Source organism: Carcharodon carcharias, chromosome 27 (genome assembly GCF_017639515.1).
Source record: "Carcharodon carcharias isolate sCarCar2 chromosome 27, sCarCar2.pri, whole genome shotgun sequence".
Lineage (NCBI taxonomy): Eukaryota > Metazoa > Chordata > Chondrichthyes > Lamniformes > Lamnidae > Carcharodon > Carcharodon carcharias.
Window position 1 is genome coordinate 10,033,603 of NC_054493.1, and position 72,089 is coordinate 10,105,691.

General features: G+C 45.5%; 1 protein-coding gene and 1 gene segment (V, D, J or C); one reads left to right on the forward strand and one right to left on the reverse strand.

Annotated features, from left to right (window-relative positions):
• Positions 1-25,154: 25,154 nt before the first annotated feature.
• LOC121270157 lies at positions 25,155-33,922 on the reverse strand. The segment is given in 4 exon segments: positions 25,155-25,468; positions 33,000-33,041; positions 33,437-33,733; positions 33,880-33,922. Coding segments are annotated over 4 exon segments (696 nt in total).
• Positions 33,923-39,092: 5,170 nt separating this feature from the next.
• On the forward strand, positions 39,093-52,306 carry LOC121270229 (zinc finger protein 239-like). 2 transcript variants are annotated; one of them, XR_005941498.1, is made up of 3 exons: positions 39,093-39,154; positions 45,841-47,133; positions 52,164-52,306. XR_005941498.1 is itself a non-coding variant. In XM_041175547.1 (2 exons), exon 2 carries the CDS (start codon positions 46,188-46,190, stop codon positions 46,860-46,862), a length of 675 nt encoding a protein of 224 aa, XP_041031481.1. In that variant the 5' UTR covers positions 39,093-39,154; positions 45,841-46,187; the 3' UTR covers positions 46,863-47,153. The 2 variants fall into 2 exon arrangements, 1 of the variants encoding a protein (XP_041031481.1); XM_041175547.1 differs by lacking the exon at positions 52,164-52,306 and having other exon boundaries at positions 45,841-47,153.
• Positions 52,307-72,089: the final 19,783 nt, after the last annotated feature.

The window sequence follows — 72,089 nt, forward strand, 5'->3', positions numbered from 1 at the left end:
TCACGATGGCTTTGTTTGTCTCCTGGATAACAACACATGCAGAAAGCAACACCGTTTCAACGTTCAGCTTCGAGCAGCGAGAACGACAAATAGACCATAGAGTTCAAGCCAAGAAAGACAGGTTCTGGGTTGCTTCATTTTTTATTTCAGGACAATGAAATCAATCAAGGTTCCTGTTTCCGCTTGTGCATTTTTTTTTGAGACAAGCACGATGATTTCACGCTGACAGAGTTACTGTCAAAGTGAGCATGCTGTGTGCGAAGCAGCTGTAAGCGCTTCAGTGCACAGGACCCCCATCTGTATGCTTAGGATTGTGCAGGCCTTGAGTAGACTCGCGAGCCCTCAAAGCAGGGGGAGGAGGAACGACCCTGAGAATCAGGAAAGCGTTCAACACAAGCAGGAGGCCTTTTGGTCCACAAGTGGGTAAAAGATAGGAGCAGACGTAGGCCTTTCGGCCCATCGAGTCTGCTCCGCCATTCAGTGACATCGTGGCTGATCTGACAATCCTCAACTCCACTTTCCTGCCTTTTTCCCATAACCCTTGATTCCCTTACTGACTAAAATTCTGCCTATTTCAACCTTGAATAGACTTAACGAATCAACTTATATCGCCATAATAATAATAATAATAATATCGCCCACTGCGGTAAAATATTCCACAGATAGACTCCCCTCAGAGAAGAAATTCCTCATCATCTCTGTTTTAAGTGGGCGACCCCTTACTCTGAGATTATGCCCTATGATCCTAGACTCTCCCACAAAGGGAAACAACCTCTCAGCATCTACCCTGTCAAGCCCCGGAAGAATCTTATATGTTTCAATAAGGTCGCCTCTCATTCTTCTAAACTCCAATGAGGACAGGGCCAACCGATTAACCTCTCCTCATAATAAAGTCCCTCCACAGAGTCATAGAGGTCTCCAGCACAGAAAAAGGCCCTCCGGCGCATCGAATCTGCACTGGTCAAACAAGTACCTAACTATTCTAATCCCGTTGTCCAGCACTAGGCCCGCAGCCTTGTATGCCATGGCATTGCAAGTGCACATCCAAATATTTCTTAAATGTTCTGCGGGAATTGCTATTGCCCTTCCCCTGAATCAACCTAGTGAACCTTCTCTGGACTGCCTCGAATGCCAGGATATCTTTCCTTAAATAAGCGGATCAAAGCTGTTCACGTTATTTTAGGTGTGGTCTAACTAGTGCGTTGTTTAGTTTCAGCAAGTCTTCCCTATTTTTATACTCCACCCCCTTTGAAATAAAGGCTACCTTCCACTTGCCTTCCCTATTATCTACTGAACTTGTACGTTAGCTTTATGGGATTCATGCACGAGGCCGACCCTGATCCCTCTGTGCTGCAGCTTCCTGCAGTCTTTCTCCATTTAAATAATTTTCAGCACCTCTATTCTTCCAGCCATAACCACACATTTTCCCACATTTTTCCATCTGCCGCATTTTTGGCCCATTCATTTAACCTGTCTGTATCCCTCTGTAGACTCCTTGTGTCATGCTCACCGCTTGCCTTCCCACCTATCTTTGTGTCATCATCAAACTGGGTGAGAGTGCATTCGCTTCCCTCATCCAAGTCATTAATATCTATTGTAAATAAGTGTGGCCCCAGCACTGATCCCTGTGGCGCTCCCCATTGTGCCTTGTGTTGATTCTCTGAAGGAGATTCCCAATTAGCTCCAACTCTCTAACCCGGCCTTTCCCCGAATCTCTGCTCGCTCTTTCACCCCTCCCCCCTCCCCTCACCAAAGTCTATGTGCGGTGTCCATGTACGGCAGATGAACTGCATTCACCTCGTCAACCCTCTCCACTGCCTCATCAAATAACTCATGCAAATTAATTAAGTACCAAGCGCGCTTAATGCTATTTTTTTTAAATTCATTCACGGAATCAGGGCTTCATTAGCTCGACGAGTACTTATTCCCCATCCCTAATTGCCAGTCTTCAGCCAATCCGATTCACTCCACGTGATATCAGAAAACGGCTGAAGGCACTGGATAATGGAAAGGCTATGGGCCCTTACATATTCAGCAACAGTACTGAAGACCTGTACTCGAGAACTTCCCGTGCCCCTAGCCAAGCTGTTCCAGTACAGCTACAACACTGGCATCTACCCAGCAATGTGGAAAATTCCTAGGTAGGAATAATCCAATCCGGCCAATTACTGCCCCATCAGTCTACTCTCCACCCTCAGTAAAGTAATGGAAGGGGTCATCAATAGTGCACTTGCTTAGCAATAACCTGCTTTTCAATTGAGAAGATGATGGTGATCTGCCTTCTTGAACAGCTGCAGTCCATCTGGTGCGGGTACACTGACAGTGCTGTTAGGGAAGGAGTTCCAGGATCTTGATCCAGAGACATTGAAGGAATGGAAATATATTTCCAAGTCAGGATGGTGAGTGACTTGGAGACGAAATTCCAGGTGGTGGCGTTCCCATCTATCTGCTGCCCTTGTCCTTCTAGATGATGGTGGTCGTGCATTTGGGAGGTGCTGTCTCAGGAATCTTGGTGAATTCCTGCAGTGCACCTTGAAGATGGTACACACTGCTGTTACTGTGCGCCGGTGGTCGAGTGAGTTAATGTTTATGGATGGGATGTCAATCGAGCAGGCTGCATGGTCCTGCATGATGTCAAACATGTTTAATGCTGTTGGAGCTGCACTCATCCAGGCAAGTGGAGAACACCCCTGGCTTATGCCTTGTAAATTGTGGACAGGTTGGGAGGCAGGAGATGAGTTAATCAGGCCTCTGAATTGCTCTGTTAGCCACACATGTTTATATGATTTGTTCAGTTCAGTTTCTGGTGAATGGTAACCCCACCACCCCCCAGCATGTTGATAGTGAGGGATTCAGCGATGGTAATGATATTGAATGTCAAGGGGCGATGATTAGATTCTTTCTTGTTGGACATGGTCATTGCCTGGCACTTGTGTCACGCGAATGTTACTTCTGGAGGACAAGTCATCAACATTGGTCAGCCAAGCCTGGATGTTGTCTAGGCCTTACTGCATTTGGACATGGACTGCTTCAGTATCTGAGAAGTAGTGAATGCTGCTGAACATTGTGCAAGCATCATCAAACATCCCCACTTCTGATGTTATTATGGAAGGGAGGTCATTGAAGAAGCAGCTGAAGATGGTTGGGCCTCGGGCACTACCCTGAGGAACTCCTGCAGTGATGCCCTGGAGCTGAGATGATTGACCTCCAAGGGGGGGCTTCTGTGTGTGTGTGCGTGCGTGTGTGTGTGTGTGTGTGTGTGTGTGTGCGTGTGTGTGTGTATGTGTGTGTGTGTGTGTGTGTGTGTGTGTATGTGTGCTACTTTCAACTTAATCCCGAAAATGGACAAGAATCTGAACTCTTTCCCTGCCTTGTATCACTTTGTGTCTGTAATCCCACCATGTTCAGGTTTTTGTACAACTCACTGCACGCTCTGTGACACTGTGCAGGCTCTAGGGGCTGAATTGCCTCCTTCTGTTCCTGTAGAGAAATATCATGTCTCCAGGTGCAGAGGTAGAGTTTGTCCGATGGAGAGAGATGCAGAGAAGGCAAGAGTCAGATACACAGAAAAAGAGAATGTTGGACTGACAGGGAAATATCGAGCAATTTATTCAAAAAAGAATTTTGGCACAGTGTGTGACAATGGCAGATGAGTTGAGAGTTAAAAGACGATCTTGGAAAGTCAGTTTTTGATGCTTGAAGACAATTGGGATTTAATTGAAGGCAATTGATTAAAAATATTAAATACTGCAGTGTTTAACAAAACAAAGTCATCAAATGGGCGGGCGTATGAACCCCTTCTATTTCTGTATTACATCTCTTCATTTTCTTATAGTTCAATAAGAACAACTAATAAATAAAAGGAGGTGAGAGGGAATGCTAGAGACTGCCGCTCTCAACAACCACACTTTCCTAACGTTCTAACCTCAGAGCCAGAGAGACCAGCAGCTGTTAACTGTTCTCACTGCTCAGTTTCCCAATTCCAAACAGCACAGTTAAACGAGCGGTTCCTGCAGTGCGGCCGCCAACTGTTCGATGCCCGTTGATCATTCGAGCCGGATTTAATCACACTGAAATCACCCAGTGGAACAAAATTGAAACACAATTTGCTGGAAATCAGAATGGGAAACAATAATTGATGGATGTAATGAAAAGGAGCACAAAATTAAAGGGAAGATTACGATAGTGGCTATGCCAATAAACTATTAATTCAGTAGTCTTGGGCGAATATTTCAAGGACATAAAAACATCCGAATCAGGAGCAGTAACAGGCCATTCGGCCCTTCTAGCCTACTTTGCCATTCAATAAGATCATGGCTATTCTGATTATGGCCTCAATTCCACATTCTCACCTGCCCCCGATATCCTTTAACTCCCATGGGGCAGGAACGTTTTGTGGGCTGCATCGAATGAGCCGCCTGTTTTACACTCGGTCTGATTTCTACTCCTCTGATGTTAATGAGACATAGAACTCGATCGAGTGTAAAACTGGCAGCCAGCTTGCTTAACAGTTCAAAGCCAATTTCACCCCTCAAACATTTCAAGCAGGTGAAGCTTAATTTCAAGCTGAAATTTGAAATGGCTGATAATGAACCTGCAGCTCGTTCCACATCCCTCCAGAATTGTAGAGAAGAATAGCCATGAATTATAGGTTTCGAAAAGATTACCAGAATATTACTTTTTAAAAATCAACCTTGCGACCTGAGCAGACCAGGCTCGGGATGGTATAAAGGAATAGACACAGAGCATTGGGTGTTTCAGAGGCTTAATTATTAATGCTTGAGTTTAAAACAAATAAATATTAAAACGATGGAAAGTTAGTGTACCCCTGAGCAAATGAGTTTAAACAAAAACCTGGAGATGACTATGTCACGTTGTTAATTGTCAATGACAGAACCAGCTTCATAAAACAGTGATTTGTCCAAGTTATGGTTTAGTCCACAGACTCACCCAGAACTCCAATAGCAGCAAGAATTGGATTGTAAATGGCATAAACTACACCAGATATTTTGCCGTGCATTTTCTATGAGAAGAGATGATCTCTGTGGTGACAGCTGATCACAGAGATTCTCTGTGCCAAGCTCAAACAGACCCTTATTTATACTGTTGGAATTCTACAGAGAGACAATTGGCTTCCATAATTATTTACAGTTACTTGAACAAATAGATTCAGCAATTATTTTCCATGTTATTTATGGGAGGTGGTAGAATGTTGGGAGACACTTGGAAGACGACTATCGACTCTTGGTGCCTCACGCAGCCCAATGTCGCATTGAATGGAACCACATAGTGCTTGGTCAGATCTACAGTAGGCTTAGTCTTGTGGAACATTCTTTTATGGGAGACACTGAAAGAAATTTTGTTAGCCATCAGACTGAAGACAGCATAGCGCAGTGACATGAGACCAGGTAAGAATCAGAATGACAGTGATAGTCAAATGCTGGCTAATGTATTCACATCATAGAAGTTAGACTCACACACAACACACAGGGTCCACACACAATGCAAGTTACACCCACACAATGCACATCATTCCAGCATTAACTAACGAATATCCACACAACGCAAAGCCTAATCTCACAACAACAACATGCATTTACACAACATGTTTAATTTGATAAAGCTTCCCAAAGCGCCTCACACGGGAGCTGTGAAACTAAATTGAGATTAAGTCACATAAGGAAGTATTAGTATATTTATGTACTATCCCTAGGCTTCTTGATTACTACGCTGGGGTCTTTGTGAATATTTTAATTGATCCCCATTATTATTGTGCTAGCCACTTCCCCCTTGGTTATTACGCCAGGCTCTACCTCCATTAGCATTCACCAGGATCCAATTATTATCGTATTCCCAAGTCCATATGCTTTGTTGTATTAGGATACAGTGATAAAAACGATCCAGATTGTGTTTCTACTACAACATTGCATTGAATTAATGGCAAGTACTCCTCGAGAACTATTGTTTCTACTTTACGTGTTGACTGTACGAAGTTGTTTTTACTTGTTGGAAATAACCAATTGCTATTTAGCCACCTTACTGAATAAATATATTAAAAATGTCACTTTCTTCCGATCCTTATTTCAGCTACTATTCACTCCTCCTAAATACTAGAACTTAGCGAAACAGCTCGAGCGGTGCAGCGGCCCTTTAAGGACTGCGGTTTGACCCCTCTTCCAAGGACCTGGTCAAGGGTTGCACGATCTGCAAGCTGGGCGTTTAAAAGGTGGGCGGAGTCTGAAGCTGCTTCGTGACCTCCTGACCCTGAGTCAATGGGAGAAAGAGCCAATCACCGTCCTGTTGTCGTGCTGACAAAGTTTTGCCCTGCGCCATTGAGAACCGGCCGCCAGGTTTCTGTCAAGCACAGTGTGTGTGTGTGTGTGTTTGTGTGTGTGTGTGTATGTGATAGAGCAGGCTGTGCATATCTGGCGTGTTTGCGGGTAAGACTCAGTTTATACGAAAAATGATTTCAAAATAAACATTCGGTCTTAATGGGCAAAAGCGATGGATCTGTACAGCCGCGAATGTGCGGACAATTCTCGCAGAGTGACGCTCGCACACCCTGTGCCACAGATAGGGAGCTTTCCCAGCCGCAGTGAATTGTTGGAGCCACTGCCTTCCACAGCCCATTCACCAGGAAGCGAACCTAAGCCCAACCTCCTGTTCTTCCTCTCTCCCGTTCAACCAATACAGTTTATTTTGATCTACTCGGCTCAGACCCACATGATTTTGAACACCTCTATCAGATCTACCCTGAACCTTCCATTCTCCATGAAGAGCAAGCCCAGTTTCCCCACTCTATCCAATTAACTGAAGTTCTGCATCACTGGGACGATTCTGATGAACTTCTTTGCGCCCTTTCTAAGCCATTCACATCCTTCCTCATGTGCGACGCACGGAAGAGGACACAACGCTCCAGTTGAGAGGGAACCAGTGCTTTCCAGGGGATCAGTAGCACTTACTTTCTTTTGGACTCTATGCTGCTGTTATGAAGCCGATGATAGTGGATGTTTTAGCAACATTTTCTCAGGCTGTCAGGCACATTCAACCATTTATGCCCAAATAGTCCACGTCGCTTGTTGAAGAATGGATAATTGTATGAATTATTTTTGCAGGGGTATTCTATGACAGTGTCCAGCGGAGCGAAGATTGCTAAATATGTGTGTGATTCTGGCAATGTCCAGCGGAGTGAAGATTGCTAAATAGGTGTGTGTGTCTGTGTGTGAGATTCTGAGTGTCCAGCAGAGGGTAGATTGCTAAAGGTGTGCGTGTGTACACCCACAGTGCTGTTAGGGAGGGAGTTCCAGGACTTTAACCCAGTGACAGTGAAGGAATGGCGATGTATCTCCAAGTCAGAATGGTGAATGGCTTGGAGGGGAACTTCCAGTTGGCGGTGTTCCCATCTATCTGCTGCCCTTGTCCTTCTAGATGGTAGTGGTCATGGGTTTGGATGGTGCTGTCGAAGGATCCTTGGTGAATTCCTGCCGTGCATCTCGTAGATGGTACACACTGCTGCTACTGTGCGTCAGTGGTGGAGGGAGTGAATGTTTGTGGATGTGGTGCCAGTCAAGCGGACTGCTTTGTCCTGGATATTGTCAGGCTTCTCGAGTGTTTTTGGAGCTGCTCTCATCCAGGCAACCATGTTGTCTGTGTGGCAGCACTCAGGGGAGAACGGAGTTCATACCCTGAAAGAAATACTTATTGAGATGTGAGATAATGATGAGGTGTGACGTGAGGTGGTTCCCAATGATAATTCTTGAGCCTGGCGCTCTCCAGTGCGGGGCATTATCTGTCAGGTCATGCGACCATACGAACAAGGAGCAGGAGTAGGCCATTAAGCCCATCGAGCCTGCTCAGTCATTTAATAAGATCGTGGCTGATCTGCTTTTCAGGGACTAACAACTTATTGGTATTGATCAGAATCAATGAGGTCTGTTTTGCCTCTACTCTCAAGCACTCAAACACACACATTCACAGCCACAAACGGACTCACAGAAACCCCCCAATGCCGGCAGATATATACAAACACAGATCCATTGAATATCAAGCAGCGTCTCCGCTGAATTCGTGATCAAACTCTCTCAGAACTGCTAAAGTTCAAACTGTCTCTCGGTTCAATTACAAATCAAGCTGCCTCTCAGATCAGTTAGAGCTCCGGATGCCTTGTGTGTATATTTTATTTGGCTCTGATCAGTCGGGCATGGCCTTTATGGTTAGATTCTGTGAATTAATCCCATGCAAGTGATATCCGCCCATCCTCTCAGTTCTTTATGTTGGATGTCCCGCAGGATGTGACATCGGACCAATCCCAGCCCTTTCCTATAGGTAGATGGCATCAGCGTTTCTGACTGGATATTCTGAAGCTCTCTGAGACACAGAGAAGTCCCTGGGATTCTGCAGCAGCAGCACTGTAGCTCTTCCTTATTTCTGTGGTCTGGGGAAAATTCATTGTGAATAAGAAGCTGAAACATTTATAAAATTAATCTTAATTTCTGCATGAATCAATGTGAAAACGTGAGAGTTGATGATAACCTTTGACCGACCCGCTGTTAGACCACATTTGCAGTGTTAACAAAAGCAGACAAAAAACCAAGAGAAATTGGCGGGAAATCATTTACCAGGACGATACCAAAATTGAGGGGCAACATCGATAAGAAATAATTGGAGAGGGTGGGGTTACTCTTCCCAGATAAGTCAGGACTGAGGGACAAGCTAAAAGACATCTATATATGGATGAAGGGGTTTGATAGGGTTGAAATGAAAAATCTTTCCACATGTCACTGATTATAAAGCTGCGGGGCACAAATACAAGAGTGCGAAAAAATATCCAATGGAGTTTTCAGGAGAGGGTTCTCCCCAGGGAATGTTTAGAATGTTGAATTCACGTTCACAAAGAGGATTTTGGGTGAACAGTGTCCCTGATATAATTGGACATGTGATGGGGGAATGTAGAGGAGGCTATGTTGGGAAAGTGAAGGAAAAGTGATGGGAGGTGCTCCTGGCTATTGTAAACACCCACAGACACTAGTTGAATAGTGTCTCTGATATAATTGGACAGATGATGGGGGAATGAAGGGAAGGGTATTTTGGTGGAGTGAATAAAGAGTGATAGAAGGTGCACCTAGCGATTGTAAACACCCAAAGACACCAATTGTGCGCAATTACCTGCTCTCTTGACCCAATGATGCAAGTTCAGTCCAGTTGAAGTTTTAATCGCTGATTCCCGCTTTCTTTAACCGTGTGTTCCAGGTCTGAGGGATTGAGATTCTGTTTCTCAGCGGGAATCCTCACTCACACAGACAGAAGGAGAAGATGTCACTCTAACCTGCACCTATACCGGCGAAGGTTATTACTTATTCTGAGTCTCACAGTGACAGGAACCGAGTGACATCCTCGAACAGTAACTGCTACAGCTTTCTGGCTCACAGCTGCTGTCTGCTGAGGGCTGTTTATCACAGCGGGCTAGACACTGATAACTCCAATCCCAATGCTCTGTCTGACTGTCTGTAATGAACATGTGGAAATGAATATCATATTCCTTGATTGTATTGAAGCACCTCGATCCATGTGTAAAAGTTAAACCTGATTGCACTTTTTGTGATGGCCATTCAGAAATGTTTTGCAATGTTCTTTCAGATATATTTGATGAATGAAGTATATTTTTCACAAACAAAAAAAAAGTTTAGACACTGACAGGTGAGTACAGTCCTGGCTGGGCAAAATAAAACAAGCACAATCCACCTAAAGGGCATCTGAAATCGTTCCCTTTGAATGCTGATCCTCCCTCTGATGATTCCATTAACGTTGTGGGGGCTGAACTGGCTCCTCGCCAGTTCCCATTTCCCCAGAACAATCTCCAGCCCCTTTCTTCCAACCAGTCCCACCAGTTTAGCGCTGCTTCAGAGACAAGAGGACAAGAAATAATTGCTGTGGAGCATCAGCCTGCAGTGAAAACAGAAGTACGCCAAGTGGAGAAGGTGGCAATAATTATGTGAACCTGATTAAAAAGTTCCCACATGTACAATCGCAGCAGTTACTGAGGGTTTGCCGCCACCTGGCGGGGGAGACCAGAATTGTCCCTGTCGTTGTTCCCTTTAGTTCAGAGAGCTAATGATGTTCCGAAGACTGACAACACGCTTACTGAGTTAAGTCTATAACAAAACTTTGATTTAAAAGTTCCTGGTTGGGCTGGAAGTCCAATCATTGTGCTTCCGGTTCTGCCCTGGTCCTCAGTATAAAGAGGGGCGCCCTTGTTTAATTCGCTGTTGTACCTTTTGCACACAGAGAAGGTGCAGATGGATATCCGAATAGGATTCATCATCTTCAGTCTAACTGCGATCTTCTCAGGTGATTTACACTTCAGATTCTCACCGATTAACTTCCAAGGAATCCTTCTACACTTCCATAAGGACTATTGGATTGACTGGAAACAGAAACACTAATATTACATAGAGGTGGAGTTGATTTAATTATTGGATTTGTAAAAGATCCCGAAAAGTGAAATCTGTTTCTCTCTCTCTCTCTTTCTCCACAGATGCTGCCACACCTGCCTAGTGACTGCAGCCTTTTCTGTTTCCAGCATCTGCAGCATTTTGATTTGATCTGGGTGCATCTTCAGAGTCCTCTACACCCGAAAGCTGTGCAGAGAGAGTCATTGAATATAACCAAAGGGGAGTTAGACTGATTGGTGACTGATATGGAAATTGTGAGTCCCGGGAGCAGGAAGGAAAGTGGTGATGAGGTTCAGTCAGATTAGCAATGACCTGGATCAATGACAGAGGAGGCTCTAGTGACCCTATGGTCAACTCCCACTCCTCCTATTTCTGGCTGAGGAGCAGATGTTAAACATCCAGTGCACTCACTGGAGGCTGCAGTGTTTCCCGTTCCCACAATAAACTCTGACAATCTGCCAAGGCTCCTTCAACAGCCTCTCCCAGATCTGACCTCCATCACCTGGGAGGGTAAGGACAGAGAATGCATGGGTGCGCCACCATCTCCAATTCCACCACCCCAGAGACGCACATCATCCAGGTTGGGGCATGTGTCCCCCATGCTATCGCCGGATCTGAATCCTGGAACTCCCTCCATGCTTGCACGTTGGGGGAGGGGGGTGCCTGGGCCACACGGGGCTGCAGCAGCTGAAGGGCACTGCTGGCCGGAGGAGGAACTGGGAACCAATAATAAAAGCCAGCCTTACCCACCAGCCAATAAACAATGACAAACAAATGTCAACGGCCCATTGATTCAGTGGGCGATTGTCTGTTGACATTTAGCCCTGATCCTTTCCTGCAATGTGAGTGTGAGTGTGAAAAGCAGCATTTGTTGCCCATCTCTAATTACCCCTTTTGTCCTGAATGGCTTGCTAGATCATTTGGGAAGGGCGCAAAGAGTCAACCACATTGCTGTGAGCCTGGAGACACATATTAGGCCAGACTGGGCAAATATGGTAGATTTCCTTCACTCCCACAAAGGACCTGAATGAACCAGATGGTGTTTTTATTTCAATAATAGTTGCTGATCGCTATCATGGGTCACCCTTAGCTTTATATTCAAGGTTGATGAATTTAATTTAATTTGAAATAAATTGTATTTCATACCCATGTCCCCGCAGCATGAACTTGGACTGCTCGAGTTACTCGTTTGCTGACATGACCAGTGCCCCATGGCTACCTCTATTTTACCGTTCACAGTACCTGAGCCTCAACTAAATGCTTTCTTCCCTGTCCCTCAGGCAGTGTTGCTGAATCCTCGCTCCCTGAGCAGCCGGAGGCAGACGTAACCGTTCAGCAGGGAGGTACGGTGACAATGAGCTGCCCCTACAAAGAGATGGAGAGGGCCTGCCTATTCTGGTACCGGGATGCCCTGCCCTGGGGCTCCCAGTACATTCTTACCCACTGAACCGACGGCTTCAGCGACAGCACTGCATTTACCACGCGCAGCTTCACCTCGTCTCTGATCCGAACCTACAGAGTTGTCAACTTAACGGTTTCACAGGTGACAGCTGAGGATCGCAGACAATATTTCTGCGTCTTACCTGCGCAAAGACACACACTGGAGCCCTGAGGGCAACTGCCCACAAATTAACTGTGGCTGCTTCCAGGCCATGAGAGACTGGGGCTCCCGGCATTGCGGGTTCAGTGTCACACTGTCAGTGTGTGGGCCGACGGAGAGGCATGTCATCTAGATGTGGAGAGACACGCAGACAGAAAGACAGACAAATAGATGGAGATATATATATATATATAGATTTTAGATAGACAGACAGAAAGACAGACAGGCAGATAGATAGATAGATAGATAGATAGATAGACAGACAGACAGGCAGACAGACAGGTACATTAAAAGATGAAATAGAGATGTGGTAGATGGACAGAGACAATTGGAATTTAATACGAATTGAAGTGACAATGAAACTTCTACAACGATGGCCGATTGTCTCCAAAGCCCATCTGTTTCCCTAATGCCACCTTTGGAGAAGGACATCTGCCGCCCTTACCCGGCCTGGCCTATATGTTGCTCCAGACCCCACACAGTCGATGGGATTGCCTCTTAACTGCCCGCCCTGAAGTAAAAAAGCACAGCCATTCAGTTCAAGGGCAATTAATGATGGGTAACAAATGCCTGCCCTGGTCAGTGATTAGACCATGAGAGACGTTGGAGCAGATGTAGGCCATTCTGCCCATCGTCTCTGCCCCGCCATTCAACGAGATCGTGGTCGATCTGACAATCCTCAACTCACTTTCCTGCCTTTTCCCCATAACCCTTGATTCCCTTACTGATTAAAAAGTTGCCTATCTCAGCCTTAATGGCCCAGCCTCGACAGCCTTCTGTGGTAAAGAATTCCACAGACTGACTACCCTCTGAGAGAAGAAATTCCTCCTCATCTCTGTTTTAAGTGAGTGACCCCCTTACTCTGAGATTACGCCTTCTGGTCCTAGACTCACCCACAAGGGGAAAGAACATCTCAGCATCTACCCTGTCAAGCACCCTAAGAATCCTTTATGTTTTACTAAGGTCGCCTCTCATCCTTCTGAACTCCAATGAGCACAGGCCCAACCTAATCAACCTTTCCTCATAAGAAAATCTCTCCATACCAGGGATCAACCGAGTGAACCTTCTCAGGACTGCCTCCAATGCCAGTGCATCTTTACTTTGATAAAGGGATCAAAAGTGTTCCAGCTGTTCCAGGTCTGGTCTAACTAGTGCCTTCTACAGTTTTAGCAAGACTTCCCTATTTTTGTACTCTACTGACAGGAGTGGGACAGCCTATTCCAATGTGACTGGGAGCACCAGTTAGCGTTAAACTCAACCACTGAGTTTAGATGGCTCGCTACTGGGAACCTCTTCTCCCCTTCCATTTCTCACACCCTTTGTCCTGATTGGTCACCTTAGCGCAGGATGCGCCCAATCCCAAATCTGGCTGAAGCAGACGCCAGCCAGGGAGTAGCCAAGGGAAGAGGGAAGAGCTGTCCTGCTCTGCAAACTGCTCGGCAATAGGAGTCCACACACATTTCACTGGTACCGGCGGAGAGAGGCGCAGACACCCGAATGGGTTTACAGCGCCGGAGATCATTACAGGGACGGCTTCGAGGAGAAGTTCAGAGGGTCACTGTACCGGGATCAGAACCTGTTGGCCTTGCAGGTCATCAACGCTGAGTTTCAGGACGGGGCCATCTACTATTGCGCCTCATCTGACACAGTGCTCCACACATACCAGCTCCTGTAGCAAGAAAACAGCTGGCAGGACAGACAGTGCTCTAACTCAACAGGAGTGAAGCTGGAGACAAAGAGCGAAAGAGCGAGAAAGATACAGGGACAGGCATCGTGAGTTAAGAGAGGAAGATACAGAGGCAAACATGAGACAGAAAGAGAGAAAGAGAGAGAAATACAAGATATAGGGACAGAGAGGAAGGGAGACAGAGACAAACATGAGAGAGAGAGGCAGAGAGACAGAGAGAGAGAGAAAGTGAAAGATATAGGGCCAAACACCATGAGTAAGAGAGGAAGAGAGACAGAGACAAGAAGAGAGAGAGAGAGAGAGAATGAAAGATATAGGGACAGACACCATGAGTAAGAGAGGAAGAGGGAGACAGAGACAGGAACGAGAGGGAGACAGAAAGTGAAGATATGATCAGCAGTGGAACTTGCAGGAGTGTCTAAGCTCACCAGTTTCAAAGTCTCACCACCATCTGAATGAAGGAAAGTCCCCTCAGCAGAATCCAAATCCAAAATGACCCAGTATTGCCCCAGGCGTTGACCCTGCATTCAGGATACCCGAGTCAAGGGTGTGGGATGTGTGGGGGGTGGGGGGTGGGGTGGGGGGGGCATAATAATAATAAATAAAACCTCTCAGTGTCTACCTTGTCGAGCCCGTCCAGGAGCGTTGATGTTTGAATGAGTTCACCTTGCACGCGCTCTGTCTGCCTTGTTACGAGCGATGACGCCATCTGTTTGCAATCGATGGGCGGCTGAGTGCACCAGGAGGCGAGGGAGCGACTTACAGCTTCCAGGGACTTGCCAAAACATTTCTTCACTTTGGAAATCAGGAGTTTGACTGTGAAAGACCACGCGACTTATTATTACACACAGCTACGCAGTGAGAGGGATCAGACTCAGGTCTGTACAAAAAAACTGAAACAAGAGAAAATGCAACAGCTTCCGCCATCGTGAAACACCAATGAATCCATTCCTCACAGCAACTCATTGCCTCATGGTCTTACACAATGCAGAAGAGGATCGGTGGGGGAGGCGATGACGTAGTTCCTTTGTAACTGGGCCAGTAAACTTAAGACCCAGAGTAATCCTCTGGCCACCAGGGTTCGTGGTGGAGTTTCAATTCAATAAAATAATCTGCAATTGAAAGTCTAAGTAACGCCATTATTGATTGCCATAAGAAACCCATCTGGTGCACTAATCTCCTTTAGGGAAGGAAATCTGCCGTCCTTACTGGGTCTGGCCTCCATGTGACACCAGACCCACAGCAAATGTGTTGAGTGTTGGTTCCTAATTGTCCTCTGAACAGGGGCGAATAGGGATGGGCAATTACTCTTGGCTGAGCCAGTGATGCCACAACACCTGAAAGAATTTTTAAAAATGAATTGATCCTCTAACATTCGGATAATATCACTGTCACTTTCCCCATAACTCTCCTGTGATTTAATTTTTAGCATTGCTGAATAAAAGACACTTTTTTGACAAAGCCTCTCGCCCTGTCAGAAAGATATAATAATTCACATAATGTTATTGGAATTTAATGCAAAATAATGGTGCCTGCCTGTGTGTGTGTGTGTGTGTGCTTTTGTGCGTGTGAATTAATTGGGTTAAAGGCAGCTGGTCTGAAGGCTTTGGTGTGGTAGGAGGTGAGCTACATATGAAATGCGTGAAACAAGCTCTCTCTCTTCTCCGTGAAACATTTCCAAGTCAGGATGGCGAGTGGCTTGGAGGGAATCTTCCAGGTACTGAAGTTCTGAGATTATCACAGCTTCTCAATGTCTCTCTCTCTTTCTGTCTGTATCTCTCTCAGACCCCGCACTCAAACAATTCCCTCTGTCAGGCTTACATATGAACGAAATGGGCCAAAGCGTCACTTGATAGAGAACTCACCAGCTCTCCTTTCAATCTAACCATGGGGCATTTGACACTCAGCCGAGAGGAGGGAGGATTCTGTGCTTCATCCAAATGGCAGTGAATGAATGACACTGCAGGGTGCCCTCCGTGTGAACACTGGGAGCATTGGAACTGGGAACCCACAAAGACTTAAAGAAGAGAGTTCTATCCACTTAGCCACGGACAATGAGGGGGGACAGAGACCATATCTGAGGCTGGTTAATGCTCAAAGTTGCCAGAGGTGCAGCAGACCACTGTGTACCATCTACAAGATGAACAGCAGAGGTTCCTCTGAAGCCTCCTTCGACAGCACCTTCCTTACCCGCGATCACTACAACCTAGAAGGACAAGGGCAGCAGATACATGGGAACATCACCACTTGGAAGTTCCTCACCGAGCCACTCACCATCCTGGAAATATATCATTGTTCCTTCACTGACGCTGTGACAAAATCCTGGAACCCCGTTCCAAAGAGCACTGTGGATGTACCTACACCACATGGACAGCAGCGGTTCAAGAAGGCAGCTCACCATCACCTTCTCAAGGGGGTATTTAAGGATGGGCAATAAATGTTGGCCCAGCCAGCGACACCCACATCCCATGTGATAATGAATAAAACAAATACTTTGCCTGCTATTATATAAAATTATAGAGGAGTCCTTAACAACTTTCTTTGAACTGCTAAGACGTTAAGTAGCTTTTTTAGATTTAACAGTTAATGGAACCTATGTCGTTTCCAATTTCAATTTGCTGCATTTCAGTGGTCGGTAAATTAAATTAACATCACGCTGCACGCTTCAAGTCTTTGCCCCCATTCACTGGCTGAAGAATCGCCTCTAAGTGAGGTGGTTGGGTGTTTAAACTCCCACTGTAGATATCTGATCGCAATACTCAGAATGCCACTTGTAGTTCAGCTGACTGTAGAAAGCCAGGAGCCACGTCCACATCAACCCAGGCCAGTTATCCTCGGTCACCGGTCATTGTTAAAAGTGGCCAATAGAGACGGTGCCAGGAACGCTGCTGTCGGATGGCGACGCCTACATCCATGGAAATAAAAGCTAAGAGCACTTGGTCCATAGCCCTGGAGGCTATAGCTGCGTAAGTGAATATCTAAACACTTCTTAAATGTTAGGAGAGTTTCAGGGACTCAACCACACTTTCATGCAGTGAGTTCCAGACTCCCACCACCCTCTGAGTGAAAAACATTCTGCTCAACTCACCTCTAAACCTTCTACCTCTTAGCGTTAAATGTATGTTCCCTGGTTATTGATCCCCCTACTAATGCAAAACGTGCCTTCCTATCCACCCTATCTATGTCCCTCATAATACTCTGTTAGGTCCCCTCTCAAACTTCACTGCTCCAAGGGGAACAACCCCATCCTATCTAATCTTTAATCTTACCTAAGACCCTCCAACCCAGGCAGCATCCTTGTGATTCTCCTCTGAACCCTCTCCAGTGCAATCATATCTTTCCTAAAATATATTAACTATACTACATAATATACCACGTCTACAAGCTCCCCTTTACCCACCCTGCCATTTTCATCACCAACAACTGTAACCAATTTGTCAAACGTGACTTCCCTTTCCTAAAACCACGTTGAGGTTGATTATCCCATGCTTCTCTTGGTGCATTGTGGAGACTCCCTCAAGACTTTCCCTCCGATGGTATGAAGCTGAATAACCTGCAAGTTCCGGATTTCTCCTCCTTTCTCTCTCCTTTCTTTAAGTGGAAACTCAATGAGTACACGAGGGAGAAAGGAGTAGAAGTTTATGCTCATTGGTTGGGTGAAGGGGGTTGAGAAGGCTCCTTTTGAACATAAAGAACAGCATGGGCCTGGCAGTCTGAAGGTGCTGTACATTTAATGCAGTTGCTTGTAAAATGGAAGTTGAGGGAACTGGTTGCTCTGTCGCTGCAGTCCAGTGTAGAAAGGCTTTGTCATAGCTTAACTGTGGATTCCATGTCAGTCCGGGCGACAAATGTAAAAAGAAAGTATCTATTAAGTCGTGTCAAATGATATTTCAAACGGGAAAGGGGACAGGAAGCAAAACCTGGTGCATTTACGTCTTTCAGATCCTCGATGATTCCAGTGGGTAGACAAACAAATAGTAAATTTTGCATCAGTCCCTCACTTTATCTTCAGAATGAGAAGATGACTAATCCGTCTATTATATCCGCCTAGCAGCCTGAACTGCTTGTGAAAAGATCATCCATGTCATTGTTGTCTTTGGATTCGACTATTCAATTATTTATTTTCCCCTGACCTTACTCACTCCGGAAACTTGAGTTCTTCCAAACTCTATACCTTCAGTCCCACCAAGCCGGCTTCCACCAGCAAGAGAGATGATGTAGTGGTCATGTCACTGAAATAGGAATCCAGAGGGCCAAACCGGATGCTGGTGGGCGTGGGGTCAAATCTCACCCTGACAGTTTGGTGAAGTTTGAATTCAACTAATAAATCGGGAGTTGAAAACTAGTCCCAGTAAAGGTGGCGATGGATGGATTGATTCAAACAAAAGCCATCTGCTTCAGTGATGTAAATCTACCATCCTTACCTGGCCGGGCCTCATGGGACTCCAGCCCCACAGGAATGTGTTTGACTCTTACCTGCCCTCCTGAAATGTGCTCGCAAGCCACTCAGTTCAGGGCGATTATGGATAGGCAACAAATGCTGGACTTGTCAGCCATGGTCACATCACAGAAACATGACGGCACAGAAGGAGGCCATTCGGCCCGTCGTGTCTGATAATAATAATACTAATAATAATATGCAGATTTAAAGGGCATATCCAAATGAGCATTATGACCTAGTGGCATTGCCCTGTCTCCTGCCGTCCCTCGCCCAGCTCCCGTACCCTTGCACATTGTTTCTATTCAAATAATCATCTCATGATTGCCTCGACTGAACCTGCCTCAACCACACTCCCAGGTCAGGGCATCCCGCACCCGAACCACTCGCTGTGTGAATAACGTTTCCTTCTCAGGTCACATTTGCTTCTTTTGCAAATCACTTTAAATCTGTGCTCTCTCAGCCTCCGCCCTTTTACGAGTGGGAACAGCTTCTCCCAATCTATTCTGTCCAGCCCCCTCATGATTTTGAACACCTCTATCAAATCTCCTCTCCAAGGAGAACAGTTCCAATCTCTCCAATCTATCGTCATGTCTGTGGTTTCTGATTCCTGGGACCATTCTGGTTAACCTCTTCTGCTCTCTCTCTAATGTGTTCACATCTCATGAATGAATAAAAGAATACTTAAAGATAAAACGCTGACCAACATTGACTTTTGGTCAAACAACGGCTGGATTTTAAAATTAGCCCCCTTGCCATCAAATCCCTGGATGGGTTCTCTTGTCGCTACCTCTGCACCCTTCTCCCACCTGCAGCCCTCCCAACCTGTCGCTCACCCATTTCTGGCCTTTTGCCTGTGTACTCACCTGGTCTGGTCTGAACAGCAATGTGGTTGATTCTCTGAACGAGGGGCAATCAGAGATGGGCAATAAATGCTGGTCCAGCCAGAGACGCCCGCATCCCTTGAATAATAATAAATAAATTGCTGTTGTATCTCTGCAGTAGAAGGTCATGTGAGCCTTTCAGCAGCAGGAGGAGCAGCGAGTGAGGAGTTTTTGTACTGACTTGTACCACTGTGGGGAGCTGGGACCAACAGTAAGTGAATCTCCTTGAACGCTCATAGAAAAACCTATGGGACAGTACCAACTGCTCTCAACACACAGCCCCCCTCCCTCCTACCCACCCCGTGATGTTAACCTGGGTCACCCTACATCACCATCCCCACAGCCACCCGAACCGGGACCCTTACCCCCTTTCCCATTCAGTCAGTTTCGCCCTGTTTTCTCCTCCTGGATATTCACGGATTGAGTCTGTACCCTCCCCAACCCACCCAGCGCTGCATAATAAAGTCACGTCCCGTGTATTCGCCGGCCTGATCCATCCCCCAGACAAGGGAGCAGCTTTGCCCAGAGATGTGGAGGGGACGGGTAACATGGATCTTGTGATTGGGTTTAATCATGTGCGACATATGGAACAACCGATACACTCATATTCGACAACGAGACCAGGCTGATTTTGGAAACCAGTAATTCGGTCATTGTTGATTGCTCCACATCTTTTATTTATTTATTTTTCATTCTCTTCCCCCCCACACACCACCCCCCCCCCCCCCCCCCCGACCTGACTTCAATGTTAAGCCGTGGCGTTGTGTCGATGATGTAAACGGGGTTTGGGGTGAGGAGCTGTTGTTGGGGGTCGGGTGGGGGTGGGTGGGAGGGAGGGGGTGCCGATTGACTGGATCCATCCCAGAAAGTAGATGCCAACCCTTGTGTTTCTCGATTCCAACGGCTCCCCCCCAAGGCTTTAATCAGCCGTTAAACACCAAGTCAGGCGTTTTTGAATGTGTGTCTGTGTATGTGTGTGTATGTGTGTCTGTCTGTCTGTCTGTCTGTCAGTGTGTGTATGCACTGGCGGGGTAAGTTTCACTTGAGCTGGGGTGTTGTGCACTGCACCGTTTAAGGGCTCTAATATTGCAATATTCGATGCTTCAATGTCCCCAAAAGTGCAGGGTCAGTCAGAGTTCAGAGTGGGGGTCGGGGGATGGTACAGCGTGGACGGTGGGTGCTATTAAGGACATAATAAATAGGAGCAGGATTGAGCAGTTCAATAAGATCATGACTGAGATTCGACCTCAATGTCCACTTGGCTTGTCCCAATATCATTGATCCCTTTAGCACCACCTCCTAAAAAATCTATCCATCACCAAATAAAAATCCATCAATCACCGTTTTGAATATGGTGGGGGGAAACTGCAGGGAGGGGGAATTTGCACGGGCGGGGAATTGTGTGGGGCGTAAATCTGTGGGAGAAAAGGAGAGAAAGAAAAAGAGACAGATAGAGGAAAGAGAAAAAGAGACAGAGAAGGAGAGACAGAGAAAGAAGAGAGAAAGAGAGAGACAGAGAGAGAAAGGAAGAGAGAGACAGAGAGAAAGAAAGAGTGAGACAGAGGAAAAGAGATAGAGAGAGAAGACAGAGTGAAAGACAGAGAAAGAAACAGTGAGACAGAGAAAATGATAGACATGTCATAAAATAGACATGGTCTGACAAGTGAGGTCTTGTGGTGAGGGGAATAATAAATTATGTGGGCTGGATAGATGGGTGGATCGCTTGTCAGATGGATAGGTTGTCGGATGGACAGATGGTTGGAAGGATGGACAGAAGGATGAATGGACGAACGGGTGGATGGATGGATGGATGGATGGATGGATGGATAGATGGATTAATCAATTGGCGATGGGTGGACGGATGGATGGAAAGATAGGTGGATAGATTGATGGATGGATGGATGGATGGATGGACAGATGGACATATGGGCGGATGGACGTAAGGATGGCTGGGCGGATGGATGGATGGACCACAGGAAGGAGCGATGGTTGAATGGGTAAACGGATGGATGGACGGAGAGGAGTATGGACGGATGGATGGATGGATGAATGGGCAGATGGTCGGAAGGACGGTCTGATGCATCAATGGACAGCTGGATGTGCGGGTAGATGGAGAGAGGCGAAAGTGAATGAGGGCTGGATCGATGGATAGACCTAATTGATTATTCATTTTAATTTGGATGAAGTTTACAACAGCCTTCCTTAAACTTCGATACTTGGGCCAGTGATTTATTAATAATAATTGGTTGTAAACCATTATCCAATAAGCAAATTAATGTAATAACTTATCTGCTGGTATAGTTGGTTCAGGCTTTGCAGATGACGGGGATCTCGGTTTGTAATAAACAATGAGGCAAACGGTAACAAACTTCAGGAGGACGTGGACATTTCCATTTGCCAGGAATATACCAGATGGCATTTGTGAAGTGATGCATTTTGGTGGGATTAATGAGGATATCTGAAAAAAAACTAAATGACGCAATTTGATCAGCACTGTAGGAACAGAGAGATGGATACGGTGCAATGTGCTCAAACCTTTGAAGTTGGCAGTGACAGCTGAGAATCCTGTAAATAACACTTTAAATTCTTGGTTTTATCAAGAGGAAAAAGATGCTATGCTAAACATTTCTACAAAGCTGGTAAGGTCTCAGTTAGATTGTTGTGTACAAATATGTGAACCATACATGATTAATGATTTGAGGGTCTTGGAGAAGATGTGGGAGAGATTTACTTGGAAGGAACAACTGATGAGGGGCTTTAGCTTAGTGGAGAGACTGGAGAATCTGCGGCTGTTCTCTGTACAACATAAAAGATTGGGAGGAGATTTGACGGCGATATTGACAATTATGACCTTTTTAATTGAATAAATAAGGGAATTTGCATCCAGTGGCGGAAAGCTCCGTAATCAGAGAACTTGGATTTAGATTAGTTTGCAAAAGAATCAGAGGCAATCTGAGCTGCCATTTATTTGCACTCTAAGTTGTTGTATTGTGGAGTTCACTGCCGGATAGGTTGATGGAAGCAGTTTCAATATCAAATGTCAAAAACATAATTGGAAACTTTTGCAAGGCAAAGGGGAGCAAACAGTGGAGTGGTAACAATTTGGTGCCTCTACCAAAGAGGCTACACAGCCACGATGTGCTGAATGGCCTCATTTGATGATGGTGCGATGAAGGAAAGGAACGAGCATTCATTGATGTCTCCAGGACCTAAACATCCATTTGCCTTCTGTTCATTGACTATTCGAAAGTCTGTGCTACTCAAATATAATTAAGCAACCTGCATCATCAGTATTATGTATAGCGGAAGGACATATGGTGTTGCCCTGTTCATACTCCACAGACAGCCGCCGATATGATCTGTTCTAGCACAGACAAAGAACGGGGCAGGCGCCGGTTCTTTTAATCAAAATGAATTCTGAGGGAGGGCAGGAAGCAGAGCGTGTGGGAGGTCTAACCTCTTCAATACTCCGAGTATCTGATCGTTTTTTCAGCTTACCCCTGACAGATGTAGAGCTGAGTGCCAGTGGGATTTATTACTGTGTGCTGAATATTCGCAGTGATACAAACTGATACAGGCCACGAACGGAAACTATCACTGGGTTGCCAGATATCCTGAATGGTGGGAGTTCAGTTTGTGAACTCTGAATCTTCACCTCTGACAGCACCAGTAACTTTCGATTGGAAACAATGAAAGTATAGCCTGTTATAGGGAAAGCGAAAGCCAATGAATGTAGAAAGAAAGAGAGAAGGTGAGAGACAGAGGGAGAGAAAGAGAGGAAAATATGCCGAGACACTGAGAAAGATACAAGGGATGGAGACAAAGATTGACGCAGAGAGCAGAAAGTGTGTGCGTGAGAGAGAGAGAGAGAGGGAGGGTGAGACTACGAGAGGCAACGGAGGGAGACACAGACAACGCCAGACATTTAGATGGAGAAGGAGAAAGCGATTGACAAAGCATGAGAGGCGCAGACAGAGAAAGAGACAGATATAGAAAGATATAGAGGCAGAGAGAAATAGACAGACAAAGAGAGAGCCCGCAGCTCATTCTATAAAATCCTCCGGTTCAGTTTCTGATTTCCAGCAAATTGTGTTTTAATTTTGTCCCATTGTGTGATTTCAATATGACTAAATCCGGTTCTACTGATCATCGAGCTGTCGGCGACCGCATTGCAGAAACCGCACGTTTTACTGCGATGTTTAGAATAAGGACACTGAACAGTGAAAACGGTTTACAGCTGCACGTTTCTCAGGCACTGGGGTTAGAAGGTTAGAAAAGTGTGGTTATTGAGAGCGGCAGTGTCTAGCGTTCCCCCTCACCTCTCTTTATTTATTAGTTGTTCTTATTGAACTATGAGAAAATGGGGACATGTAACACAGAAATAGTAGGGGTTCATAAACCCGCCCATTTTATGACATTGTTTTGTTAAACACTACAGTATTTAATGTTTTTAATCAATTGCCTTCAATTAAATCCCAATTGTCTTCAAGCACCAATAACTGATTTTCCAAGGTCGCCTTTTAAACCCATCAACTCATCCCTCATTGTCACACACTGTGCCAAAATGTCTTTGTTTATATAAATTGCTCGTTATTTCCCTGTTACTCCAATATTCTCTCTTTCTGTCTATCTGAGTTTCCCCTTCTCTGCATCTCTCTCCATCGGAAAAACCCTACCTCTGCATCTGGAGACATAATATTTCTGTATAAGAACAGGAGGAGGCCATTCAGCCCCTCGCACCTGCTCGGCATTTACTAAGAGAATCTTTGCTCTGCCCATCAACTTCAGGACCTTAGCTCCATTTTCCTTAATCAACAAAAGTAGGAGCAGCACTGGTAAATAAACTCGCAGAAATGGAGTTCAAACGCACATGAGCATTCATTTATTCATATTTATGTTCATTTCCTCAATCGCTGGACCATCCCAGCTTCAATGGAATTACCGGCCCAGCCTTCAATCAACCAGGTGGTTAGTTGGTTTCCGTCAAAATTTTATCTACCCCATCCCCATCTCAAAGCATTATTATGTTATGGTCAGCAATGCCTAGATGTTCCTCTGGCTTTACGTCTCGCCCTAATTTGTTTCATTCCCCGTTACCTTGTTGTTCTTCGTTTTTTGCATTTTGCTTTATAAAGACAACAGTGCACATTGTGGGAACTCCAGTCCTTAGCCCCTTTACATACTTCTGGTGAAGTAATACTAGGTGGTGCAAGCACTATTATTAATATTCTGTTTGTTACTATATTCTTTAATTTGTCTGTATATTTCATTTTTCAACTTCCTTCAAGATGCACATCAATTCAGAGACAGAGATATGGAAATAAAGAGCTACAGAGTGACACAAAGACACTCAAAGAGAGCGACAAAAATGGAGAGAGAGAGAGAAGGTCCAAATACTGAGTTTTAATGTAACGGTTAACACTGCATTCAGTATACGAATTCAGTCCCGTCTTCCGGCTCTGATTGGCAATAGAGAATGAAAAAAAACATGCAGTTATAAAGTGCCTTTCATGACATCAGAACTTTACAAAGCACTTAACAGTCAAAGAAGGCTGTGGAGTGCCTTTATGTGGGAAAAATGACAGGCAATTTACACACGGAAAGCTTCCATAAACAACAAGGTGAGAATGACCTGGTGATCTACTTCTGTGATGTTGATTCGGGGGCGGGGGTGGGGGTGTGGAGGCCGGTGTGGTGTTGGTTAGGTGGTGGGGTGGGGGATGAAAATTGATATACAACCTGTCAGTCAGTCATCGAAGCTACCATTTCCACTCATGCCTCGCAGAGATGTAATTTCCTGTGCATGTTTCAGGTGGTTCCCTCATTGTTCACGCGGAGGATGTGTTGCGTCCCATGCCATGTGGTCCAGGATTTATGAAGTTACTGTTGTGGGCCTGAGACTCTGTTGCTGCTATGATTCTTATTCTGATAACATGTTGCCTTTCACCTGTTTGACACCGATATTCATGACCATTCAACCCACTGAGGAAATGGGGCCCGTGTTTCAGGATCCACCGGGCATCATGGTGAGTTATGGAGGCAGTTCAATCCCCACCATGTTCATGTATTTGTACAGATGTCTCCGAGTTCTGTATCACTGTGCTGTGCGTCGACTCAGTGCACAGTAATACACAGCGGAGTCGCTCAATTGTGGTTTGGAGATCTTCAACCGGCTGCTTTTCTCGGCAGAATCGATAGAAGCAAAAATTTTACCCACGGCAGCGTTTTCTTTGTTCTCCTCTCCTGAAATGTGTCTCTCAAGCAGGTATTCCGGAGCCTGTCCTGGGGACTGACCGTACCAGTGTACTGTGTACTGACAGAACCCTGAATATTCACAGCTTAAAGTAACAGTGTCACCGGCAGCACCGGTTTGGAGATGCGGACTCCGGGATACCAGAGAACTGGAACCTGTAGGGTAAAAAATAAACATTATTTGTTGGCTTAACTACTGTTTACCCGGGGGAATTTGTTAATAGCTCTTGATTTTGCGGTAATTTCCTTCACTTGGTGCCTGTTCGAACCATATTCACGGTTATTAAATGTCGTCAAGATGATACAGGAGGATGATAATTTATTTTACAGAGCATGTTCTTCAGATCTGGAATGCATGGTGAAAATGGGTGGTAGGAGCAGATTCAACAGTAACTTTCAAATGGATGATGGATCTGTGCTGGAACAGGGATAAATGCAGGTCTATGGGGAAAATGCCCGGTTAACGGGGACAATTGGATTGCACTTTTAAAGGGGCAGCCAATGCACAAGTGCCCGAATGTCATCCTTCCGTGTTAGATGTTTCTGTGATGTATATTAAATTTCTGTTTGTATTTTCTTTGGTGAGAGACAAACCCGAAGGAATCTCTTATTATCAATGACGTAATCAGTTGCCGAAAATAATTAATCGGTAGCGACACAGCTGCATTGCATCACTGCGCACAGCAAGATCCAAAAAAAAGCGATGAGCTTAATGATCCGATTGGGCCAAACTGATAGTGAACATCAATGGTCAAAGGTCAATTATTTACTGGAGTTTAACACTGCTCTGGAGTTTCAATCAGCCGTTCGTTTCATTTCCCTATTTTCATCCATCAACAGCGTCTAATTTATTCCATTTCCATTTAACTTGAAATCTTTACATTCAGTTCCCCTTCATTTTTACATTTACTTTGTGCTGTTCGCGCTTCTTACAATCGTGGGAACTTTTCCCAAAGTCTCTCAGTTGTCGGTTGGTTTCAGTCTGTTCAGTTTCCACAGTGGTTTTACTGTTACTCACTGGGATCTGCTTCTTCCGGCTCTCTGACAATTTAAGTTCTTTCTGCCCATTGACTGATTCTGTCCCGGGTGCTCTGGGCGGATATTTCTCTAAGTTTTACATTGTACAGGATCTGCAGAAGATGAAAAGGCTATTCGGTCCAACAGAGTAATGGTGAAATGATGATTGCAGCAAGCAATGTTTGATTTCCAGGTCTGGATAATTCAGAGTTTCCAGTTCCAGTGATAAAACATGAAGCCACACACAGAGGGACAGTGAAATGGGTGTGGACACTGTGTTTGGGACTTGGTTTAAATCTCACACTCCCTGTCTTGGTGAAATCTTTTCATTGTGTATAAACTGTCCCGGATCGAACAACACGTTCTGTTGAAATAAGCCTTGTGAAACGGCCGCGGTCAAATGTTCCTGGAAACTGACGGGGAGAAAGACATGCGGCTACTGAATAATCCAGGTAGGTACCCAATGGGCATAAACGGGCCAACGAACGACTTCAGGAGCACAGGACCTCACACGGTTTTGGACGAACGTACGTCACTCAAACGTCGTCGAGTGTTGAATCGACATTTGAGTAGCACCCGATGAGCTGCCGCTGATCCCCAATGTGCAATCGAAGATATAAACCTCATCTGATTCAGCGGAAAAGAAAATAAAGAGCTGAAAAGACCTTTCTATCCATACACAAGTTTTGCACATGAAATATTGTCGAAATTCCTTCTGATTCTGAATGGTACAGGCCTGAAACAGCGCAGAACAGCGCATGACGTAAACATGTTTTGCCTCAGAGCTACCACAAATATAACTTGTACTTTAAAACACATTTAATAAAATGAGATTTCCCTTCAGCAGGTAGTGACAGTGATCTGCGTGCAACATGAATTCTAAGAGGCCGATCACCCGAGTCATCGTCTGCAATGTGGGAACACGGATACATATTGCTATCATTATTACTAATACTCAGATTGTAGCAGCTTAAATTTAAGAGACCAAGGTTCTGTAAAAGTAATCGTAAAGTGAAATATTGATTGACTGTCTTTCAATCAGTATTTCTTTGCAAAATTCTACATTTCCTTTGTACCGTTTGTGCTTCTTGCATGAGAACGTTGCAATCGAGGGAACTTGTCCCAAACTCTCTCAGTTGTCGGTTGGTTTCAGTCTGTTCAGTTTCCGCTGTGGTTTTACTGTTACTTACTGGGAACTGCCTCTTCCGCCTCCCGGACAATTGCAATTTTTTCCGCCCATTTAGTGATTCACGGGCTGTCTAGTTGGAATTTTCCCTACGTTTTACTTTACACAGTATCTGCCTAAAGATGAATAATCCATTCGGCTCAAATGATTTATCCCTGTGTAGTTACTGCAGACCATTCCCCATGCACCCGAAATCTAATTGATAATTTCCAGTCAACCCCCCACGTCGGTCTAAAACAAAAATAAAAATACCTGGAAAAACTCAGCAGGTCTGCCAGCATCTGTGGAGAGGAACACAGTTAACGTTTCGAGTCCACATGACTCTTCAACAGAATTAAGGAAAAATAGAAAAGGGGTGAAATATAAGCTGGTTTAAGGGGGTGGGTGGGACACGAAGAGATGGATAGAGGGCCAGTGACAGGTGGAGATAACCAAAAGTAGTCACAGACAAAAGGACAAAGAGGTGTTGAAGGTGGTGATATTATCTAAAGGAATGTGCTAATTAAGGGTAGAAAGCAGGATGAGCAAGGTAGATAGCCCTATTTGGGGTGGGGTGGAGTGAAGGAATCGAAAAAGGCTAAAAGGTAGAGATAAAACAATAGATGGAAAGACATTTAAAAATAATGGAAATAGGTGGGAAAAGAAAAATCTAAATAAATTATTGGAAAAAACAAAAAGGGAGGGGGGGAAATCGGAAAGGCGGTGGGGATGGAGGAGAGAGTTCATGATCTAAAATTGTTGAACTCAATATTCAGTCCAGAAGGCTGTAAAGTGCCTAGTCAGAAGATGGCGTGCTGTTCCTCCAGTATGGGTTGAGCTTCACTGGAACAATGCAGCAAGCCAATGACGGACATGTGGGCATGAGAGAAGGGTGGAGTGTTGAAATGCAAGCGACAGGAAGGTCTGGGTAATGCTTGCGGACAGACCGAAGGTGTTCTGCAAAGCAGTCACCTAGTCTGCGTTTGGTCTCTTCAATGTAGAGGAAACTGCATTGGGAGCAACAAATGCAGTAGACTAAGTTGAGGGAAGTACAAGTGAGATGATGCTTCACTTCAAATGAGTGCTTGGGCCCTTGGACAGTGAGGAGAGGGGAAGTAAAGGCGCAGGTGTTGCATCTTCTGTGGTTGCATGGCAAGATGCTGTGGGAGGGGGTTGAGGTGTAGCGGGTGACGGAGGAGTGGACCAGGGTGTCACAGAGAGAACGATCCCTATGGAATGCTGCCAGGGGCGGGTGAAGGGAAGATGTGTTTGGTGGTGGCATCACACTGGAGTTGGCAGAAATGGCGGAGGATGATCCTTTGAATGCGGAGGCTGGTGGGGTGATAATTGAGGACAAAGGGGACCCTATCATTTTTCTGGGAGGGAGAAGAAGGTGTGAGGGTGGATGCGCGGGAGATGGGCTGGACACAGTTGAGGGCCCTGTCAACCACCATGGGTGGAAAACCTCGGTTAAGGAAGAAGGAGGACATGTCAGAGGAACTGTTTTTGAAAGTGGCATCATCAGAACAGATGCGACGGAGGCAAAAGAAACTGAGAAAATGGAATGGAGTCCTTACAGGAAGCGGGGTGTCAGGAGCTGTAGTCGAGGTATCTGTGGGAGTCGGAAGGCTTCTAATGGGTATTGGTGGACAGTCTATCACCAGAAATTGAGACAGAGAGGTCAAGGAAGGGAAGGGAAGTGTCAGAGATGGACCATATGAAAATGATGGAGGGGTGGAAATTGGAAACAAAATTAATAAATTTTTCCAGGTCCAGACGAGAGCATGAAGCAGCACCGAAGTAATCATCGATGTACCGGAGAAAGAGTTGTGGAAGGGGGCCGGAGTAGGACTGGAACAAGGAATGTTCCACATACCCCATAAAGAGACAGGCATAGCTGGGGCCCATGCGGGTACCCATAGCCACAGCTTTTATTTGGAGGAAGTGAGAGGAGTTTAAGGAGAAATTGTTCTGTGTGAGAAGAAGTTCAGCCAGACGGAGGAGAGTCGTGGTGGATGGGGATTGTTCGGGCCTCTGTTTGAGGAAGAAGCAGGGAGCCATCAGACCATCCCGGTGGGGGATGGAGGTGTAGAGGGATTGGAAGTCCATGGTGAAGAGGAGGCATTTGGGGCCAGGGAACTGGAAATTGTTGATATAATGTAGGGTGTCAGAGGAATCACGGATGTAGGTGGGAAGGGACTGGACAAGGAGAGAGACAATGGCGTCAAGATAGCAAGAAATTAGTTCCATGGGGCAGGAACAAGCTGACACGATCAGTCTGTCGGGACAGTCCTGTTTGTGGATTTTGGGTAGTAGGTAGAAGGGGTCCAAGGTTGGGAGACTATCAGGTTGGAAGCTTTGGAAGGAAGACCTCCAGAGGAGATGAGCTCAATGACAGTCCTGGAGACAATGGCGTGATGTTCAGTGGTGGGGCATGGTCCGGGGGAGGAAGGAGGAAGTGTCTGTGAGTTGACGCTCAGTCTCTGCGAGGTAGAGGTCAGTGTGGCAGACAACAACAGAACCACCCTTGTCAGCGGGTTTGATCACAATGTCAGGGTTGGACCTGAGAGAACGGAGTGCAGCAAATTCAGAGAGAGACAGGTTAGAATGGGTGAGTGGAGCAGAGAAATTGAGATGACTATTGTCACGCCGACAGTTCTCAATGAAAAGATCAAGAGAAGGTAAGAATCCAGAGGGAGGGGTCCAGGTGGAGAGAGAATATTGGAGGTGGGTAAAGGGATCTGTTGCATGGGGAGAGGACTCCTGCCCAAAGAAGTGGGCACGGAGACAAAGGCGGCGGAAGAAGAGTTCAGCAATGTGCCAAGCCCAAAATTCATTGAGATGAGTGCATAAGGGTATGAAACTAAGTCCTTTGCTGAACACTGACCGCTCAGCATCGGAGAGGGGAAGGTCAGGTGGTATGGTGAATACACGGCCGGGGGTGGGATTGGAAGACGGGATGGGGCCAGAGGGACAGGCAGGGGTGGAGGGTCCAGGATGGGTGTTGATGTTGATGAGTTGTTGGAGCTTGCGTTCCTTTGCACCTGAAAGAAAGAGACAAAGTTTCTTGTTGAGGCGTCAGATGAGATGAAGAATAAAATGAAACTGAGGGCACACGCAGCTTTGAGAAAGGGGGTGGCGGTGCTGCTGGACGGAGAGGTCGAGTGTGTTCATATGGCGGCGCATGGCACTGAGTGTGGATCTCAGAATGTGACGGGAATAGCAGTCCGAGGAGCATTGTATGTCCCGGAGATACCTGTAATCCTGGGTGGGTTCGAAACATGAGGGATGGAATTTCAGTTGAAATCCATGTGGGGTAAGTCGGAGACAGAGACAGTCACTGAGAAAAGAGATATGGCTGTGAAAGTGGGTTTTAGTAAACAACTTTTCAAACAGGAGAGAAATGGAAAACAATGAAGGTGAACAGGCAAAAGAGAGACACGAAAATCCTGACGGAGAGAAGAGCAAAACTTCTTCAAGGTAGGCATTCCTTGAAGAGAAGTGCCAGTCAATTAAACACTAAGATAAAAGCAAAAAACTGCTGATGCTGGAAATCCAAAACAAAAACAAAAATACCTGGAAAAAATCAGCAGGTGTGGCTATGTCGGTCTGTTCCGTTCTCCCTACTGTACTTTCAAGTCTTCCCATAAATACATCAATACTATTTGCTCCAACCACTCCCTTTGGCAGCAAATTCCACATTCTAATCTGCCTGTTTTTACACTCCTTCTTCATGTATTTATTTGTTCTGTTAGAGATTATCTTATGTTAATGGCTCCAGCTTCACCCACAAATAAACAGCTATTCCACAACCACCCAAATGAACCCGTTCATTACTTAACGATTTCTATGAATTCTCCTTTTTCTCTGTTCTCCAGAGACAAGAGACCCGGCCTGATCATTCTCTCCACAGAGATATGGGTTGTTCCTGATTTCTTTTCTCAGAAGCGTAACAGATCAAAGCAGTTAATATAACAAACAGAAGCAGGAGCGGCCATATTACCTTTCAAACCTTTTCCGCCATTCAATAATATCCTGACTCATCTCCTAGCTCAAAATCGCTTTGCCGGAATGTCCCCATATCATTTGATTCTTTTAGTATCCCGAAATCTATTGAACACTTCCTTTAATACACTCAACCACTGAGCATCCACAGCTCTCTAAGGTAGAGAATGTCATAGATTCACAACAATGGTTTCACTGATGAAATTTCTCTTCTTCTCATTTCTCAAGGCCGAATCCTTATTCTGAAAGTGTGGGCCATGGTTAGAGACTTCTCAGCTTGGAGAAATACCCACTGGGAATCTATCCTGTCCTGGATGTTAGATGTTCCAATGAGATTACATTTCATTCCTCTAGACTCTAGGGAACATAGGCCCAGACTACTCAATCTCCTCTTATAGGACAATCCCTTTAGCCCAGAAATCAGTCTGATTAACCTTTGTTGCACTCCCTCCAAGGCATGTAGATCCTTCCTTAAGCAAAGAGATCATAACTTTAAACAACATTCCAAACTGGAGTCGATTTCAGTCCTTCCCTCCATGCACCTCACCAACTACCCTGGGCTCGGATTGTACTTTGAATGGGCCAGAGATCCTCCAATCCTTCCCCTTTCGATGAATTATTTCTTGCTGCTTCTAAATGAACATTCCCCAGTTTATAAATGTTTCCTTATGTCCTTGTTCTCCTTTATGAGACTAATGCATCATCCTCACTGTCTCACTGCGCTGTGCTGTTTTAATTCACAGTAATCAGGGATACAGATAAATTACAGCAATCCCATTTCTCAAACATCTACATTCAATATAGAGAAGTGTCTGCAATTCCAAACTTCCACATTTCGGTCTGAGGGCAGAAAAGGATGAGAGTGATTGGTTTATGATGGCAATTGAAAGAAGTGTTCTTTTCGAAGAGTGAAACTAATAGAGAACAATTGTCATTCCGGTGTTGACAATCGGAAGCTTTAAATACCTGACTTGATTTAAGATATCTTGCAGGGGGCAATGTCACTAATTTCAATCACTGGTTGCTCAATAATAAAAATTCCATCTGGATCCACATCTTATATCTGAAGTCCCTTGTGGTACTCTCCCCCTTTTCTCCTGGGTCAGCTATGCCGCTGCAGGTATCCAAACTGGCCACAGTTATGTTGAGTTTATTCACCCGTTACCTCATTCACATTGCTCAGGTCGGACTGCAATCAGCTGCCCAGTAGAGAGCTCTGTGACCTCACTTCCAGGCTCTAAGGGACAGACAGAGCGCCCTCGGTCACAGTTAACACTGGGAGTGGAGTCCGGATTGTCGACAATCTGTGCTCATTAACAGCGATTCAGAGTGTGTGAGTCCGTGATGTTAATGTTGTCCCCGATGCTCCCGTTAAACCAATAATGGTCCAGATTCCGTCAACTCCCACATCCCACCCAAACTCCACTGATATCAATAATAAACTGATGGTGAACATTACCTGGGACACGCTGTAACCCGGCGGGGTTTGGAGTCACTTACCGGCTGTGACAGTCACCACCGTCCCGGATCCATCCACATAATCTTATTTTCACCACAGTGACCCCGCTCTCAGTCTCTCCGGTACAACAATCATTGACACTTCAAACTGCAGGGAAATCATCATCAGACAGTAGAAACTGCCCAGTTATTCAGCGGATTAAAATAAAGAAACAATATTCAATGTTTCAAAGCTTCTGTCGGTTCAAACTGTTCTTTGTGAGGCCCTGAGCTCTGAGCAATTGGCCCCGGGAACGAGATGCTCGCTTCATATAAACCGAGAGAAATATCAAAGAAAGCTAACTGAATGGTGGAAATTACAATGAAATGTAACCAGATTACAGTGATAATAACATCATCCCGACATTTCACTATCCGGGTCCGGAGAATTTATAATCTGATCGTACAAAGGTATTTGCTCAGGTCTACCCCACTGTGACTGTACCGCATGTTGGACCTATACTGAGCTTTACAGTAATAGGTGGCGGTGTCTTCAACTCTCACATCCCGAATTTCCAGCGTAAATGTCTTTTCTGCTTCATTCACCGATAAAACAAATCTCCCTCCGTTGGAGATCCGCTTCCGCTCTGTCCCGGTCTGGGTTTGTCTGAAGAAATCCGCGCCCGTCAAAGGACGAGCGAAAAAACCGCCATAGAAAACACAGGTGATGGTGAGAGACTGACACTCCTTCCTGATCACCGCTGCCGGGGTCTGTGTCACTGACTGACTGAAAGAGCCTGGAAATTAAACAGAGAGAGTTTACTGGACCATCAGAGCCAAACCACAGAAGGGGTTAAAACCCCAGACAGTGTCTGTAATTGGAATGGACTCGGGCAGCTTTATATTAATCCATACAATGTTGGTTTGTTTGATCGATACTCACGGTGTAAACAGATACACAAGGTGAAAACAAGGAGGATTCCCATCGTTCTGCTGCCTGGAGATGGGGGTTTATATGACGGGGAGCTGGAGACTGCAGCCCTGGACTGCACTGGGTGACCGGACCTCAGAGCTGGACTGAAATATTTAAGGGGTGCAGATTTGATTTTCACAGGGCAGTTCCGCTGTGATCATTGATGGGCCGCACCATTCCAGAGTCGCTGTCTAAGTGCTGTGTGAATAAGACACAGGTTTATAAAAGGAGGCTGCAATTTTCTGCCTCTTCATTTGGATTGTGATCCGGATGTGAACGCTCCTCTTGCAATACTCGCGGTACGGAGTGGGGAAGGGGAGCTTTACTTTCTGCCAGTTACGCTGCCGCCTTCAAATCCCCGCAATGATGAACTGGGAGGTCGGAGCATGTGTTTGTATCGGGTGGTGTTTGAGAGACGGCGCTTCCCATCAGTCGCTCACCCTGACCAGTAAAGCCAGTGGGATCGAGGTGCTGAACGGTGACCTGGCACGACACCAGAGAGGCAGGGACACCCGGGAGACTTTAATCCAACGAACTTTCAGTTATCCCCACACAAATGGGTCTGCAAGCCAGCATTACCTGGCGCATCCATACGCGGCACTTTAGTGCGACATCTGTCACTTCATCAGGTGCAACAAGGGGCTTTGGACACAAATCTCAATATCCACTCAAACACAAATGACACATCTGTGAAACATACAAATGCAGCACAAAGGAACCACCCTCGGTCATGGAAACACATGTGGATTTTATTTTGATCCATCATTTGGTCCAATAAATTTGCCTCATATTTCCTTTCCATGCCCGTGCAGTTTATATTTACCGCGCCGTCGCTATAGTGTCTGATCACGATTGTCTTATTGAATGAGACAAACAGAAACTATATTTATTGATTGACTTTAAGTCCGATATCAATGCGAAAACTCCAAAGTAACTTTCACGACGCCTGGAGGTGTTTACGCGTCATTTCTTGCTCGCTGTTTTGTCCTATTCTGTCTTCACTCCCAATTTACCGTATTTATATCCATGTGTTTTACTGCGGAGGGAATGTTTACTGCAAGGAGAGATTGACCCAGCAGAGAGTCATCAAGGCAAAGGGACAGACAAGCTAAAAAGGTCAGAGCGAGGGAGAGGGAACCAACCAGAGAAAGAAACTATCTGCAGCTCTCATTCATTGGTGCGTAGCTGTCATCAGCTCGGACAGACAAGTGAATCCTCTCCTTGGGAAACGCCCCTCTCTGTCTCAATAACTGGAGCCCAATTCTGTTCTGGGTTTCACTTTAATATCAGTCTAGAGGGACCAATATATTTAGAAGAGCCTGTGATTTTTTTTTGTCGAGCTCGATACCAGACACCATGAGCTCACCATGTATCTTACTGATAATGATAATAATAAATGGTGGAGCAGGCTTGAGGGGCCGAATGGCCTATGTTGCTCCTAATTCGTATGTTCGTATGTATGGAAACTCAGTACAGTCCTGCCAGGGAGAGGGTGTTCAGCAGTTGAAACCAGTGAGGACTCTGATCTCGGTGAAGGAAGGAAACCCTAGGAGGTGGGCAGGGAGAATTCAGAAACATTTGCTGGAGACCCCAAACCCCCAATAAGAACCTGCAGGTCCCCACGTTTGCAGCTTTGGGGCTTCTTTCCAGAAGCAGGCACAGATTAACGGCCGTTATCTTGGTTCATCTGGGAGCAGACGCATGTATGGCCACCTTGATGATGGAACAGAGAGTGGACGTGGCTTGAGGGTGTCTGTGACCAGGAAGAAAAATGACTAATTCATTGATTTTATTGTCAGTCTGCAGACAGGAGCTGGAGAACTGAACCCAGGCAGAGGAGTGGGAGGGAGAAAACTGGGAGTGGAGGAAAGAAACGGTGGAGATGGTGAGATGGGTTTGGATTTCAACCCAGGGAGGAGGGAGAGTGTGTGGGACGTGGATTTACAGCTTTGGGGGAACAAGAGAGAAAACAATATTCCATTAAAACTAGAACTGTCTGTTCTGAATTTCTATCCTGGACTGACAGTGATGACTTTTATAAACTCGTTTTCCAGGGTATTAGAAGGGAAGGGTTTGCAGATGTGAAACTTAATCCAAACATCTTCTGAAGGAGTCACTCGATTCACCAGGACCTGAATATCCTCAGACTTTGAATGTGGAAGGAGAAACGTTTGTCTGTTCTGTCAGTGGGTAAAGATTTTGAACTTCAGTGTGAGTGGAAAAACACCGAGACACACACACACACACCCGAGTGAGAGTGTTCAGTGCACTGACAGTGGAAAGAGCTTTAACCAGTCACACAGCCTGAAAAAACAACACAGCATTCACAGTGAGGAGAAACTGTCCACTTGTTCTGTGTGTGGGAAGGGATTCACTGTGTCATCCCACCTGCTGAGACATCAGCCAATCCACATTGAGGAGAAACCATTCAGCTGCGCGTCCTGTGGGAAGAGTTTCAGACAGTTATCCAACCTCACTGCTCACCAACGTACTCACACTGCAGAGAGACCGTTCACATGCTCCTTATGTGGGAAAGGATTCAGTCGGTCATCCAACCTCACCACACACCAGCAAATTCATACTGGGGAGGGACTGTTTACTTGCTCGCTGTGTGGGAATGGATTTGCAAAGTCTTTCAACCTGTTGACCCACCAACGCACTCACACTGAGAAGAGGCCATTCAAAAGCTGTGTGTGTGGGAAGGGATTCACTCAGGCACAATGCCTCCTGTGACATCAGCAAGTTCATAAGTGACTGCAGGGGTTGGATCCTGCTGTTCTTGCTGCTTGTAAGCTTGTTTAGTATTGATAGTCTGGCAATATTTTGTTTCTGCTGATGTTAACAACCCTATAACTGGCTGGAATTTAATATTCTGGTGATGTCACTGATTTTCAGGGCTGCAGTGTCCCTTTTTAAAAGCATCATCTGTGATCCTTCCCCTTAATTTCAAAAACTTTCAGTCAGAACCCATTGACAATAAAATTATGAACTGTTACTGCAATGGTAAATTGATATTTGGTGAAAAATCTACAATTCAGTATCTGAAAGATTTAACTGCAGGGTTCTAAATATTTTTTTCTCAATGCCAATGGGAAGAGGATAACCAGGGAAAGAGTGGGGCCTATTAGGGACCAATGGGCCTTGACATCTTGACCAACATTCAAGGCTATGGGCCAAGTGCTGGTAAATGGGATTAGATAGGTAGGTCAGGTGTTGATGTGATGTTTGGTTTGAGTTTTCTGTCCACAAATCCTCTCCTTTTAATATCCTGTAAAAGGGATTTCCAAAAATCATCACTGTGTGTCCAAGACAAAAACTCAGAACAGACAATTCTAATTTCTATAGAACATTTTTCCTCTCACGTTCTCCCAAAGCCACAGATCTCCATCCCACACAGTCTCTCTCCTCTCTGTGCTGAAATCCGAATAAAGTGTTAGAAAATCTTTCCATATCCTTTCAACAAATTTGTACAACTGGAGATAACAATATATTTAATAACTCACTTCATTCATGACTTAAAACAAAACATTTATCTGAAAAACCCTGACCGACCACACAGAATAGCAGACATTAACCTTGTGTCCAGAACTTACTGTGTGGAGATTTAATGAGCAATCGTGAGGTCTCTCCAAACCTCCCAGGGTGTCCTTCCTTCTTTCTCTCCCACGCTAAGTTAAAACTGGTATCAGTCTCAGGGCCCATTCTGGTTCCTGGTTCTCTCCCTGCTGACTACTTAACTCCAGTTAAATATTGAGAAGATTGAAGCCACTGTTTTTGGTCCCTGCTCCAACTTCCATTTCCCACTGACCAACTCCATCCCTCTCCTTGGCAATACTCTGAGATTAAACCAGTCTGTTCACAACTTTGGTGTCACATTTGATCCCAAGATGAATTTCTGATCTCATATCTGTGCCATCACTAAGACTGCCCGTTTCCAAGTCTGTAACTGCCCAACCTGTCTCAGCATATCTGCTGCTGAAACACTCATCTGCACCTTCGTTACCTCCAGACTCAACTGTTCCAATTCACTCCTGCCTGGTCTCCCACTTTGTACCCTCTGTAAACTTGAGGCCATCCAAACGGCTGCTGCCTGAGTTGAACTCACAGCAAGTCCCATCACCCATGTGCTCCCTGACTTGCATTGGCTCCCAGTCGAGCAATGTCTTGATTTTAAAATTTTCATCCTTGTTTTCAAATCCCTCCATGGCCTCATCCATCCCTATCTTTGTAATCTCCTCCAGTCCCACAACCCTCCGAGATATCTGTGTTGCTCTAATTCTGATCTCTTGTACATTCCCTACTCTGGCCGCCATGTCTTGTTCCCTCAGCCCCAAGCTCTGGAATTCCCTCCCTACATCTCTCCATCTATACCTCACTTCCCTCCTTTCAGACACTTTTTAAAACCTATCTCTTTGAATAAGCTTTTGGTCACCTGCTCTCCTATCTCCTCATGTGCCTCGGTATCACACTTTGTTTTATAATTTTCCTGTGAAATGCACTGGGATGGTTCCTGATGCTAAAGGCTCTATATAAATGCAAGTTGTTGTTGTTGACTGTAACCCTGACCTCCTGATTTACAATGAGTCATTGATTACACAACAAACTCTCTCTCTGATTTTTTGCCTCCCGCGGGTTTGCTGCCTCTATAAAGATGATGACCGTTAACTCAGGCCTGTCGCCGGGAGAAGCCACAAATGTTTCCCCCGCTCGATACAAACGCGGGACCAGAAGCTTCTTATTCAGATTTGGGGCCGACAGGCCTCACTCCAACTACAGCATCAGCACTGCGCATGCTTCAACTCACAAAGCCCGGTGATTGATGGCAGGTCCGGACCAAAAGGAAGAGGGGGCGGGACTGGAGATCCGAGAGGCAGCAACAGGTCCTCCAACCAATTGGAGTGAATGATGGGCGGGTCTTATTACGGATCTCCCTCATTGGTTGAAACTCAATATCATTTTGAAAGCTGATTTGTCACAAATTCCGGCCGGAAACTGGACTTTTTCATCGCGGTGACAGACCCGGGGGCAGCGGGCTCTCTGGCTGTCATCTTGCGAGTGGGAGTCAGGGCGGATCCGGGAGGTGGGGCTTCATCCCCGGTGACAGGCCCGGGTTACCCGGGCAACCGGCCGCCGCCATCTTGCGCTGAGGGTTTCGATCCGGGTCTTTAGTGAAGGACAATAAGCTGGAGTCAGTTTGAAAACTGTTCAGAGGAAGGTCTGAAATCAGATTTACATCCAGATACCTGTAAGGACAATAAAGTTTACATCAATTATGTGTTTAAATGAAATCAGAATGCTGGAAATACTCAGTTCTGAAGAAGAATCATATTGGATTGGAAATGTTAAATCTGTTTCTCTCTCTTCACAGAAGCTGCCAAACCTGCTGAGTATTTCCAGAACTTTCTGTTTTTATTTCAGATTTTACTTAAATTATGTTTTTCTAAAAAATTGTTGCATGACCAGTTAAGAGTAAAATAATTTCTACCATTTAAATGTACAAACAATTTATTATGTATATTTATTTGTGTAAATGAGACTCGGCTGTTCAGGAACAATGTCAGAAATCACCACAGAAAATACAGTGGAAATCTGAAATTCAGTTGAGATTTCGTAATTTTTTAAAAAATTGATTAATGGGATGTCGGTGCCGCTGGCTGGGCCAGCATTTATTGCTCATCCCTAGTTGCCCTTGAGAAGGTGGTGCTGAGCTGCCTCTTGAACCGCCGCAGTCCATGTGGTGTAGGTACACCCACAGTGCTGTTAGGGAGGGAGTTCTAGGTTTTTGACTCAGCGACAGTGAAGGGACAGCAATATATTTCCAAGTCAGGATTGTGAGTGGCTTGGAGGGGAATTTCCAGGTGATGGTGTTCCCTTCTATCTGTTGTCCTTGTCCTGCTTGATCATAGCAGCCATGAGTTTGGAAGGTGCTGCTGAAGGAGCCTTAGTGAGTTCCTGCAGTGCATCTTGTGCATTATACACACTGCTGCCGTAGTTCATTGCTGGTGGAGAGAGTGAATAAAGCCAGCTGCTTTGACCTGGATGGTGTCAAGCTTCTTGACTGTTGTGGGAGCTGCACTCATCCAGGCAAGTGGGAGGTATTCCATCACACTCCTGACTTGTGTCCAGTAGATGATGGACAGGCTTTGGAGATTGGGGAAGTAACTTACTCACCTTAGGATTCCTAGCCTCTGACCTACTCTTGTAGCCACAGCATTTATATGGATAGTCGAATTTAGTTTCTGTCAATGGTAACCCCCAGAATATTAATTGTGGGGAATTCAGTGATGGTAATGCCATTGAATGTCAAGGCTTGATGGTTCGATTCTCTCCTGTTAGAGATGGTCATTGCCTGGCACTTCTGTGATGCAAATGTTATTTGCCACATGTCAGCCCAAGCCTGGATATTGTCCAGGTCTTGCTGCATTTTGACATGGACTACTTCAGTACCTGAGGAATTGTGAATGGTGCTGAACATTGTGCAATCATCAACAAATATCCCCACCTCTGACCTCATGATGGAAAGATGGTCATTGATGAAGCAACTGAAGATGTTTGGGCCTAGGCCACTATCCTGAAGAACTCCTGCTATGATGGGCCTCCAACAATCTCAGTCATCTTCCTTTGTGCTAGATATTGAAAAACTGAGATTGCTGGATGTTTATGAGGCAAGGATAATAACGGTTAAGGAATCAATGCAGTTTAGATTTAACATACAGATAAAGCATCTGCATCCTGGAGCTCAATGTCTGAGGTTGGACTGATTCTGTTTTTGTTTTGAAGGTGGTGTAGGTTTCCTGTCTGTTCTTTAGATTATCTCCATGCTTGAGCGTAATTTGCTGAAGGTGAGATACAGGGAAGAAAATGGAGAAGAGGATTGGTGCTATGACACAGCCTTGTCTGATCGCAGTCTTCACTGAGATAGGGTCTGTGGTGGCTTCGTTGATGAGGATCACGGCTTTCATGTCATTGTGGAGTAGGTGGAGGATGGTGACAAAATTCTGAGGGTAGCTGAATTTGAGGAGAATACTGCATAAAACTTCATGTTTAACAGTGTAAAAGGCTTTTGTGAGGTTGAAAAAGGGCAAATACAGCGGTTGGTGCTGTTCCTTGGATTTTTCTTGGGTTTGCCGACCAGTAAAGATTATGCCTGCGGTGCCTCTCAATAGGGGAAAACTACACTGTGAATCCGGAAGGAGATTTTTAGCCACTAAGAGGAGGTGATTGAGGAGGATCCTTGTAATGATTTTCCTTGTGGCAGGCATCAGGGAGACTCCCCTGTAATTACCGCAATCAGACTTGTCCCTCTCCTTGAATACAGTCACAGAGATGCCCCGGCGTGCATCCCTCTTCCCAGTGAGGAATACCAGATTGTCCAGCTGTGCCAGGAGCGTAACTCCACCATGTTTCAGAATTTTACCGGGATTCCATCTGCTCCAGATCTTGTTGTTTTTCAGCTGCCAAATGGCTTTTTCACTTTCACTCTGGACCGTGGTAGCACTGAGGCTGAGATGGATGGGATATTAAGGAATGTAGTAGAAGACATTGAAGTCAAAAACAGAGTCTTGGTTGAGGAGTTCTCCATAATGTTCTCTCCAGTGAGTACTGACCACCTCCTTCTCCTTGAAGAGGTTCCCTCCATGCTTGGCTCTTGTGGGGTTGGCCCTTGAGTGTTTGGATCGTAGATGATCTTGACAGCACTGATGAAACCACGCATGTTATTGGTGTCTGTGAGTTGTTAGCTCTCCTGTGCACTTTCTACCCACCATTTGTTTTCTGTTTTGTGGGCTTTAAAACCTTCCCCCGTCGACCATGAGATCCAGGAAAATGTGGATTGTTTTCCATATCTTGGCAGCTTCTTTTTAACGAAGGCAGACCTAGATGATTAAATACATTGTCACCTCTAATATTCCAGCTCAGCCTTTGGCTGAATGAGGAGATGAGTATTTGAGGATGAAGATCTCAAATTCAATACAGAGATCATGGTTTACTGGGCAGCAGTGATCCCCACACTCCCAAAGGCTTCAGAGACTTGGACAACCTAAAGCAGGCACCTCAGAGCATTGGAGAAGTCCCACCAGCAGACTTGGAGAATCACAAGATCCCTCAAATCTGGTAGGAAAAAAGGTGGTCAGCCAGCGGTGTCCTATCCCAAGCCAATGTGCTCAGCATTGAGGTGATAACCATTCAAAATCAGCTCCACTGTGCAGGAGATGTCATTCGTGTGCCTGACATCAGACTCCTGAATCAGCTGCTCTTCTTAGAACTGAGTCACATCAGGAGACTCCCAGGAGAATAAAGGAAACACTTAGGATGGTCCTCAAAACATCCCCAGAGAGACCAAACATCCCCGCAGTCTCATAGGATTGTGACAAATAGGAGGTTTATTTGTAAAGGCACCGATTACATTGAAAGACTTCATCAAGAGTATGCAGGGGCAAGGTTAAGGCATCAGAGAGCACATAACCCACAAGCACCTTCTCTATCCAACCCTTCAATCACCACCTGCCCATATGTGACAGAGTCTGCTGAACACGCCTTGGACATATCTCCAAACCCATTGAACGAGAATGAAAGCAAATCATACGCAATCCTTAGGGACTGCTTAAGAAAGGGAGTCAGGATGAATCAGAGGGGTGGGGCTTCCTTGGTGACTGACCCAGATCACCCAGGCAACCGGCCAGCATCTTGGGAGAGGCATTTTCAGCCGGCAGGGTGCATGCATGACCATCTTGATGAGGAAACAGACAGTGGGCAGAGCTTCAGGGTTCCAGTAACCAGGAGACAAATGATTGACTGATTCATTTTACTCGCATTTTACAGTCACTCTCACTTCACCTCGGGTGTTCAGCTCTTTTGTCCATGTTTGAACCAAGGCTGTAATGAGGTCAGGAACTGAGTGCCCCTGGCGGAACCCAAACTGGGCATCAGTGAGCAAGTTATTTATTGCTAAACAAGTGCCACTTGACTGCACTGTTGATGACCCCTTCCATTACTTTACTGATGATCGAGAGTAGACTGATGGGGCAGTAATTGGCTGGGTTGGATTTGTCCTGCTTTTTGTGTACAGGACATACCTGGGCAATTTTCCACATAGCCGGGTAGATGCCAGTGTTGTAGCTGTACCGGAACAGCTTGGCTAGGGGCGCGGCAAGTTCTGGAGCACAAGTCTTCAGTACTATTGCCGGAATATTATCAGGGCCCATAGCCTTTGCAGTATCCAGTGCTTTCAGCCATTTATTGACATCACGTGGAGTAAATCGAATTGGCTGAAGACTGGTATCTGTGATGCTGGGACGTCCAGAGAAGGCTGAGATGGATCATCCACTCTGCACTTCTGGCTGAAGATTGTAGCAAATGCTTCAGCCTTGTGTTTTGCACTGATGTGCTGGGCTCCTCCATCATTGAGAATGGGGATTTTGTGGAGCCTCCTCCTCCAGTGAGTTGTTTAATTGTCCACCGCCATTCATGACTGGATGTGGCAGGACTGCAGAGCTTAGATCTAATCTATTGGTTGTGGGATCCTTTAGCCCTGTCTATTACTTGCTGTTTATGCTGTTTGGCACGCAAGCAATCCTGTGCTATACCTTCACCAGGCTGACACATCATTTAAAGGTATGCCTGGTGCTGCTCCTGGCATGCCCTCCTGCACTCTTCATTGAACCAGGGTTGATCCCCTGGCTTGATGGTAGAGTGGGGGATATCCTGGGCCATGACTTTACAGGTTGTATTCGAGTACAATTCTGTTGCTGCTGATTGGAACTAAAATACAACATTGCAACTATCATCCCTCATCCCTGGAACCATTCTGGTAGATCCCTGCACCCTCTCAAGGACCTTCTCATCCTTCACAATGTGTGGTGATCACTGGTTTGCACAGACCCAGATGTTCTGTGTTCGTGTCTGTGATGTCATCACACATTGACAATTGCTTAGTGACATCATCCCACTCCCCAGGTATTTCCTCAACTGGGAGATTTTTCTCTGACTCCAGTACTTCTGATATCTTTCCAGCTGCAGGCTCCAGAAGGAGATTATAAAATTGAAAACAGTGAAATTGTTTCAGAGATGAGTATTTTTAACCAGTTGTCTACATATTTGGGCTTAAGTTGTATGCTGTGAGAGGTTCCATGGCTCTGTGGCTGTTCAGCTCCTTTACTGTGGATCTAAATCCATTGCTCTGCCCTCCCTGATCACCTCTCTCCTATTGTTTAAGTTCCTCTGTCTTTAATAATGGGTGCATTTGAGCTACGTTTAGTATTTTACTGTTACTTCTGCCGACTGTGTCTAAATGAGGTTTCCATTGCTGCCCAACCCCCAACCAGGTGCTGCTGGCTTCCCAGCTTTATCTTCCCACAGTTTTATTTAATAGTCAGAAAATGTTTTTCCTGCACTATCGCTCATTTCTCTTCCACTTTTGTGCTTATATTGACCATCAAATTCTGCACCATTTTTATTCCCCATAATTCATCCTGAACGCCCTGAAATGTTAACTCTTTTTCTCTCCCTGCAGATACTACCTGACCTGCTGACTATTTCCAGCATTCCCTCTTTTTATTTTGGATTTCCAACACCTGCAGTATTTTGCTATTATCTTATTGCAAGCGTCGCTCATAGAAGTTGGACCAGTTAAGAGCCAGTTTGTTTCAGGGTAGCCATTGGTTGTAGAAGTTAGTTCCTGGCCTCAAGTAGGTCCTTTTTCATCAAGTCATCAAACCCACTCCCCTGCGCTTCACTAACAAGACCAGCAGCACATATTACCCAGCCCCAGTTACCTGTGGAGAAGATGATGTTTGACCTTCTTGAACCGCTGCAGTCCATGTGGTGAAGCTGCTTTCACAATGATAAGGAGTTACAGGTTATTCACTCAGTGATGATTGAGGAACAGTGATAAATGTCCAAATCAACAACAGCAGTTTGGATTTGTAAAGTGGTTTTCATGTATTTGACCTTTTCAAGGTGTTTCACAGGTGTGTTATAAACCAGGAGCTTTTGTAGTTCAGTGAGCACAGGGGTGATGAGTGAACAAGACTGGTAGGAAAAAAGGTGGTCAGCCAGCGGTGTCCTCTCCCAAGCCAATGTGCTCAGCATTGAGGTGATAACCATTCAAAATCAGCTCCACTGTGCAGGAGATGTCATTCGTGTGCTTGACATCAGACTCCTGAATCAGCTGCTCTTCTTAGAACTGAGTCACATCAGGAGACTCCCAGGAGAATAAAGGAAACACTTAGGATGGTCCTCAAAACATCCCCAGAGAGACCAAACATCCCCGCAGTCTCATAGGATTGTGACAAATAGGAGGTTTATTTGTGAAGGCACCGATTACATTGAAAGACTTCATCAAGAGTATGCAGGGGCAAGGTTAAGGCATCAGAGAGCACATAACCCACAAGCACCTTCTCTATCCAACCCTTCAATCACCACCTACCCATATGTGACAGAGTCTGCTGAACACGCCTTGGACATATCTCTAAACCCATTGAACGAGAATGAAAGCAAATCATACTCAATCCTGAGGGACTGCTTAAGAAAGGGAGTCAGGATGAATCAGAGGGGTGGGGCTTCCTTGGTGACAGACCCAGATCACCCAGGCAACCGGCCAGCATCTTGGGAGAGGCATTTTCAGCCGGCAGGGTGCATGCATGACCATCTTGATGAGGAAACAGACAGTGGGCAGAGCTTCAGGGTTCCAGTAACCAGGAGACAAATGATTGACTGATTCATTTTACTCGGCACACAGGGGTTGGAGTACTGAACCCAGTCAGAGTAGAGAGAGGGAGAAAACTGTGAGTGGAAGAAAGAAATGGTGAGATGGGTTTGGATTTCAGCCAGAGAGGGGGGAAGATTGTGTGGGAAGGGGATTTACAGCATTAACGAAAATTGTTCCATAGGAACTAGAATTGTCTGTTCTGAATTTCTGTCTTCTTCTTACAGTGACTCCATTTTCAAGCATTAGAACTGGAGTATTTACAGACAGGAAACTCCAACCCTTCAAGATTTAACAGAGTCACTCGATTCATCAGGACCTGAATTCCATCGGACTTCGAATGTGGAAAGAGAAAAGTTTGTCTACTCTGCAGGATGATTTCAAACATCAGTGTGACTGGAAAAGTGCTGGTGTGAGTGCCCCAGGGAACTGAATGTGGAAAGAGCTTTAATCAGTTACACAGCCTGAAAAAACATCACATCGTTCACAGCGGGGAGAAACCGTACACGTGTTCTGTGTGTGAACAAAGCTTTACTGATCATCCAACCTGGAGAGACACGTGGATAGCCGCACCATGGAGAAACCGTGGAAATGTGGGGACTGTGGAAAGGGCTTCAGATCCCCATCTGTGCTGGAAATTCATCGACGTAGTCACACCAGGGAGAGACCATTCACCTGCTCCGTATGTGGGAAGGGATTCACTCAGTTATCCAGCTTACATACCCACCAGCGAATTCATACTGGGGAGAAACCATTTAAATGCTCTCACTGCGGAACTGGGTTCAGGCGATCATCTCAACTCACTGCGCACCAGCAAGTTCACACTGGGGAGAGACCGTTCATTTGCTCTGAGTGTGGGAAGGGATTCATTCAGTCATCCCACCTGATGACACACCAGTACACTCACACTGGGGAGAGGCCATTCATCTGCTCTGAGTGTGGGAAGGGATTTGCTCAGTCATTCACACTGATGATACATCAGCGCACTCACACTGGGGAGAAGCCATACACCTGCTCCGAGTGTGGGAAGGGATTCCATGTGTCAAGCACCCTGCGGACCCACCAGCGATTTCACACTGGGGAGAGGCCGTTCACCTGCCCCGAGTGTGGAAAGAGATTCATTTGGTCATCTCATTTGCACAGACACCAACGCACTCACAGTGGGGAGAGGCCATTCACCTGCTCTGAGTGTGGGAAGGGATTTACTCAGTCACACCACCTGCGGAGACACCAGCGAGTTCACGAGTAACTGCAGGGGTTGGATTCTGCTGTTTCTGCTGCTGTTAATCACATCCGGGGCTGAACGTGTGGTTTAATCCTGAGGTGTGTGAGAAATGTGTCCCAGCCGCTCTCTCCCATGGTTCTGACATCCTAGACATAGAACAAAAGGCTTCTTTACAACTATACTTAGAATCAGGAAGAACAACGGTGAATGCTGGAAACGTGCTGTAAAATCGGAGATTGGTGGAAAATTGTGATCTGTTCCTGAGTGAAAGTGAAACAGCAGGTTTAAGTTTCCAGTGAGTATGGTACGAGAATTGAAAATGTGTGACATTCCTGAATCTACCAACGCAATGCAATAGCAACAATAAGTTGCATTTATATAGAACCTTTAACATAGTAAAACATGTCAAGGTGTTTCACAGATGATCAAAACCTTGGTCAAAGAGATAGATTCTAAGAAGTATTTTAAAGAAGTGGAGAGAGAGAGAGGTTTAGAGAGGGAATTCCAGAGCTTGGGACCTCGGGAGCTGAAAGCACGGCCCCCAATGGTGGAGTGATGTAGGTGGGGGAGTGAGGCAGGGTCACAATTGGAGGAGCATAAGGAGCTCAGAGGGTCGTAGGGCTGGAGGAGATTCCAGAGACTGTCTGTCATGGAGAGAGTGGCTGCCTCCATGGAGATTCAAGCACAGCTCTGAAATGGGTCCATGCAGGTCATGACCACAGTCATGCAGGAGATGTCATCTGCCTTAAACAGGATGACAGAGACTGTATCTGACCTTACAACATGTCACTGATCTCCACCAAGCTGGTCTGCAGCAGAGTGGGAGGAATGATGTGCTGCTGGTTCAGGGGAGGGACGATGGAGAAAGGAAACCTGGAACTGGGAACTCCGATCAAAAGCATTCTCAATCCTCATGCACTCCCTCATCCACCCCCAGGCAGTAGCCTACACACTGCCCCCTCTCCCACCAGTTGAATCTGCCCCTGCACAAATACAGGTGGATCAGTCTTTGCCGGGACCCTGAGGGGCTCTGAAACCCAGGGGGTGGAGACCACAAGCCTCTCGGCATTGAGAGCAGGGATGTGAGCAGCCTGTCTCTCCCTCTGCTGAAACCACACAGGATGCACCATGTAGAAGCAATAGGAAGGGTCTGGGCTAGAAATTATAATTTACCAAGGGCGTGCACAGGGGCGTTTTGCAAAATATTAGGTTTCCTTTTTCAATAATGACACAGAAAATGTATTGATTGGAACCATTTCCAGTTCTTGTCCATTCTGACATCCTAAGGGCCAGCTCACCCTCTCACTGGGTTCATGCTGAATGTCAATCTGGGCTGGGAGCCATTGGGTGGATGTGCAATGGGTGGATGAGTGGGTGAAGGAATGTTCAGTGAGCAGGAAGGGGGAGAGGGGGTTGGTGTTGCTGGTGGGAAGTGTTTAACCTGAAACAGCGATCATTCATTGATCACTTTGAAATTATCGACCTGCTTTCCCCATTTTTGTTCTTTTAGTTTTCCAGGATTTATATATTTGTTTTCTTTTTATTAAAACATTCTTGTTGTAACACTGAAATTCAGAGGATTTTAAATCTGTTAAAGTCAATCCCCATCAAGTACACAGGAGGACTCAATTGATCCTAACTTTTTCTGTAATCAATAAACAAAAAGATCTCATAAGATGTCCATATGGTGAATTGTTTTTCTCTGAGACCAGGGATGGTCAAACTATGTCCCAAAGTTCAGATCTGGGCCTTGAGCCTGGGCTATTGGGCCCACATACATGGAGCACCATGTCCTTCGTCCCCGATTTAACCACTCCACCATTGGTGTCTATGTCTTCAGCTGCCTGGACCCTAAGCTCTGGAATTTCCTCCCTAAACCTCTCCACCTTTCTACTTCACTTTCCTCCTTTAAGACACTCATAACCAACCTCTTTGACCAAGGTTTTGGTCATCTTGCCTAATAAGTCCTTCAGCTCATGTGAAACTCCATGGGACAAAGCTCGATATAAACATAAGATGTTGCAGTTGTTGTTGTAGCTCAGTCAGACCCAATCACTTGCTGAGTGAGTGAGGCTATATAAATGTAACTCAGACAGACACAGCTTGTTAGAACAAGCCTGGGGAGAAGGAAGCTCTGAACTAACCACTGGACTTCCTGATCTCCAAAAATGGGAAAAGGTGATTCTGTCCAAACATTCGAAAATACATTCATCAAAGATGGTTTGTTGTTGTGAGCTGCATTATTTGGTAGAATTAGAGTGAAGGAATGGGATTGATCCCTGAGTCACCAGTTTAAGGACAGGAAGAGAGAGAATCTGGAGAGGAGAAAAGAACAAGTAGGAGACTGGACACTGAATCTGGAACAATGAGCAGAGAGGGAGAGGAGTGTGTGGGTCAGAGATTTATAGATATAGTGGAATGAGAGGGAAAATGTTCCATCAATACTAAAATTGTCTATTCTGAATTTCTATCCTGGACTGACAGTGATGATTTTTGTAAACTCAGTTTACAGGATATTAGAGGGGAGGATTTGCAGACGAGAAACTCAAACCTAATATCTCAACAAGATCTTATGGAATCACTGAATTCATGTAAGATCAGCCTCTGATTATTGCAGGAGAAATGTTTGTTTTGTCTTTGGGAAAAGATTTAAATCATCAACGTGACTGGAAAATCATCAGGATACACACACCCGAGTCAGAAGTTCATCTCGAGGTCAAATATAACATCAAATGTCCAAAAAGTCCAGTTTAGTCCTAGTTAGCAGGGAGAGGAATGGAGTTAGTAGCTAGGGACTGAAAACAATGACTTCAGTCTACCCAATGTTTAATTGGAGGAAAATTCTGTACATCCATCACTGGATATCAGACAAACAGTCTGATAATGTAACAAAAGTGGAGAGGTTGAGAGAGTTGGTGGTGAGGTAGAGCTGGGAGCTGGCAGTGTACATGTGAAAACTGATGTCATTATGTGGAGCAGGTTGATGAGAAATAAGAGGAAGCAAAGGTGGATTTTTTGGGGATATAAGAGGTAAATGTGGGAGTGGGAAGAGAAGACATTGCAAGTGATTCTCTGACTCTGATTAGATAAAGAATGGGACCAGGGGAGAACAGCCCTACCCAGCTAGACGACAGTGTAGAGGTGACAGAGCAGCATGATGTGGTTAAACTGTCAAAGGCTGCAGACAGGTCGAGAAGGGAGAGTTTATCTTTGTCACAGTCACATACGATGTCATTTGTGACTTTGATAAGAGCTGGATCAGTACTGAGGCAGGGGCAAAAACCTGATTGGAGGGATTCAAACATGGAGTTCAGAGAATCACGGACACAGATTCGGGAAATGACAAACTATTCTTGGAGTGTGGAGAGGAATGGGAGGGTTGAGATGAGGCAGTAGTTTGCAAGGATGATGGAGTCAAGGGTTTGTGTTTTGAGGAGGGGGTGATGATGGCAGATTTGAAGGAGAGAGGAACAGTACCTGAAGAGAGAGAAAACTTAACAATGTCAGCGAACATGGGAAGTTGGGCAGTCAGCACTTTAGTGAGCATAAGATGGATGGAGCAGGAGCTGGGTCTCAGGGATATGATGAGTCCTGAGAGGGCAGGAGTGGAGCTGGGAGAGAAACTAGAGAAAGGTGTGGATTCAGGGTTCGGCCGATGGGGAGCTTGAGAGACAGTTTGGCCCAGTGTGTTCGTGGAAGGGAGGGAAGCAGCAGAGGCAGCTGATCAGATTGTCTCAATCTTAGTGACAAAGAAGCTCCGTGAGCTCCTTACACTTGTTGTTGGAGATGAGGATGGAGGGGAGAGGGAGAGCCCTTCAAAAGGAGCTAACTTGTGTTGGAGATATTAAAAAGACTCAACACACTGCGTGTTTAACAAAACTGATTTATTTGACTTTTATCCAGAACATTAACTCCTATAACTGGACTGGAGTTCATTAACATCAGCAGAAACAGACCCCAATGACCCTGGTTCAGTCCTAGATGTGATTAACAGCAAAATCCAATTCACTATAGTTACTCATGAATTCGCTGGTGTGTCAGCAGGTGGGATGACTGAATGAATCTCTTCCCACACACACACAGCAGGTAAATGGCCTCTCCCCAGTGTGAACTCGCTGATGTCTCAGTAGGTGGGATGACTGAGTGAACCCCTTTCCACACTCGGAGCAGGTGAACAGCCTCTGCCCAGTGTGAACTCGCTGGTGTGTCAGCAGGTTGGATGACTGAGCGAATCCCTTCGCACATACAGAGCAGATGAACGGTCTCTCCCCAGTGTGAATGCGCCGATGAGTTTCCAGCACAGATGGGTGATTGAATCCCTTCCCACAGTCCCCACATTTCCACAGCTTCTCCCTGTTGTGACTGCATTTATGTTTTGACAGGTCAGATGATCGGCTGAAGCCTTGTCCACACACAGAACACATGTACAGTTTCTCTCCACTGTGAATGGTGGTTTTTCCTGCCATGTTCAAAATACGATGATGATATTCAGGTTCCGATAAATTCGGTGACTCTGTCAGATCCTGATGTGATGTTTGGTTTCCCAACTGCAAATCCTCCCCTTCTAACACCCTGTGAAATTGATTTAAAACAGATAAAAGGGAGTGAGAGAGAACCCACAAAAACAGGTTGTGAAATTGAACTGAATGAATCTGGTCATTTGTGGGGCCGGCTATAGGAAAAAGTGACCATGAAAACTGCCAGGTGGTCGTAAAAGCCCAAATTGTTCACTAATGTCCTTCAGGGAAGGGAACCGACCACCCAGTCTGGGCCTACACAAGACCCTAGCCTTTATGGGAGGATAGAACAAGGGAGAGAAAAAGAGAGGACGGTTGGTGGGAGAAGCAAGGGGTGAAGGAGAGAGATTTTATACTTCTGCAACACAACAAGAACTTTGACAGAACAGCCAAACCTCTCAACCTCCATCACCTAGAAGGACCAAGGTAGCAGGTGAATATGAAAACCATCATCTCCAAGTTCCTCGCCAAGTCACACACTGTCCTGACTTGTCTGACATCCAGTACTGGATGATCAGAAATTTCTTCCACTTAAGTATTGGGAAGACTGAAGCTGTTGTCTTATCAGTCCCCTCTACAAACTCCACTGCCTGGTCACCAACTCCATCCATCTCCCTGGCAACAGTCTGAGGCTGAACCAGACTGTTCACACCCTTGGCAAAATATTTCACATCAAAATGAGCTTTCAAACATATATCCACACCATCACCATTGTCGTATTTTTCCACCTCAGTAACATCGTCCAACTCCACCCTAGTCTCAGCTCATCTACTGCTGAAACCCTCAACCATTGTTTTGTTTTCTCTAGACTTAACTCTCCGAACGCATTCCTGGCCAGCCTCACACAGTCAACCTCCCTGTGATCTTGAGATCGTTCAAAACTCTGCTGTCCATGTACTTACTACTCCAAGTCTTGTTCACTCATCACCCCTGTGCTCACTGAACTACAAAAGCTCCTGGTTTATAACACACCTGTGAAACACCTTGAAAAGGTCAAATACATGAAAACCACTTTACAAATCCAAACTGCTGTTGTTGATTTGGACATTTATCACTGTTCCTCAATCATCACTGAGTGAATAACCTGTAACTCCTTATCACTGTGAGAGCAGCTTCACCACATGGACTGCAGCGGTTCAAGAAGGTCAAACATCATCTTCTCCACAGGTAACTGGGGCTGGGTAATATGTGCTGCTGGTCTTGTTAGTGAAGCGCAGGGGAGTGGGTTTGATGACTTGATGAAAAAGGACCTACTTGAGGCCAGGAACTAACTTCTACAACCAATGGCTACCCTGAAACAAACTGGCTCTTAACTGGTCCAACTTCTATGAGCGACGCTTGCAATAAGATAATAGCAAAATACTGCAGGTGTTGGAAATCCAAAATAAAAAGAGGGAATGCTGGAAATAGTCAGCAGGTCAGGTAGTATCTGCAGGGAGAGAAAGAGAGTTAACATTTCAGGGCGTTCAGGATGAATTATGGGGAATAAAAATGGTGCAGAATTTGATGGTCAACATAAGCACAAAAGTGGAAGAGAAATGAGCGATAGTGCAGGAAAAACATTTTCTGACTATTAAATAAAACTGTGGGAAGATAAAGCTGGGAAGCCAGCCGCACCTGGTTGGGGGTTGGGCAGCAGTGGAAACCTCATTTAGACACAGTCGGCAGAAGTAACAGTAAAATACTAAACATAGCTCAAATGCACCCATTATTAAAGACAGAGGAACTTAAACAATAGGAGAGAGGTGATCAGGGAGGGCAGAGCAATGGATTCAGATCCACAGTAAAGGAGCTGAACAGCCACAGAGCCATGGAACCTCTCACAGCATACAACTTAAGCCCAAATATGTAGACAACTGGTTAAAAATACTCATCTCTGAAACAATTTCACTGTTTTCAATTTTATAATCTCCTTTTGGAGCCTGCAGCTGGAAAGATATCAGAAGTACTGGAGTCAGAGAAAAATCTCCCAGTTGAGGAAATACCTGGGGAGTGGGATGATGTCACTAAGCAATTGTCAATGTGTGATGACATCACAGACACGAACACAGAACATCTGGGTCTGTGCAAACCAGTGATCACCACACATTGTGAAGGATGTGAAGGTCCTTGAGAGGGTGCAGGGATCTACCAGAATGGTTCCAGGGATGAGGGATGATAGTTGCAATGTTGTATTTTAGTTCCAATCAGCAGCAACAGAATTGTACTCGAATACAACCTGTAAAGTCATGGCCCGGGATATCCCCCACTCTACCATCAAGCCAGGGGATCAACCCTGGTTCAATGAAGAGTGCAGGAGGGCATGCCAGGAGCAGCACCAGGCATACCTTTAAATGATGTGTCAGCCTGGTGAAGGTATAGCACAAGATTGCTTGCGTGCCAAACAGCATAAACAGCAAGTAATAGACAGGGCTAAAGGATCCCACAACCAATGGATCAGATCTAAGCTCTGCAGTCCTGCCACATCCAGTCATGAATGGTGGTGGACAATTAAACAACTCACTGGAGGAGGAGGCTCCACAAAATCCCCATTCTCAATGATGGAGGAGCCCAGCACATCAGTGCAAAACACAAGGCTGAAGCATTTGCTACAATCTTCAGCCAGAAGTGCAGAGTGGATGATCCATCTCAGCCTTCTCTGGAAGTCCCAGCATCACAGATACCAGTCTTCAGCCAATTCGATTTACTCCACGTGATGTCAATAAATGGCTGAAAGCACTGGATACTGCAAAGGCTATGGGCCCTGATAATATTCCGGCAATAGTACTGAAGACTTGTGCTCCAGAACTTGCCGCGCCCCTAGCCAAGCTGTTCCGGTACAGCTACAACACTGGCATCTACCCGGCTATGTGGAAAATTGCCCAGGTATGTCCTGTACACAAAAAGCAGGACAAATCCAACCCAGCCAATTACTGCCCCATCAGTCTACTCTCGATCATCAGTAAAGTGATGGAAGGGGTCATCAACAGTGCAGTCAAGTGGCACTTGTTTAGCAATAAATAACTTGCTCACTGATGCCCAGTTTGGGTTCCGCCAGGGGCACTCAGTTCCTGACCTCATTACAGCCTTGGTTCAAACATGGACAAAAGAGCTGAACACCCGAGGTGAAGTGAGAGTGACTGCCCTTGACATCAAGGCAGCATTTGACAGAGTGTGGCATCAAGGAGGCCGGGTAAAACTGGAGTCAATGAGAATCAGGGGGAAAGCTCTCCACTGATTGGAGTCATACCTAGCACAAAGAAAGATGGTAATGGTTGTTGTAGGTCAGTCATCCCAGCTCCGGGACATTACTGCAGGAGTTACTCAGGGTAGAGTCCTCAGCCCAATCATCTTCAGCTGCTTCACCAACAACCTTCCTTCCAACATAAGGTCAGAAGTGGGGATGTTTGCTGATGATGACAAGATGTTCAGCACCATTCGTGACTCCTCAGATATTGAAGCAGTCCATGTCCAAAGTGCAGCAAGACCTGGACAATATCCAGGCTTGGGCTGGCAAGTGGCAAGTAACATTCGCACCACCCAAGTGTCAGGCAATGCCAATCTCCAATAAGAGAGAATCCAACCATTGCCCCTTGATGTTCAATTGCATTACCATCACTGAATCCCCCACTATCAACATCTTCAGGGTTACCATTGACCAGAAACTGAACTGGACCAGCCATATAAATACCTTGGCTACAAGAGCAGGTCAGAGGCAAGGAATAGTGTGATGGGTAACCCACTTCCAGACTCTTCAAAGCCTGTCCACTGTCTACAAGGCACAAGTCAGGAGTGTGATGGAATACTCCCCACTTGCCTGGATGAGTGCAACTCCCATAACACTCAAGAAACTTGACACCATCCAGGACAAAGCAGTCCGCTTGATTGACACTACATCCACAAACATTCACTCCCTCCACCACCGACGCACAGTAGCAGCAGTGTGTATCATCTACAAGATGCACTGCAGGAATTCACCACAGCTCCTTCGACAGCACCTTCCAAACCCATGTCCATATCATCTAGAAAGACAAAAGCAGCAGATAGATGGGAACACCACCAAGAAGTTCCTCTCCAAGGCACTCATCATCCTGACCTGGAAATATATCGCCATTCCTTCACTGTTGCTGGGTCAAAATCCTGGACCTCCTCTTCCTAACAGCACTGTGGGTGTACCTACACCACATGGACTGCAGTGGTCCAAGAAGGCAGCTCACCACCACCTGCTCAAGGGCAGCTAGGGATGAGCAATAAATGCTGGCCCAGCCAGCGAAGCCCACATCCCATGAATGAATAATATAATGTTAGGTTGGAGAAACTGGGGTTGTTCTCCTTGGAACAAAAGAGATTAAGGGGAGATTTGATAGAGGTGTACAAGCTTTTGGTAGGTTTAATAAGGTAAATAAAGAAAAGCTGTCCCCATTGGGTTATCATAAAAGGATTATGGGCCACAGATTTAAGATTTTGGGCAAGATCTACAGGGAGGATGTGAGAAAGAAATTTTTCACAGTAAGTGGTAATCACCTGGAATTTAATTTTTACTCTCAGAGGCCGATAAAATCCAGGTCCTTATGAATTGAATGATGGTGTCAGGTGTTGCTGTGATGTTTGGTTTGTGTACCTTGTCTGCAAACCCTTTTCTAACCCCTTGTAAAAGGAGCTTCCAAAATCCATCCCTGTCGGTCCAGGATAGAAATTCACAATATTCTCTCTTCCTGCTAATAGGGACAGAGATGACCGCGCATGCGTTCTGCTTCCCATTAACCCTTGTTGTCGATGGCAGTCCCTCGATTCGAGGATGATGTCGACTCAGGGTAATGAGTTTCTGCTGTGGGTCTTCATGTGACTGAACAGACCCACAGCTCATTGAATACATGGGGCAGGATGTGCCATGAGGTAGTTGGATTAGAAGAACAGGATTTGCTTCCTTTACTTTCCTTCTCTGACCTTTCTCCGCTTCATCAATAATACAATTAGGACTCAAAGGTTAATGCAGCTTGATGGACAAGTTGTTACCATTCTGAACAATGGTAACAAGCTCCTGTCATTCCAAACATTGCCCCCCTACAAAGATGGCTGCCACGCATGCGCCCTAATACACATTATTCCAATAAAGATGGCAGCCATTAATTGGCACCGATATCTAAGAGCTGCGGTCCCACTCGGCGCAAAGGGGGGAATGGTAACATCTCTTTCGGGTTTGTAACTTCCTTAACATGGTTACGAAGCTTCCCCACCCGATTCATTACTCCCTCCCCTCGCCTCTCACCTTTACCTGTTGTGGATCCAACAAGAAACTTCTCCCAGAGATAAAAACAAAAAACTGCGGATGCTGGAAATCCAAAACAAAAACAGAATTACCTGGAAAAACTCAGCAGGTCTGATCACATCGGCGGAGAAGAAAAGAGTTGACGTTTCGAGTCCTCATGACCCTTCAGCAGAACTGAGTAATATTAGGAGAGGGGTGAAATATAAGCTGGTTTAAGGTTGGGGGGGGGGTGGGGTTGTAGGGACACGCAAGCAGTGATAGGAGCAGATAATCAAAAGATGTCACAGACAAAAGAACAAAGAGGTGTTGAAGGTGGTGATATTATCTAAACGAATGTGAAATATGGCTGTGAAAGTGGGTTTTAGTAATCATCTTGTCAAATACCAGGAGAGAAATGGAAAGCAATCAATGTGAACAAGGCAAAAGAGAGATCCGGAAATCTTGTCGGAGAGAGGAGCAGTACTTCTTCAAGGTAAGCATTGCTTGAAGAGGAGTGGCAGTCAATTAAACACAGAGATAAAAACAAAAAACTGCGGATGCTGGAAATCCAAAACAAAAACAGAATTACCTGGAAAAATTCAGCAGGTCTGGCAGCATCGGCGGAGAAGAAAAGAGTTGACGTTTCGAGTCCTCATGACCCTTCAGCAGAACTGAGTAATATTAGGAGTTCCTATCACCGCTTGCTTGTCCCTTCAACCGCACCCACCCCCCCAACTTCTCTCCCCATCGATGTGACCAGACCTGCTGAGGTTTCCAACAGCAAATAAAAACTAAATAAAAATTTTAAAATTTAATTGATAACATGTCCCTACTCCTAACAGTCACATGAGGGCACATGTTTTTCCCACTGACAAGGGTGGTGCTGTTGTCTGGCGCACTGACCTCTACCTCGCGGAGGCTGAGCGTCAACTCGCAGACACTTCCTCCTACCTCTCCCTGGACCATGACCCCACCACTGAACATCAAGCCATTGTTTCCAGGACTGTCACTGACCTCATCTCCTCTGGAGATCTTCCTCCCACAGCTTCCAACCTGATAGTCGCCCAACCTCGGATGGCCCGCTTCTACCTCCTACCCAAAATCCACAAACAGAACTGTCCCGGTAGACCGATCATTTCAGCTTGCTCCTGCCCCACGGAACTCATTTCTCATTATCTTGACTTCCTTCTCTCTCCCCTTGTCCAGTCCCTTCCCACCTACATCCGTGATTCCTCTGACAACTTACGTCACATCAACAATTTCCAGTTCCCTGGCCCCAAACGCCTCCTCTTCACCATGGACGTCCAATCCCTCTACACCTGCATCCCCCACCAGGATGGTCTGAGGGCCCTTAGCTTCTTCCTCGAACAGAGGCCCGAACAATCCCCATCCACCACTAATCTCCTCCGTCTGGCTGAACTTGTTCTCACACTGAACAATTTCTCCTTCAACTCCTCTCACTTCCTCCAAATAAAAGGTGTGGCTATGGGTACCCGCATGGGCCCCAGCTATGTCTGTTTCTTTATGGGGTATGTAGAACATTCCTTGTTCCAGTCCTACTCCGGCCCCCTTCCACAACTCTTTCTCCGGTACATCGATGATTACTTCGGTGCTGCTTCATGCTCTCGTCGGGACTTGGAAAAATTTATTAATTTTACTTCCAATCTCCACCCCTCCATCATTTTCACGTGGTCCATCTCTGACACTTCCCTTCCCTTCCTTAACCTCTCTGTCTCAATCTCTGGTGATAGACTGTCCACCAATATCCATTACAAACCTACCGACTCCCACAGCTACCTCGACTACAGCTCCTCACACCCCGCTTCCTGTAAGGACTCCATCCCATTCTCTCAGTTCCTTCGCCTCCGTCGCATCTGTTCCGATGATGCTACCTTCAAAAACAGTTCCTCTGACATGTCCTCCTTCTTCCTTAACCGAGGTTTTCCACCCACGGTTGTTGACAGGGCCCTCAACCGTGTCCGGCCCGTCTCCCGCGCATCCGCCCTCACGCCTTCTCCTCCCTCCCAGAAACATGATAGGGTCCCCCTTGCCCTCATTTATCACCCCACCAGCCTCCGCATTCAAAGGATCATCCTCCACCCACTCCAGCATGATGCCACCACCAAACACATCTTCCCTTCACCCCCCCACCCTGTCGGCATTCCGTAGGGATCATTCCCTCCGGGACACCCTGGTCCACTCCTCCATATCCCCTACTCCTCAACCCTCTCCTATGGCACCATCCCATGCCCACGCAAAAGGTGTAACACCTGCCCCTTCACTTCCTCTCTCCTCACCGTCCAAGGGCCCAAACACTCCTTTCAAGTGAAGCAGCATTTCACTTGAATTTCCCCCAACTTAGTCTACTGCATTTGTTGCTCCCAATGTGGTCTTCTCTACATTGGAGAGACCAAACGTAAACTGGGCGACCGCTTTGCAGAACACCTGCGGTCTGTCCGCAAGAATGACCCAAACCTCCCTGTCGCTTGCCATTTTAACACTCCACCTTGCTCTCTCGCCCACATGTCTGTCCTTGGCTTGCTGCATTGTTCTAGTGAAGCCCAACGCAAACTGGAGGAACAACACCTCATCTTCCGACTAGGCACTTTACAGCCTTCAGGACTGAATATTGAATTCAACAACGTTAGGTCTTGAGCTCCCTCCTCCATCCCCACCCCCTTGCTGTTTCTTCCCCCTTCCTTTTGATTTTTTCCAATAATTTATATAGATTTTTCTTTTCCCACCTATTTCCATTATTTTTAAATATTTTTAAATCTTTTATGCTCCCCCCACCCCCACTAGAGCTGTACCTTGAGTGCCCTACCATCCATTCTTAATTAGCACATTCGTTTAGATAATATCACCAACTTTAACACCTATGTGTTCTTTTGTTCTGTTGTCTGCGACATCTTTTGATGATCTGCTTCTATCACTGCTTGTTTGTCCCTACAACCACACCAACCCCCTCCACTTCTCTCCCTCCACCCAAACACCGCCGCCCCCCCCCCAACCCCCACACACACCTTAAACCAGCTTATATTTCACCCCTTTCTTGGATTCACCCAGTTCTGTCGAAGGGTCATGAGGACTCGAAACATCAACTCTTCTTCTCCGCCAATGCTGCCAGACCTGCTGAGTTTTTCCAGGTAATTCTGTTTTTGTTTTGCACGTGTTTTTAACATTGCTTAAGTTTTCAATTTTAAAAAGCTTTCTCGAATCCGGATCCCAGGCGGCTTCCTGACTGATCCCGGGCCCGCCCACCGAGCCTGCCCAACCACTGGAAAATCTTGGCCCATCTTTGAATCCCTCTAATCACCCCTGCCTCAGAACTGAACCAGCTCTTATCAAAGTCACAATGACAAAGATAAGCTCGCCCGTCTGGACCTCGACCTGTCTGCAGCCTTTGACAAGGTCGACCACATCATTCTGCTCCTTCACCTCTCCCCTATTGTCCAGCTGGGTGGGGCTGCTCTCTCCTGGTTCCATTCTCTATCGAATCATAGTCAGGGAATCACTTATAATGTCTTCCCTTCCCACTCACACAGTTACCGCTGGCATCCCCAAAGTATCCAGCCTTGGTCTCCTCTTATTTCTCATCAACCGGCTCCCCCCAATGACATCATCTGAAAACACTGTTAGTTGCTACATTTACACTGACAGCTCCCAGCTCTACCTCACCACCACCTTTCTCGACTTCTCCACTTTTGGTCAATTATCAGACTGTTTGTCTGACCTTCAATGGTGGATGTGCAGAAATTTCCTCCAATTAAATATTGGGGAGACTGAAGTTGTTGTTTTCATTGTCTGAATGACTGGTAGCAGCAGATTCAATAATAACTTTCAAAAGTGATTTGGACTCTTATTTAATAAAGAAAGATATGGAGGGTGATCGGAAAAGAGCAGGGGAGTGGGACAGATTGGTAACATTTTCAGGGACAGTACAGGCACAATGGGCTGAATGGTCACCATCCATACTCGCTGATCGTATCATATGTTTATTATGAATCATCGTATTATAAATCATAGAATCTCCTAATAGTGCAGCAGATAAGGAGGCCATTTGGCCTTTGAATCTGTGCTGGTAACTTTCAACGAGTGATCCAATTAGTCTCACTCCCCCATTCTTTATCCCATTCCTGCATCATTTCTCCTTCAAGTATTTCTCCAATTCCCTTTTGAAGGTCACCCTTGAACCTGTATCCATCGCCCCATCAGACAGCGCATTCCAAATCATAACCATTTGTTACTGAAAAGATTTCCTCCTGATGCCTCTGGTTCTCTTGCCAATTGCCTTAAATCAGTGTCGTCTGGTTATCGAACCATTGACCATTGGAAATATTTTCTCCTTATTTACTCGATCTAAACCCTTCATGATTTTAAACAGGTCTATCAAATCTCCTCTTCGCTTTCTCTGTTCCAAGGAGAACAGCCCCAGGTTCTATCATTGATCCGTGGTCCTGTGATCCACCAATGCTGGAATCATTGGAATCAATCTCCTCTCTGCCCTCTCCAAAGCCTTCATGTCCTCCCTAAAATGTGCTCAGAATTGGACACAATCCTTCAGCCGGGGCAGAACTAATGTTTTTTATAGTGAGACTTCCTGACATTTGTACTCTCTCTCTCTTATAAAGCCCAGCATCCCATCTGCTTCATTGACTGTTTGTTAACCTGTCCTCACACCTTCAGAGATTTGTGCACAAACAAACCCAAGTCTATCCTTTTCTGCATCCTCTTCAAAATTGTACCATTTGGTCTGTGTCGTTTCTCCTCAGAACATTGGGATCGGATGAAGTCAGCTGTATGAGACTCCTGTGCCCAGACCATTGGGTTCGAGCATCGTTGTCACCAGGACTGGTTCAATGAAAATGATGCTCAAAATGTGACCTCCTGTAACAGAAATGAACAACCTTCATTGCCCTGCAGAACAACCCGAGGTCTCAAGAAGGCAGAGTTCCAACAGCTCAAAGCTGACGGCCAAAGACAATAAAGTACAAGTGGTGGGAGGAGCAAGCCCGAGATCCCCAACAATACGCTGACCATCATGACAAGCAAAGCTTTTTGAAGCCACCAGGGTCATGAATAGACCAAAATAAATGAACAAAATCCCCTTCACTCACAGAATCAGAATCACAGTGCAGAAGAGGCCCTTCGGCCCATCATGTCTGCTCCGACATGTGAGAAACACCTGACCTACCTACCTAATCCAATTTCCCAGCACTTGGCCCATAGCCTTGAAGGTTATGACATGCCAAGTGCTCATCCAGGTGATTTTTAAAGGATGTGAGGCAACCCGCCTCCACCACCCTCCCAGGCAGTGCATTCCAGACTGTCACCACCCTCTGGGTAAAAATGTTTTTCCTCGCAGCACCCCTAAACCTACTGCCCCTCACCTTGAACTTATGCCCCCTTGTGACTGACCCTTCAATGAAGGGGAACAGCTGCTCCATATCCACCCTGTCCATGTCCCTCATAATTTGTACACCTCGATCAGGTTACCCCTCAGTCTTCTCTGCTCCAATGAAAACATCACAAGTCTATCCAACCTCTCTTCATAACTTAAATGTTTCATCCCAGGCAACATTCCAGTGAATCTCCTCTGCACCCCCTCCAGAGCAATCACATCCTTCCTATAATGTGGTGACCAGAACTGCACACAGTACTCCAGCTGTGGCCTCACCAAGGCTCTATACAACTCCAATATGACCTCCCTACTTTTGTAATCTATGCCTCGATTAATAAAGACAAGTGTCCCATATGCCTTTTTCACCACCCCACTAACATGCCCCTCCACCTTCAGACATCTATGGACACACACGCCAAGGTCCCTTTGTTCCTCAGAACTTCCGAGTGTCAAACCGTTCATTGAATACTTCTTTGTCAAATTACTCCTTCCACCTCATAAGTTTCAGGGTTAAATTCCATCTGCCACTTATCTGCCCATTTGACCATCCCATCTATATCTTCCTGTAGCCCAAGACACTCAACCTCACTGTTAAGCACCTGGCAAACACAGTATGCTGTTTCTCTCCTCGAGGATGACAATGTCATCCATCAACACAGGAAAGAACATTTTCAACAACTCCTCAACCTGAATCCACAGTGGCAGCTGATACTGTCCAGGCAATTTCCCCAGTTCCTTGGGCAAGGTGGATGGTCAGCAGCTTAGTGGGAATAGGGTCGAGGGACTAGGAGGTGAATAAGATGACCTCTGACAGGGCATGATGGGAGATAGCAGAGAAACTGGAGAAAGATGTGAGTTCAGGGCTCAGACAAGGGGGATCTTTAGAGGCAGTTTGACCCAGTGGGCTAGTGGAAAGGAGGGAAGCAGCATAAGCAGCTGATCAGATTGTCTCAATCTTAGTGACAAAGAAACTCCATGAGTTCTTCGCACTTGTTGGAGCTGAGGATTGAGACAGGGGAGACGGAGAGCACTTTTTTTATTTGTTCACAGGATGTGGGTGTCGCTGGCTAGGCCAGCATCTATTGCCCATCCCTAACTACCCTTGAGAAGGTGGTGGTGCGCTGTCTTATTGAACCGCTGCACATCATGTGGTGTAGTTACACCCACAGTTCTGTTAGGAAGGGAATTCCAGGATTTTGGCCCAGTGACTGTGAAGGAATGGCGATATATTTCCAAGTCAGGATGGTGACTGGCTTGGAGGGGAACTTGGAGGTGGTGGTGCTCCCATCTATCTGCTGCCCTTGTACTTTGGTAGAGGTTGCACGTTTGGAAGTAGCTGTTGAAAGAGCCTTGGTGAGTTGCTGCAGTGCATCTTGTAGTTGGTACACATTGCTGCCACTGTGCGTTGGTAGTGGAAGGAGTGAATGTTTACAGTGCTGGATGGGGTGCCAATCAAGGAATTAACCTGTAGTGAGAAGTATTAAAATGACTCATCACCCTCTGTTTATAAAGCTGATTTGTTTGACTTTTATCCAGATATTAATATCTATAACTGGGCTGGAACTTAATAACATCAGCAGAAAAAGACCCCAATAAACATGGCTGTGTCTCCGACATGATCAAGAGCGAAATCCAACACCTGCAGTCACCTGTGAACTCCCGGGTGTCTCAGCAGGTGGGATTTCCGAGTGAATTTCTTGCCACAACCGGTGGAGGTGAATGGTCTCTCTCCAGCATGGATCCTCTGATGCACAGTGAGCTGATATAATTGCCTGAACCCAGTCCCTCACTGAGAGCTCCTGAACGATTTATCCTCAGTGTGAACACGTTGATGGCGCCTCAGTTCCCCAGAACTTTTATGACACTTCCCACAGTCTGGGCATTTAAATGGTCTCTCCCCACTCTGAACTCGCTGGTGTGCCATCAGGTGGCATGATCGAGTGAATCCCTTCCCACACTCGGAGCAGGTGAATGGCCTCTCCCCAGTGTGAATCCTCTGGTGTTTGATGAGATGAGATGATTGCCTGAACCCAGCCCCACAGAGAGAGCACCTGAACGGTCTCTCATCAGTGTGAACATGTGATGGAACATCAGTTCCTTAGAGCTTTTATAACACTTCGCACAGACTGGGCAATTAAAAGGTCTCTCATCAGTGCGAACACATTGATGGGACATTAGGTTCTTGGAACTTTTAAAGCACTTCCCACAGTCTGGGCATTTAAATGGTCTCTCATCAGTGTGAACTCGCTGGTGTTTCAGCAGGGTGAATGATTGATTGAACCCCTTCCCACATTCAGAGCAAGTGAACGGCCTCTGCCTAGTGTGAATACGCTGGTGTCTCAGCAGGTTGGAAGACTGAGTGAATCCTTTCTCACACTTGGAGCAGGTGAATGGCCTCTCCCCAGTGTGAACTCGCTGGTGTGTCAGCAGAGTGGATGAATGAGTGAATCCCTTCCCAAATAGAGAGCAGGTGAATGTCCTCTCCCTGCTGTGACTGTGACGATAAGTTTCCATGTCAGATGGGCACCTGAATCCCTTCTTATCGTCTCCATATTTCTCCAGTTCCTCCCCAGCATGACTGCATTTATGGTTCGTGAGGCCAGTTGATTGGCTGAAGCCTGGTCCACACACAGAACGTGTTCAGTTTCTCTCTGAACACTGCTTTTCCTTCCATGTTCAAAATCCAATCATGTTCAGTTTATTATGAATTGGACGACTTCACCAGATCCTGCTTTGATGTTTGGTTTCAGTTTCCTGACTGCAAATCGACCTTTCTAATATCCTGTGAAATTGATTTGAAACAGAAAAAATGGACTGAGAGAGAACCCACAAAAACACAAAGGCAGGTTGTGAAATTGAGCTGAATGAATCTGGTAATTTGTGGGGCCAGCACTAGGAAAAAGTGACCATGAAAGCTGTTGGATTGTAGTAAAAACCCAGCTGGTCCACGAATGTCCTTTAGGGAAGGAAATCTGTCATCCTTACCTGGTCTGGCCTACATGTGACTCCAGACTCACAGCAATGTGATTGACTCTTAAATGCCCTCTGAAAAAAGGGAAAATAGGTATGGGCAATAAATGCTGGCCAAGCCAGCGACACCCATAACCCATGAATGAATATTATAAAAAGAAAACTGCAGCTGCTGGAAATCTAAAATGAAAAGAGAAAATGCTGGAAATACTCAGCACATCAGGAAGTATCTGTGGAGAGAACAACAGAGTTAATGTTTCAGGCTGTGCAGAATAAACTATGGGGAATAAAATTTGATGGTCAATAAAAGCTCAGAAGCAAGAGATAAATGGATTATAATGCAGAAAAAAACAATCCCTGACTATGGAAGATACTGTGTGAAGATAAAGCTGGTCAGCCAGCAGCACATGGTCAGGGGATGGGCAGCAGTGGAAACCTCATTTAGACACAGTCAGTGGAAAGAACAGTAAAATACTAAACACAGCTAAAATATACTCATTATTAGAGATAGAGGAGATTAGACAATGGCAGGGAAGTGATCAGGGAGGGCAGACGTGAGACAGAGCAATAGATGGACATGGATTCAGATCTACAGTAAAGAACCCATACCAGCCCCAGAGCCACAGAACCTCTCACAGGGTAAAGAGCATAGCATTAAAAGCTCTAAATTTTAGATGAATACTCAAAAATACTCACCCCCAAAACAATTCCACCGCTTTCAATTTGAAAATCTCCTGCCGTAGCCTGCAGCTGGAAAGATATCAGAAGTACTGGAGTCAGAGAAAAATCTCTCAGTTGAGGAAATACCCGGGGAGTGGGGTGATGTCACTGAGCAATTGTTGGTGTGTGATGACATCACAGACACGAACACAGAACATCTGGGTCTGTGCAAACCAGTGACCACCACACTTTATGAAGGATGTGAGGGTCATTGAGAGGGTGCAGAGGATATTTACCAGAATACGTCCAGGGATGAGGGATTTTAGTTGCAAGGATAGGTTGGAGAAACTGGGGTTTTTCTCCTTGGAGCAAAGGAGATTGAGGGGAGGTTTGCTGGAGGTGTACAAGTTTATCATAGATTTAGATAAGGTAAGTAAAGAAAAGCTGTTCCCTTTATCTGATTGTAAAATGATTACAGGACACAAATTTAAGATTTTTACAAGTGATACAGGGGAATGTGAGGAAAAACTTATTTTTACACAGAGTGATAATGCCTAAACTCAAAGACCGATAATATCCAGGTCCTGAGGAATCGGGTCTGCTCTGAATGTGATGTTTGGTTTGATTTTCCCGTCTGTAAATCCTCCCCTTCTAACCCTCTGTAAAAGGAGTTTCCAAAACCCATCAGTGTCAGTGCAGGATAGAAATTCACACCATTCTCTCCTCCTGCTCCAGGATCAGTAAAGGGAGTTAAAGTTGATTTCTCATGAACAAATCCATTGCTGCATTTCCTTCATTAACCCACATTTGTCCCGGCCTGGCACCAGGAGAAAGCCCGCAGCTGCCGTTCCGTTCGGTGCAATTGCGGGCCCGGTACTTTCTTAGTGAGGGTGTTGAGGCCTCCACTCCCATCCACTGCCCCTAACGCTGCCTCCGCTTATCTGCCTCCTTCCCGCCTGAAGATGAGACAAACAAGCTTCTGTCCATGGACATCACCCGCACTGCGCATGCTCCAGATCACAATCCCAGGAATGATTGACGGCAGCTCCGCACCAATAGGAAAAGGGTGCAGTTCTGGAGGACCAAGCTGGGATCGACTGGTCCTCCAACCAATCAGAGTGAATGAGGGGCAAGGCTGAGCCCGGGTCTCCATCATTGGCTGAAATTCTGCATCATTTTGAAAGCTGATTTGTCTCAAATTCCAGCAGAAAACTGGACCTTTCTGTTTGTGGCTTTAAACAGATGAAACCCTGTGGGTGTGGAGCAAACATTTCAACATTTGTTAGTGAAATGTGGGAACATGATGAAACAATGTACAAACAATTCAAGGGCTGGTTTAAAGAATTAACTGGGCAGAGAGGGAATGTCACCATTAGAACAAGGAGAGTCCCTGGTTTCAAGAAATGGACTGGCAGAAGAGTTAAAGCAGGTTAGGGATAAGGTTAAATCGGGTTCAAAGGGGTTAAATGATATATGTTTTCTACGTTGGGCAATCATTCAAATCTGAGACTCAGGTGAGCCTTTGGACTGGTGTTAGGTGAGATGATCTGGTGTATTACAATCAGACTCACTCTTTTTCAGAGCCATTCGGACTCGAACAGTTAAGACCATAAGATGTCGGAACAGAAGTAGTATTTTTGGCCCACTGAGTCTGCTTCGCTATTCAATGAGAACATGGCTGATCTGAAAATCCTCAACTCCACTTCCCTGCCTTTTCCCCATAATCTTTGCTTCCCTTGCTGATTAAAAATCTGTCTATCTCAACCTTGAATATACTTAATGACCCAGCCTCTTCAGCCTGCTGCAGTAAAGAATTCCACAGATTGAATACCCTCTGAGAGAAGAAATTCCTCCTCATCTCCATTTTAAATGGGCACCCCCTCACTCTGAGATTATGCCCTCTGGTCCTAGACTCTCTCACAAGGGGAAACAACCTCTCAGTATCTACCCTGTCCGGCCCCGAAGAATCTTATATGTTTCAATAAGGTTGCCTCTCATTCTTCTAAACTCCAATGAACATGCCCAACCTATTCAACCTCTCCTCATAAGAAAATCCCTCCATCCCCAAGATCAACCTCGTGAACCTTCTCTGGACTGCCTCCAATTCCAGTATATCTATCCTTAGGATAAGGGGTCCAGAATTGTTCACAGTATTCTGGGTGTGGTCTAACCAGTGCTTTGCATAGCTTTAGCAAGACTTCCCTATTTTTATACTCCATTCCCTTTGAAATAAAGGCCAACATTCCATTTGCCTTCCCTGTTACCTGTTGAACTTGTATGTTAGCATTTTGGGATTCATGCACAAGGACTCCCAAATCCCTCTGTGCTGCAGCCTTCTGCAGTCTTTCTCCATTTAAATAATATTCAGCTCCTCTATTCTTCCTGCCAAAGTGCATAACCTCACATTTTCCCACATTATATTCCATCTGCCAAGTTTTTGCTCACTCACTTAACCTGTCTATATCCCTCTGTAGACTCTTTGTGTCGTCCTCACCACTTGCCTCCCCACCTAATTTTTGTGTCATCCACACACTTGGCGATAGTACATTCACTTCCCTCATCTAAGTCATTAATATATATTGTAAATAATTGTGGCCCCAGCACTGATCCCTGTGGCACTCCACTAGTTACATGTTGCCATCCTGAAAATGCCCCCTGTATCCCAATTCTTTGTCTTCTATTAGTTAGCCAATCCTCTATCCATGCTGATATACTACCCCCAAAACCTTGGGTTTTTATCTTATTAAGTGGCCTCATGTGCTGTACCTTATTGAATGCCTTTTGGAAATCCAAATATATTACATCTACTGGTTCCCCTTTATCTATTCTGCTTGTTACACCTCAAAGATTTCAAATGAATTTGTTAGGCATGACTTCTCCTTCATGAATCCTTGCTGACTTTGCTTGATTAGATTATGTATTTCTAAATGCTCTGCTATTACATCCCAATGACAGATGTTAAGCTAACTGGCCTATAGTAGCCTGTTTTTTGTCTCCCCCACTTTTTGAATAAGGGTGTTACATTGGCTGTTCTCCAATCCTCTGGGACTTTTCCAGAATCAAAGGATTCTTGGAAGATTACTATCAGTGCATCCACTATCTCTGTAGCTACTTCGTTTAATATCCTAAGATGCAACCCATCAGGTCCTTATCGGCCTTTAGCCCCATTAGTTTCCCTAGTACTTTTTCTCTTGTGGTAGTTCTTGTATTTGTTTCCTCCCCGCTTTTGCCCTTTGATTATTTGGTATTTTCGGAATGCTATTAGTATCTTCTACTGTGAAGACTGAAGCAAATACTTATTCAACTCCACTGCCATTTCCTGGTCCCCCATTATTATTTCCCCAGCCTCATTCTGTAAGTGGTCTATGTTCACTTTGTCCTCTCTCTTCCTTTTTATATATTTAAAGAAGCTCTTTCTGTCCATTTTTATATTTCTTGCTAGCTTACCCTCAAAGTTTATTTTCTCCCTCTTCATTATTTTTTGGTCATCTTTTGTTGGTTTTTAAAACTTTCCCAATCCTCTGGCTTACCACCAATCCCTACCACATTTTATGTTTTTTCTTTCAATTTGATACTGTCCTTAACTTTCTTGATTAACCATGGTTGGTTTATCCCCTTCCTTGAATCGTTCTTCCTCACTGGGATATATCTTTGTTGTGAGTCATAAAGTATTTTCTTAAATGTCTGCCATTGTTCATCAATCATCTTTTCTGCTAAAGTGCTTCCCCAGTCCACTCCAGCCAACTATGCCCCCATTCCATTGTAATTACCTTTATTTGAGTTTAGCACAGTTGTTTCCAACCTAAGTTTCTCACTCTCAAACTGAATGCTAAATTCTACCATATTATGGTCACTGTTTCCTAGGGAATCCTTTATTCTGAAATAATTTATTAAACCTGCCTCATTACACATTATCAGATCCAAACTCTGTTTCTCTCTCCACATATGCTGTCAGACCTGCTGAGTTTTTCCAGCTTTTTCTGTTTTTATTTCAGATTACCAGAACCCGCAGTATTTTTCTTTTATAATAGTATTTCAGAACTGATTCCTGTGATAGCAGCAATTCTATCACTATCTGTTGGTAAAACTGATGGAAGTATTTCAAGTGGATAGCATAGGCATGTTGGAGGGTGATGCATGAAAGGAATTTATGAATTGTCTGAGGATAATAGTGAGGGGAAAGGGAGGGATCGGGAAAACAGCTAAGGAGAAGCAGCACACACAAACACCAACACACAAATATCCACATGCACCTTCTCTCTCTCTCTCTCTCTCTCACTTTGTCGCTCAGAGCACCCCCCCCCCCCACCCCCACAGATACAGTCAGACAGTCAGATACCCCCCATACACACAAACACAAACTCACGGATACACCCACACAAACAGACACACACTTCCTGTCCTATTGGATGGATAACGCCAACTAATCTGACTAACACTGGGGATAAAGCATTGGTCTGTAAGGACCACAATGTTCAACAAACTCAAGTAAACATTACCCTGCAGAAACTGCGAGCAGTTTTGACCATCCAATTCCACCCTTTCACTGAATGTTAAACCTACATTGAACAACATCTGGGACAGAGACAACAACAAGCCTTGAACAATGAGCTGTCCATTGCGACCTTGGGTGATCAGCCCTGCTGGGAGATAAAATGCAGCTCAGCCCCATCCCTCATTCACTCTGATTGGTTAGAGGACCAACTGCTTCCACTCGGTCCTCCAACCCTATCCCTTCTCTCTATTGGTCCAGAGGGGATTTGGAGTGTTTGTCAATGAAGGTGAAATAACTCATTACCTTTGGGAGGTTGGTTTGTGTGAACAAGTATCTCCCTGATTTTACTGAGTCTCTTTTCCGTGTCCCAGCTCCTTTGGATACTGACAGGAAAGGGGCTGGACTCTCAGCAGGCTCCACACCACTGACTGCTCAGGTGTTAGTGATCTCTCATCAGATTAATGCACCAGGAGGAGCCAGCATAAATGAAATGGAAGAGAAACACAAGAGTCTGCGGCCCAACACCACATAGAGCGGGTTCACACACCCCAGGCTCGCTGGGTCATGGCAACACACAATTAATGATCAAAACAAGGAGAGCACCCAGAAACCTATCAATAGCTCACTCATTGTTTAAGGGACAGTATAAAGGACCTGACACTAGTTATTTTTCAGTTAGAGTAGCAGACACAGCTTCACCCTTCCCTACATTATATTTTTGGCAGTTAAAGGCTTGTAAAAGTGTGGTGGATATTTGAACGGTCAGCATGTAGGAAACACAAATCAATTAAGTAGGGGATTCTTAAGTGCTACAGGTCCTTAATCTGGCGATCTTAATGCGGTGTAATTGTAACAACAATGAACAGGTTCCTGTGATTTCCTCCATCTGATATTTTATTACAAACTTTAACCAATTTGTTTGAGGCAAATGAATTTTCATCTGTCTAAAATGTTAGTCTCTGGACTATCACAGATACAGGTTAAATCTTTGCAGAATTAAGAGCCATTTTTTAGACTGGGAACTTAAAACTGCCGTTTCACTTTCAGTTAGGAACAGATCACAATTTCACACTGAAAGGGATAAACAGTTTTAGAAGTGTCTTTAGTAAAAATAAAATATAAGCAGAAAAGCAGAACAGGAGAGTAGCAGATATGCTTTAGACGGGATAAGGAATGAGATAAACAAGCTAGTAGAACAAAGGACAAGGCCAGGGAGTGGGTGTTGAAATCAAGGAGGCCCAGACTCCAATACAATCAGCAAGATATGCTGGTCTTGCATGGATTAGAACAATGTTTGAAGTATCTACACACCGGAAATATGTAACTGAGACTGGAGAAGTGTGTGATTGTAAGTTGACAAGATTAGAACATGTGTATGTGACTCAAGGTGTATATAAGGAGAGAACACTAGTAACTTTTTAGAGTACGGTCTTGGACTGCTCAAGGATGTCTCTCCATGTGTACGCTTGAATAATAAAGGATCAAAACCTGTATGTGAGTCTTCTGGTTTGTCGAAACAAACTACAACAATACCAATCTATGATTTGACAGCACGTTTCCAGCATTCACCGTTGTTCTTCTTGAATCTAAATGCAGTGGTAAAGGAGCCTTCTGTTCCATTTCTAGGGGCTCTGAACCATGGAAGAGAGCAGCTGGGACACATTTTTTACACACCTCAGGACTCACCCACCTGGGGAGGTTATTGTCAGTGAAAAGAGATGAAAAAGACCAAAATGTCATTTGTCCCTCTCAGTGTGACCCTGAAGGACAGGGTCCAGGCTGAAGTTCTGTTCCTGCTGTATGATCCTCCCCTAGATTGTCCTTTCTGAGCTCCAGCCAGGTGATGTTAAACACTCAGGTGGGAAAGACAAAAATCAACGACAATGTCTTTTAAACAAAGCTAGTTTATTTGACATTTATCCAGAATATTAATTACCCTACAACAGGGCTGGAATATGACATCAACAGAAACAAATCACAG

Bases quoted from the DNA above. Each gene is read 5' to 3' on its own strand.
- LOC121270229 (XM_041175547.1), top strand. From the start codon at position 46,188: ATGGAGAAACCGTGGAAATGTGGGGACTGTGGAAAGGGCTTCAGATCC.